The 57,986-nt window shown below is 28.4% G+C and overlaps 1 protein-coding gene across 1 annotated transcript; it reads right to left on the bottom strand.

Moving 5' to 3' along the window:
* Positions 1–1,581: 1,581 nt before the first annotated feature.
* LOC100574916 lies at positions 1,582–46,177 on the bottom strand. Its single transcript, XM_003244902.4, has 4 exons — positions 45,874–46,177; positions 10,493–10,884; positions 5,902–6,322; positions 1,582–3,038 (listed from the first exon to the last, which is right to left on the bottom strand). Exons 2-4 carry the CDS (start codon positions 10,882–10,884, stop codon positions 2,994–2,996), a joined length of 858 nt encoding a protein of 285 aa, XP_003244950.3. The 5' UTR covers positions 45,874–46,177; the 3' UTR covers positions 1,582–2,993.
* Between the last annotated feature and the right edge of the window lie 11,809 nt (positions 46,178–57,986).

Genomic DNA, 57,986 nt, shown 5'->3' with positions numbered 1-57,986 from the left:
ATGATAAATATTTTAAAGACTATTAATTATACTTCCAATTTTGTAAGAGATATTCTTGACTCATATGAGCCCCATGCTTTTCGTTTTTTGTAATACATAAGTTTTAAACATTTTGCAACAAATACATTTTAGAAACACTTTTAGTAATACCTTGATAACCTTGAAGTTTCATTATGAAATTGTTTTAAAAGTAAGTTTATTTTCAACTTTTTCGTTCATGTATTAAGTAGTATTAAGAAAAGCATATTTTTAAAAATTGTTTTTTTATTTTTTTTTATTCAGGATTGATTCCAATTTATAGTTAGTTTTTTTAATAGTAATATTATTAACAAGCATAGAATAATATGTTATAACTATTTATGGTTTATTTTTATGGAGATAAGTATCTTAATAGACAGTTATAAGTAAAAATTGTCATAGTAATAGTTTATGATAATAATATTTTATGAGTTGAAATACTATTCTAAGAAGTAAGATATATCCTAAAGTTAGATAAGAAAATATTTTTTTAATACTTTATTGACCATACACCCATACGAACCTAAATTAACCCGAATAATTACGATTATAATCACCTAATAAATTGTTTGAATCTTATACTCCAGTGCTTCACTATCAACACCTGAATATATTCAATACCCGAAATTTAAATTAATTAAATTAGGTACAAAGCTCTGCTTCAAGTATAGAGAACATTTTATTTTGTATATTTTAGAGGTAATTGCATATTTCAAATATTGTATTACAAGTTAATGTTTTTATCGTCATATTTATTTGTGTAGTTTGGTAGGATAAATTAATGTAAAAACTAAATGATTAAACTTTCATTGATTTTATATTTTATCAAAAGTATTTTGAATTAAAATTTGTTAAAATATTATGTTGAACTTGACCAGTTTATAGGCAATTATATCCAAACCAAGAGATAACTTTTTTGCTTAATATAAGCTGTAAATGATAATGACTTTTAAGTACTATGTTTTATTTGTATTTTTAATTTGCAAAATGTTTAATAATTAATTAAAAATGTAGGTACCTATGTTCGTCTTGGGAAATAATCGCGGACATTTCTACGTTTTACGGGTATCATATTATAATTAAATTGTTGAGGACTATTTAAACTGGTAGGTATTTGAGCTTTTATATTTAGACTTTTATCGCTATTACAACCAAACACTAGCTGATTATAATAAAATGCAGTCAAGTTGAAATATTACATCGTGTCATGCGATCGTTCACAGTTATCGCAGACCGTATTGCGAACAGTCTTGCCAGAAAACGCGAGCGCTTCATTGCCATTTTTATGATACTTCGATATTATGTTTTTCAAAATTAGCTACTGTACTACTCCATCCATTCGTCGTTTTATTGCGACATGTGAGTGTGTACCTATATTGTTGTAGGGTACTGAGCGGTGCACTCAGGTCGTTTGGAAATAAAAGTTCGAAGTAGTTACGTAGTATTATGCACCAATAAGTACTGTACCCACTTCTGCATATTATATTTTGTTTTTTTGACTTGAGCTTTCGAGATTTGTGATGAGAGTTTATGCATGTTATGCTTTGATATTTTACATTTTTACGATATTATTTGGCTGTGAGAAAATAATATTTTTTGTATTTTAACTGTCCAATACCGGATTAGCGCTGACTAAAATGCAACTAAAAACAAAAAAACTAGATTATCCGATTCAAATTATTATATTCAATTTTATTCAGGAAATATAAGCATATCATATACTTAATTGCGATTTGAAGGATTAAACTGTTAAAACTATTGAGAGAAATTAGTATTTAATAATATTTTTCATCACTTGTTTTAAAAACATTTAAGTATCTATATATAGTTACTAGTTTAGGGGAATATTTAAATCACAAATTTAGACGATTCGGAGGTGTTTATATGTATTGTAATGTTATTTTAATAAAAACATTGAGATTAAATTTTTTAAACTTTTGAAATATTATGGAAATATATGGACAATTCATTTTTCCTGTAGAATCTTTAAATATGGATTTTAACGTAGTAATTTCGTAATTTCTTAAATTAGTTGGAATTTATGAATCTTTGTATTTTATATTACCTATTTAACATACTATTTTCTTGGTTGATATTTATTCAGACTTCATTTTACAAAATTACTTATAAACATTTTTATCTATTTATAATAAAATAAATTGTAAAAGTATCAAACAAATCATTTTAATTATATATTTTATGATTAGTCAAGATTGACAAAGGAAAGAATGCGGAATCATCTCAAAGAACCAACTATTAGTATTTTACTCGAACATTCTATTTGTAAAAGTCTAATGTGGACGATTAAAACGGAACACTAAACACATCTCTGTTTTGAAATTTAATTAAAAATTAAATGTTTAACCAAATAATTCATGAAGGACCTTAGAATTGTTCACAGGTAATAAGTTTTAAGTTTTAATAATAATCATCAACGTCAGAAAAATAAAAACTAAGCAAGTACCTATACACTTTTATATCTTAAAATTAAATATTGGTCATAGTTGTGTGTATGTAAGAGTATTATCTTAACTCTATAATATTTATATATTATATGATGCTGTTATATTTGTATTACCTACGTTTTTAATAACAATTCAACTAATAATTATTCTATTTCCATTTGATTATGTGTATGTTCATAATACGTAACAATGTTATATTATTAAGAAACAGAGCTTTAACAGGCATTCAAAATTATTAATAATTTACAAAAGATAGGAAAAACATATTAGTTATTAGCTTAAAATATAATCAATATAAAAGAACAATAAGTGTCTATACTTACCTTAATCTTGTTTTATTTATACACAAGAATAAGCGCAACAGATCAGATAATTCATTGCCGGAAGGAAGACAAATGGTTAGTTTCTGTGAATGGACGTAGGATTTGCTTTGAATATATATGAACATAATATTGTGTACCTATAGGTATTCTGGGCTTTACTGTTGACGCAATATTGCCTTTATGACATTTACCATCTAGAATTCCATGGTTTGATAAGCGGCGAAGATTTATACTGTAAACATGAAGCAAACTGTTATTATACGATTAACAATTAATTAAAGGAACTGATTATACAATTTATTGTACATATAACATTTCTGAAGTATAGGTTGAATAAGAAGACTGAAATATTAAACTCGAAAACGTAATCAATCAAATTAAGCACTATAATAGCACTGTAGCTTTCTACAATGTTTAAACTAAGATTTATTCGACTTAATATTCATCCTTTAAATTCGGTGTATTGTTTGACGCTGTGGTGTGAATAGAACGTTTTTTCACTTTGCAGATGGAATGGGATGGAGTCAAAAATAACAGATAGGTAGCTGTTTGTAAGGAGTTTGTATAAATTATAATTTACTTAAATTATCATCTGCAGATTATATCAGCCCTTTGATCAATTTATATCATAATATCGCTACAATTATTATAATATTACCATTATTATTATAGTCACTATAGTCATACAAATAAAAAGTCTTTAGAAGAAATTTCTTTATCCCCCTCGTTTAATATGTCACTGATAATAGATGACCTAACAAGCTCTTAGCTCGTGTTAAGCATAGTTACCAGTATGGTACCTATAAATGGCCACGATAAATAATAATCAAAACTCCAATGTTAAATAATGTTTATATCTATCGTGATATTTTAGCATAAGATTTTAGTTTTTTTGAATAACAGTTTAGAAATGTAATAACTACTAATCAACGAATTTAATTCAACTAAAATAAAATTGTAAATAATCAATTTAAGTAGATAATTTTTGCACATATAGACTTTAAATGTATATGATATTTCTTTAAAATGTTGTTCATTGAAATTAATACTATTTTATTATTTTACAATTGATTCAACTATGAAAATATAAGTAACATTACAAATGTATCATTATCAACAACAAAAAATACGTAAAGAGCAGCCAAAGGGTAGGCCATATTTACTTTATGAAAACTATTTAAAATTCCATTAATTGGTATTTAAAATGTACAGATTTCCGATCTGCAAATTATATGTTAGGTTAAGCTAAATGTCCGTAACTTTGTGACAAAATCTCACGATGGACATATTTTTAACTATACGAAACTCGGAAAAACATTGAAACTTTAAAAAACGAAAATTAGAAATACTTATAGTGGTTTATTTATATTGCAAAAGTATTTATGTATGATTGATCAACGTGCATAGGTATTAAAATGTACAACTTTATTATCTGCTATAGAATCAGAATTATAAATACACTTAGATAAGTTAATTTAATATTTACTTTGTTAAAGTTAAATTAAACTGTTAATCTAAAATAAATTTCATCGACTATAGGTATACGAGTAATCTATAGAAAAAAATCGAGAGAATTCAAGTTCGTTTCAAATCATTCAACATTTTTTCACTAGTTGACATAATGTGTACCCAACAATAATCAGTGAATATTCTATATGTCTTTTGTATGGTCTAAACGGGCTGTTTGGTTGGTGGTCGCCCCTCACGGAAACATATTATGATGAAATACAGCGATTCTCGATTTTTCAGATTCCGCGCGGAGGGATGAATGTATATTGATTTTACAATGATATGTGCGGTTTTTTGTATCTTTCATCACATTTTGTGGCAGTAAAATTACATTGATTTTCTACTTCAGAATTTGTTCTGGTATAAAAGTGAATGTAACTGGGAGGTTCTGGGGGGGGGGGGGGGTAGTTTCGAGGCGTAAAGAGGAACAAAAAAAAAAATTAAGAAAAACTGAGAAGTTTTGATTTGATTGATTTTGCTTTTTTGGTAATTAAAAAATGAATGACCATAGATACTTAAATTTTTCATTAAGATTTTCAAAAATGTATGTCTCCTTTTTAGCTATTTATTAGAATGAGAAATTATAGGTTTTTTTAGTTTCTCTTCAATTATCATCGATAAAAAATTTTGATAATGTAATAGAAGGTTCCACATAAGTTGTAATTAGTGAAATAAAAAAAAAAGTTAACAAATGAACGTAGCGTAAATTAACAATACATTTTTATGACCGTTTAAAGTATTGAACCTTGACAAAAGAATTAGAATTTTGAATTAGATATTCATAATAAAATTTTTCTTTTTGTATCTAAAATTTAAATATTTAATAAGGTCAAAAAGCTTGATAATTTAATACAAGGTTCTTCAAAAATTGTTAGAATAGCAATTAAAAATATTATAGTTTATATATAAGCATGAATTTTTTATAAGTATATTTAAAGTTTAAATTGTGACTAAAATTCTTTAAAATAACGAAATTTGCTAACAATTATTAGTTAAAAATATATATACCTAAATGTTCGATTTGTATAGCTAACTAACTGAGAATTGAATATTCAAAACATGGTTTCTCATAAGTAGTTCATACTGAATGCTGAAATAAATATTTGGTGAACAATTCACCTTTAATGATTTTTAAGACAACAAAATCGATTAATCAAAAATGTATGTTACGTAAAACGTAAATATTCCCATTTAAATTGTGTACCTATATTTTTTTTTATTAGTTTATTATGAAAACATGAAATCTGATGATTTATTATTGTATATAGGTATTTCGCTCCGTTAATAATATTCTAATATTATCCTATCTGCCTCATGAATCATATTGTATTCATATCAAAATTTATCAGATCCCTGGGTCAAAATGTATGTACTTATTTTATAATTTTCTCAATTATTATAAGTAAATTGTAGTGATTGACCACAACAATGGTCTGAAAACATGTACCTATAGTACATTAACTCACGCCTCAAAATGTTGGGAACCGCTGTTCTAATATAATATAAGTGCAGTGCATTACTTATACTCTCCCATTTTAACCACCACTGTTACAATAATATATTTTATATAACAAAATTATAATTGCCTGCGGTGTAACTGTCACAGTATTGTCGATATGTTCGCCGTTTGGTTTCATGTTCATATAGTGCCCTTGTGAAAAGTGTCTGGGTCGTGACATCAATGACTCGTAGCCAGGTCGTTTTTTACCCGCAGTGCCGTTGGAAGTGACCGCCGCCGCGGTGATCGGTACGATGGAAAACGGATCATCATCACTGTCTCCCGCTTGGTAATTGTTTGTCTTCTCGTGACGCATCAGTTCTTTTAACTCTTGGAATCTATCTTTGGCTGTCAGGCGCATGGCGATAACAGGTATTTTAGTCAAGGGATGATAACCCAGACGAAATAAATTTGCTTTTCTCGTCAACTGATCATCCATGATAGCCCTCGTTGTAGTGGTCAGCCTAGCGATTTTTTCAAACGGTCTAAGTTGCCTGTAAATATGAAACCTGTAAATTCATAATAATTATATATTAAATGCGAATAATTAAACAAATTGTTACGAGTTTCGGCTATGAATTGAATACACTAAAAATTCATGAGATTCTGAATTCTGAAATATACCTAATCTATGAAAAAAAAAAAAAAAAAATGTAAGTACTTTATTCATGCACAAGTACCTATATTTATGGCTTCAAAGAAACAAATACATAATATGGGTATTATAATGAGTAATAAATGTATAAATAAAAATAAAAATATATTAATATAATAAATTATATATTATTATAAAAACAATAAATAGAAAAGCTTCATAAAATAACAACTATTTGATGAAAGGATTTAATACTTGAGTAAAATAAACTATCAGTATATTATGATAAATATTCTATTTATTTTATTATTATATTTATTATATAATTGTAAAATATAATGTCACATACAAAATGTTTTGGAAAAATATGTGATGAAACATAAAAAAAACCAAGTAAAATAAATTATTGTAGTTTCTCAAATAAGATTTTATGGTTGATTTTATCGAAAGTTTTTGAAACGTAGATATAAAATGTATTACGCCCGATTAGGCATTGCAGTCGTCAAAAGATTGTAACATAATATTTTTGGTTAAAACTAATTTATTTATTACATCAAGATCGCCTGGGAATAAAACAATATTGATCATTATTGAGAAACGTAGAACAATAATATATTATTTTTAAATATGTTAATTTGGAAAAGTGTTAAGGAATAATATTGATAGTTTCAATATTAAAGGTTGATTTAAAATAGAAAAAATGTCGATTGTTTATAATTGGAGAAATAAACGATCAATCGGAAAGGAAAATTATCAGATTCTAGTGATAAAGTAAAGATTTTAATTAGCATGGGGCTTAAAGTGAAACTACAATTTTTTATAAAGAAATATATTTGGAATATGGTTGAGAATCGTCTAAAATTCATTATAAAACATATAAATTAGTTAAGATTAAGGAGTAAGAAAAGAAATCATTAAATGGTGTTGATTCATTTATGCAAGGTACTTGGTTCAAGTCAGAGTAAATATTAACAAATAGTTCAGGAAAGCGATTGACAATAGGTACCATTGCCATTGTCAACCTAGGTTAGACCCCAAGATACATAAAACTACCTAGGTAGTTATAATATAATTATGAAAATCCCACTCGTTTAAACTAGTTCAAACCTGGGTAAGACGGGATACTCGGTAAAATGGGACATTGTATTATCTCAAAAACTAATATGTTTACACAATATCTCTTGGGGACATTTATTTTCAGTGTTTGTGAAACTTTTATTATAACGTTTCATATTAATGATAACTATGTTTCCTAGTGAAAAAACAATGTTTTTAAAAAAAAGTTGTTTGGCGATGTAAATTTATTTGCAATAAATTGTATAGCTGTTAGCTAAGTACATATGTAATTATTTCTTATAGCATTACACTATTGTTGTTGTACATTTTGTTGCGCATTTAATGGTTTCATTTTATAATACAATGCGATCAATATTTTTGATTTTAAAAATACTTAAGTAATTTAATACTCATTGAGACAAGTGGGACAAGATGTAATAGACGGAGATCGAAACCCCCCTCAAATTATTTTTCATTTTCAAAAGCTCACTTCTTATTTTGTAAAGAAATACTTTAGACCCCCCTAAAATTCAATCAAATATCCACCTATTTCGATGTTATGAACAGTTATTTATTTTTAATACCTAAAGTAATAGGATAAAATGTCTGAAAAAGGTCTATATATTATTTTATGTTATATTTATACAACACAAAAAAACAATAATGTATTTTTTCTATATGATTATAATATGTGTCTCATATATCCAACATGTCGTGTACCATTTTATCTCAATATCTGGGTAAGATGAGACACTTTGAGTAAAACAGTTCGAAAAAATCTCAATACTTTTCTAAAAAAATTTTTGGAATTATTATTTCGTATTTAGGTGTGTAGTAAGATTTTTAATGACTTCGAAATATTTTTAACATGATAAGTTATTTACTTTATTAGGGTTTGGGCATTGGGTGATCCCTATATGTATTACGGAATTCGAATATTTGCCAATAAAATAAGGTTAAAAAATTAACCAACTTAATTTCAAACCAATGATATTTTGATTTTTGTTATGGCACAATACAAATAATGCTGGACCCTAAACACACATGTCGTTATTTTGGTTTAACCACAATAACTTCTTACAATCTAATTTTTAAATTATATCAGATTGGTTAAAAATCGTGCAACGTTACCATTTATTGGGTATATTGGTATATACCCAATAAAATATATTTGATAGGTAACTATCAAATCTAAAATAATATTTGATCGTTTCTCTTGATAATCGATACCAATATCCAAATCAATATAGATAATATTATGTCGTTACCGTGCTCTTAGAAGATGCTTTTTTGGTTTACAAAACTTAACTCCAGTTTTAACTTAGGATATTTATCCAAATTCTCTGATTACATATTGAACAATACTATATCTTTGAAGGATGTCCATTTCTACCATAAATTTGCTGAACCTCCATCTGACCCACCTAGCACTACAAATTGTTCTGAATCATTTCACAAACCCTCTAACTCTAATTTTATCCACCTCATCCTTTATTTACTATGTTATTATTGACTTATTAACAATTTGGAACTAATACAAGTGGAATCATATTAAAACTAAATGAGAGAAGGGTAAAATAAAAATAAGACGTAAAGACGAAAAAGAACTAATAGATATAATTTAGTGATGAAGCGTGGAATGAGTACAGAGAAAAATATTTAAATAGAGTAAGTAGAATACCTAAAACATTTTCCATTCATTTCGAGGAATTGATTAATAATATAATATGTATTATTATTGTAACTAATTAATTTTTGTATTATTTGACATTCTTATATTATTGACATAATATGTGTATTTTTCATTTTGATTTTATAAACATTTAACAATTTTGACATTCAAATTTAATACAATTCTGGTAATATTTATATATACATAATATGTGTAGTATTGCGCGACCGTCGTTGTAACACCTCTTAACTCCATTTTTTTTTGAAAATGAGAATTTGGTACCACTGTATAGCTGTTATTATTGTGCTTAATTTTTATCTATGACTACAAATTCTATTGTGTTTTTTCCCTCCAAATAATCATTTGTAGTAATAACTCGTATCTCAGATTATATCATTGAGACCTTTGGGGTGATCTATACTTATATTATCGACACTGTTTGGAATAACACGTATCTCGTGGTTTTTTAAATTGCGTTTGACGTTGGTTGGTATAAAATGGTCTAAATTGTTGAAAATAATACAATTTAATATTTAATTATAGCTATTCTTTAAAATTAAAGTCTAACAATTACATTTTTTTTATTGGAAACAAATTTATTCAGTTTAATGTGTCTTCTGAACAATTTGAAAAAAGTGAGTTAAGAGGTGTTACAACGACGATCGCGATTGTAATGCATAATACATATTACTAATATGTAGTATTTATTATTTATGTTGATTTTACGTAAAAATTTAACTATTTTAAATTCATAATTTAATACAATATTAATAAAATTTAGATATAATATAATATATTAATATGTATATTTACTGTATAGTATATTTTATCATTAAATTAAAAATGATAAACTTTTTTCAGATTTGTCTTAAACGATCTTAAAGGATAAATAACGGCAACGTTGCATGCAAAATGGCCGCATTTGGGTTATAATCAGGGCATTAGGTTTTTTTATTTTGTAGAAAAATGTCCATAACTATTGGGGTGCAAATAGACTACTACCTATACACATAATTTTTAAATATTAAATCACAAAATACTGGTTTATAACGAGTAAAAACTGTTTTACTGAATCGTAAACAAAATGATTAATCGAGAATTCGACGAAATAAACTGTCGAGAACTGCCTAGATACATTACTAATATAAAATATTAATCGTAGTAAAATGTCAGTTCTTAACTATATGTATAATAGTAATATTCTGATAAATGTGTGTTTATTGAAACACCGTCTGAACTCGTGTAATAAGGTTATAAAAATTATTCTGATATTAAAAAAAATACACACTTCTGTACCTATATTGTTTCCTTCGGAACTAATGTTTTATTAATAATATTAATAGCATAATATATTACCTGTCTGGTATGGTTCGTTCAAACATCATTGATTTTTGTCTGTTTATGTATCTCGGCTTAATGTAATCTTCCCATGTATTAAATGCAAACGGATCGAAAGTCAGCGGTAAACTGCTAGCTGATTGTGTCAATTGATTTTGCCGCTGATAAGTGCGCCACATTAGACGCAATTCAAGGCAGCTGGGTTCGTCCAAAAAATCTTCCGGTTGGGAAATAATTTTTACCTCATTAATTACGTCTTGTCCAATTTTCGGATCAGGTTTCCGACGATCTATGACTGTTACTTTAGGACCATACATTTTGACCCTAGGATGAGTCGTACAATCCGAATACTTATTGAGTACTAATATGAGTGAGATGTACAATACGACGCTGATTTTCATCAGGTCCATCTATAAAATTAAAAACAAACATTTCATTTAATTTCTAAATATAAAATTATTAATTTCTCTAAAATTACATGTAAACGAGCATAATATGCTTGTTATAAAAAATCACGTGGTCATAAATAAATAAATTGATGAACAAAATATTTACAAATTGTTATTTAAAAGGTTTAATTAGGAATGATTATACAATATGTTTATTGTGTAGGTGCGTTTTGGTTTTATTCATGTCGTATTTTTACAATATTATAATGAGTAACGAAATTTTGTAAAGAAGAGATTAATGGAACTCAATGAATGCGACAAGCCTTGTACCTAAAAACGATTTGCCCATCAAAGCTACCATTTATTTTCGTTTGAAGAATTTATTGAATTTAGTTTTTCATTAGAAATCCAACAATATATTTTTAATTAGTAATGATAGACTTAATGGCAGCCACTAAGTACCTATATAGTATGTATATATAATATTGTATTGTTTTCAAATAAAATGATTTAAGTGTATCAACAGACGTAATTAATTAAAGTGCTGTATTTAATATAATATATTATTAGGTATTTTTATTAAATATCGAACGCAACTTAAGACTGTAATCAATTTTGATAGCGATTTTCAGAATTAATACGTATTTGTATTGAAACAAAGTACAATAAATTCAAAAATATTCATTAATACCGGTTATTGTGGTTTTTGTGTAAGTATCTACCGATTTTTATTATCATTGATAGCTACAGAACAATGCAATATAACTGTTGGCATTTCGTTTATTATTTATATTATAACGATAGAATGGTATTAATTAAGAATCTGATTAAAATAAAAAATATGCAATTGATTACGTTCAAGTATTTTCAAACTTTTTCTGTTCACGATTTAAGATAATTTTCCAATATTTCCGAGAACGTATACTAAAGTTGTTAAATTACTTATTAATTTTAACTTTTGCATTAGTGAAATTTTTCATTAAGTAAACTATTAGTTAATATGTATTAAAATTTAATTTTTTTAAAAACTTTTATTATACATTGGACTATTTACTAAATACATAATTATAAGTTAATGTGGTTGATATTAAACTATATTTTGTATACAATATATTAAGTTTGTTATTTTTATTTTATTTTTTTTTTTCAATCATATTATTATGACGTGTAACATGTTAGCAATAAAAATATGTAATTATATTATTACTATATATTTCAATAATGTGAATTGATGTTACGCAATCAAACTAGTCGTCGAGGCCAAATTAAAATCAACGAAGGAATAAATAAATAATTAAATTACTATATTGTCTTATAATATAATAGGTATTCCATCTTTTTATAGCTAAATTATCAGACAAGTATAATTTTGTTCAAGAACGGACAATATTTGCAAACGTAAGATTTGTCCAAAAGGTAAATATTTTAATGGACTTTTAGAAATTTTGGAGAATTTGTCAATAAATACTTTGGATGATTAATATAGACTTATTTGTGTTTTTTGTTATAAACATTTTAATGTTGTTATAAACAAGATAAGTCAATAATTTTATTAGTTAGATGAAAATTCAAAATGTATTTTAATTAAGTTATAAGTAAAGTTCAATTAATTATTGATATTATAGTTACAAAATAGTTTAAAACTAATAATGTATCTTTATACACGGAGACATAATTATAAACACTAACAGGTACGTTTATAAAATAATTCAATAATTATTAATTTTACTACTGTAAACACATAATATTGACTTATAGACTGGTAAAACTGATAAAACCGATAATCAAGCTGAAATAAGTATTCATTGCAAAGTGGTCTCTGAGTTACCTCGGTAACTGACTTTATTATTGACCGATTTTGGCAGTCGCAACTATAAAAAGATTGAGAAAATACACTAGGAGTCTGGTTAGAGTGACCATATTTCCAAAAAAAAAAAACCAGTTAAATCCGTTTTTATTTGGACTTACCTCTAAAAAAAAAAGATTTAATAATGTTAAATCGTTTTTTATATTATTTTTAAGATGTCTTAGGGATAACGTTCCTTTATAGTAGGAAAGGTTTGTTGTTAAAATGTGTGACAGTCGTGCGAGTTCGTAATAAAACACTGTGCAATATGACGTATCTATCGTGCTTATAGCTGACAATATTATTCGTCCGTACTCGATACTCGTTACATAAAAACTGTTACTCATAAGTCATAACTATTTGGATTCAATTGTAAACGTATTTTATTGTATTTATTTCGTGCACAGGTTTTTTTTCGTGTAGTCAGGTATAATAATAACACGGGCACTATCTTTTTAAACGAGATAAAATGCGTCCCGTTTGAAGTTTGTTTATTTATTTTAGAACAAGATGACACGAATAAACGATGCTTGAAATGAGACATACTATGGTCACCATAGTATACACTGCACTAAACTGGGTCATGCAATTAAACAATTAATGGTTTAATAGTTTAATTGAAAGTAGTAGGATACTTTCTCCTAATTGAAAACTTCTGAAAAAGTAATACAAATTAAACTCAGACCTATAATTTGAAACGAAAATATGCTGCGTTCACATGTCATGCTGGGTTTAGACTTTCAAATATATTTACTAACTTACATAATTTATTAGTTTATGAAAACAAATAAAAACCAGTTAACCGGTATACACGACTATAAACATAGCGGATTATACTATTACAGTATACGTTTGTACCTTTTTCAGAATTTATGATTCAGCTTAATTTTTTTTCCAAATTGTAATAGTGCGTTAACATATTTTACTAACAATAACATTAGTTACACACTAATGCAAGCCTGGGCATAAACGCGTTAAAAAGTTAAAAGTTAAGTTAATTTTAACTTTTAACTTAACTTTTTTAAATTTCATTTTCATTAACTTAATTTTTAACTTAACTTATTTTAATTGATATTAACTTAATAAATAACGAGTTACTTTTAATCAAATTCAAGTTAAGTTAATTTATAAATAATTAAATAATAAAAATAAAAATTATTGTTGATATTACATAACCATTTACTAGAATAGGGAATAACAAATATAGTTAAATCAATTTCTTAAATAAATATTTATAAATATAAATATTTTACTGAAGTATAAAGTTGGCTATATTCTCTAACAGTTATAGACTTTTAGTACCTTGAAAAAGTATTCAGAGTTTAAAATTAAGTACATTCTTAAATACCATGTTATTTTTATTTAATAATTTAAAAAAAATGTATAGTACTTATCTGTATTAGTGTATTAATAAATCAAAAGGTTGTATTTGTTTTGGCATTTTCAATTTCGTATTTTTTTCGTACTTACTTCATAATTCTATTAATTTAGTACCCATGTATAGAAAAGCTATTGGCTATTTCCTGTGTTCAATAATATTTATGATTTTTATTATTTAAACCATATTACTGGGTGGTATTTATAAAGATATTATAAAAAAAAAAAAAATAATAACTTAACTTAACTTGAGTTAATAAGTTAATTGAAAATATTCATATAACTTTTAACTGAACTGAGTTAAAAAAAAAATTAGGTTAACTTTTAACTATTAACTGAGTTAAAATGTTTTACATTAACTTAACTTCACTAAGTTAAAAATTATCATCAACTTGCCCAGGCTTACACTAATGTCACAGGTGGAATAATTACCATTTGGACTGAATAATTTTAACTCTCAAAAGTTGAAAATATGTGATGAAAGTGCAATCCGCAAAGTGAAATCATAGTATTTTATTATTGAAGGATCTGGCGATAATGAAGCATGAAAGTTATCAGTGTACCTAAATAGCCTATCTCAAACGCCGTGTGATTGAATTAATACAATAACTGATTAATTCACATATATAAATACTATATATTTTTACCCATATTGTACTATTATCGAATTAGCACACGGCGAATTCCATTATTTTATTTAGTTTGATTTTTCTAAACGAAAATTATTCTAAGTATCTATCAAATATAATTAGGAGTATGTAAAAGCAAAGGAATTGTCAAGGTTTTATCATATAATTTCTGAACAATAGGTAATCTGGCATTACTAAACTATGCTTTTATATTAAGATGTTTAAAATAATAATAATAATACCTAACTTACTAAATAAAAATAAACGGTAAACTCTGATATGCGTATATGGATTACATGCTATATAAATTCTAGGTGTATAAGAATAATTGTTTTTTAATGTTATTTTTTTTTTGCACGCTTAAAGCTATTAAAGTAAGTCCGACTGCACAAAGTGATTTAAAATAAAAAATAAATATATATATATATATATATATTTATTTCAAGATTCGATTTCAAAGAACACAATAATAAGTTCTTAGACTGTTATTGTACAGCGATAAAAGCGTTTTGAGAAAATAATAAAGAAGAAAAAAAAGTTTTAAAATAAAGGTTTATGTGGAGTTATAATATTATTTATGAATACTGCCACGATCGTCCGGTGGCTGTACGTAAAAACGACACGTAGCCATTTATTGATATCGAAAAATACGGTGGATTTTTGTTTATAAATAACAAATATAAAATGCAAAAGCGCAAAGACGCTAAGGTCACCGCCCACTCATCTACAGGAATTGCTGACTTCTCAATTCAGATCCTGTCAGCGGTCACATTTTTAATAATACGCAAAATAAATATAGCGTGTGAAAATATTCTTGAAGATACGCATATTTTATTTGTAATAATCAATTCAGGTTTACAGCAACGATTCAGGGAATATTATTCAAGTTAATTCTTCGACAAAAATGTAACAACATGTTTCACAATATTATATTACCAAGTTAATTATAACATCTCATTAAAATTAATTTATAATAAACTCGAGTTATTTATAATTTTAAAGTTAAAATTAATATGATATTGCTATCATCTATACCATTCTGTGATTTTTACACACGAAAAGGGTATGTATCTATATTATCATATAACATATTATAATATTATAATATATCTAAATATTATATTGCCACGGACGATAACGGAAAGGGGTCAATAAGGATAGTGTTGTACTCATGAACGCAAAATTAACTAAAACATACCTAATTTTATAAGCAAAACTACATCAATACGCTGACGAACTCAGAAAATTCAACATTCCACCCAACATGAACGAAGCATTAGGGCCAGGCATCGAAAACATATCAAACATATTAGCTTTCCTAAGGAAGACCGAACTATACAATAGAATTTAAACTTTTTTGTTAATGACAATCAGAAACCACTTATTATGTACCTATATTTTATAAAAATTAATAACCTCTGTTGTTGATGTTTTTTTAGCTCAATAATAAAAAAAAAAAACTACATTAAAATGCGGATAATTTTTTACTAAATAACTTTAAAGGTAGGTATAGTGATGTTAAACAGACGCTACAGAGCTACATCGATGACATTATTTAGTGTTTACTATTTTACCGTATAGGCGTATAGCTCAGTCACTTATAAGTTATAATGCAATTTAATAACGAGAACGTTTCTTTCTTAGTTTGTAAACTGAAAGCTGTAACGGTACACCATCCATCAAAAACAGTTCTTTTCAGGACTAACACAAATCGACCAATCAGAACGCACCATACACAAAATAGCAGTAATCAGAGACCTTTTACTAAATAAAAGGTCTCTGAGATACAACAATGACCTAAGGGGTACGGCTATGAATAGGGGAGGTCAGGAGGAAGACAACAAGACTCTCCCCACAGCAATAACTCAAAAAACCAACGAGCAACACCAAAACCCGCAACGACCGTAAACACAAACAACACGACGGCCAACGCAGTAGTTTGCTAGTCGGTACGGCGCACGGGTTATATACCGGCTGTATTCTATAACCAAAGGGCACCTTCTTCACTCAGTATAATTTCTTCGACCAAACACTCAACACAATACGAAGAATAGAAGGACTGACGGAGCGAACATCTACAGGACGCAGCAAAGAGAACACCGGCGGGAAAGTCACCGACGAAGAATCATCGTACAAACCCGTGAGCAACCCGTCCGGGCATCGCCGCACTCAGTGTGTATGAGTCGACGGACCGAAGCACATTCACCGATCAAGGCGACGGGCGGTCCGACTGGACAGCGAGCCGTCCTCAACGGACAGCCGGGTACTGTGCCACCCGAGAGACCCTCAGGAGCTGCTACCTTCGCCCAGGGAACAATACGTGAAGTATTGCCCAAGGCCCGGAGACGCATCCGGCGATCCCCGGTTCATTCCAAAGAGGAGAACGCGAGAGCGTTGGACCAGAGGGACCAGCCAATCCAGGACCAGCGGCACTGCCACTGCCCACTAGACGTATCACTAGGCGCGTCTAAAACCCACTGTTCCCCCGGCCGCTTTTGAGAGCCTGCCTTCTCGGGTCAGATTCACGATAGCAGTCGCTTCGTAGCAGGACACTATCCGTGGTCGACTCCGTACCACAAACTGTACCCCCTTTGTACATAAAACGCCAATGTATAATAGGACGTAACTTATAGTGCGTCGTGTCCACACGCCGTATCTGGCAAGCCCGCTTTACGCCCGGCTGCCGGACTAGCGAACCGCCCCGCAATTACTGCTATACTGTAAATAATTAATATTGATATAGAAATAAATGAACAAGTGATACCATAAACCTCAAGTGTTGACATATTCATAAATCAACGAAAAAAGCCAGAAGGCCACTGTTTCAAAACGCTAAATAGTAAATAATATTATATTAAGTAAGTACAAAAATAAAAAAATATTATTAACTATCGTGTCATTAAGATGGAAACATCGACATACGTTCGTATAGAATATAGATTATAGACATAAGAATATTACCTTTATTATGTGAATACTCTTCTTTCGGTTTGATGTTAAATAATTTTACTCCGATTTTAGCATAGTCGAAAAAAGGATACATTTTATCAATTTCGACTTACTAATATCAAGATAAAATATCATCAGGTTTAAAAAATTGTAAGTTTTATTTTATTAATTTATCATAATACATATCGTACGTTTGTGCTTACTTAGATTTGCACTTACAAATTACAACCAAAAAATATTTCGCTTTGTTATTGAAATAATATAGCTAAAGTTATATTCATGGGTAGACTGTCAAATATAACATTAAGTAAATTTAGAGTTGTGAGTACCAAAAAAAATAACAGAATAGGCTGTGATCTCTATTTTGACCATATATAGGTAATAATTATACCACACATATATGTATGTACACATGTATACATATATACTTTTTTTTAAATACACTTTCGGATATTAGTCACAAATCATAATTTATTTTTAAACACAGTAAATCTCCCAAGACCTTGAAAGAGATACTTCTGTCATTATATCGCAAGTACTAATCTGTTCCAATAATATTAAACATTTTCGATTGGATATAATACATTTCTTGATAAATAAATTAAGATACATTTTCGGAAATAAATAAATGTTTTCAATTAAGAAAATTAATTTATGTCAGATTTGAGAATTCTAAATTAGGTATCTACTTTTTGGCGTAAATCAGAACACTGTTGACTTGATTAAGATTAGGGGGGTTTAATCTCCTTGACCGGAGGAAAGTGCCCTACTCAAATACCCAAGTAAATATAAAAAAATCGACCATAAAGATATTCAATAGTGTGTTCATATGCATTATATCATATATTAGAACACTCGAGTTATAATTGATAATTCATTGGTAAATTCAAGTACCTACACAGTTGTTGCTGGAGTTGTTTCGCATTGGAATATTTTTATATTAAAATATATTTTTTAGTTCGACTTCTTCAAGAGTTTATTTTACTTTAAATGAAAATACAAAAATTCTTAGACATTGTACAGTCCTTCATAAAAATAGTTTTTATCATGTTTCTGTTTCGAAACACAATGAGAAATAATGGTCCAATAAGCATTTCAGAAAAATGTTCATTCCCAGCAATATACAAATTGTGCAAAGTATTTCTTCTTGAAAAAAAAAACAAACAAACAATTACTGGTAAACGCGTAATGCAGTTGGAAAATCAATATCAACAAGTGGGGCATTAAAGAAGTCTAGGCAGATAATTAAACTAATGGAATATATGAAAAAATATCCAACATATAAGCCAACGAAACTTTCCAAACAATATTTTAATTTTTAATTGCACAATTTTAAACCAAATTCCCAAAAATGATTTAATTAGGTTTTATTTTAATTTATTGGTTAGTTTTAGTGCGCTGCATTATTATTAAAACAAGTATAAAATATATCACAGCCATAAGCGTTTTTGCTGATATGAATAAATTAAATCGTGAAGGTACGCCAAACTTAGCCATAATAAATTGGGAGACATCACAGAACAATGATTTATTCGTTTTCATTTTTTTGCATTGAGTCCCGTCGTTGAGAAAACAACTAAGTCGTTATAATTTATTTAACTTTAGTTCCCAGTTCCGATAGGCTGCAGAGGCCATAAATAAAATTGATAATCGGCGCAAAAACTGAGACCATGTTTCGCTATGTCAAAATAATTGTCAGGCCCGCGGGCACACCAGGGTTCGCTTCTTATCAATGTGTAAAATGCGGTGAATCAAGTTTATAATCTTGGTCTTCTCTAAGTATGTGTACTACATATTACGTAATATAACAGCCTCCTGGAAATGCAACCCATCTGTTTACAAGTTTCTGGTACAGCTGTGTGTAATGGTCTGCGAAACCAAACATTTCAAAACTTCAAGTAAAATCAAGTTTATGTATGGTTGTTCTTACTTCTTTGTAAACTTATTTTGGAATCGAGCGAGGATTTTTTTTATAAAAGAAAATTTTTTCTTGGACGGTAAATAAAATAAGTTTAAAAAGTCGTATAGGTACACATAAGATCACTTCCCTACATATTTAATATTAATAGGTTATTTGAAAAATATTTGTTGCTCTTAATAATTAATATATAAGCAAATATTATTTTAAAATGTAATCATAATTTATATACTATATATAAGAAAAATATTAATTTCACTTTGTCTGAATGTCTAAATGGCAAAAGTCATTTGGTCTTAGAAGCTCGTTTAATACAGATATTAAGATATGTATAGATTTAAAAATTAATATTAACCTATTTCGAAATTATCATCATTAGAAGAGTAGTATACTGTATGCTTAAGTTAATCTAAATCTCCGTGTTGTTTTGTATAGTGCGTACCTACTTGCTATCATATCTATGTTATGTTATTGTAAAAATGTACTGTTACATTCAAATCGCCACAGTCTCTTCTTATCACGATGTAAGTACAAACCTAATGTTTAGTACTACACCGCCAAATCAAGGAAAACTTAAAGAAATTTTGCAGAAATAATCAAATTTGTTATATTTATATGTAATATTTTCCATAAAATAAACTAAATTATCAAATTATCTGTTTGATTGACTAGTAATTTTTTTAAGTTTAATTGTGAAATCTGAATATTATATTTTTAACTATAAATGTATTTATGATTTTTTTATATTAATTTTAATTATATAATTACCCATAAATATTCATCATTAGTTACTACGTATATAAAATAAAATGAATTAATACATTTCAATTAAAAATAATTCATCTTCTCAGCTTCGAGTATAAAATCGTATCCGCATATATATACCACCACCTCGCTATACGTGATCCCTCCTTGCAAAACGTTACTTATAAGTATTATGCGTAGGTATAACACGATTTGTTATGTTAATGGCACGATTTGACACTATAATAATTTTGGCAAATCGTGCCAAATGGTGACACATATTAATTTGTACATATATATGTATATATATAAAAAATGTACGAATATGTATGTTATTATCCTATCCGTGCGCTGAATACGCGATTATAGTGCCTACCCATATCATATGAAAAACCATCCATTTCCCCACTCGGTAAATATACATAATATTTTCAACAATTTAATAAAAATAATAATTATATCTGTTACAATAAATGGACTGCGATAGTATATATTAACATTAAGGTGTTAAATTTCTGACAGAAAAAACTGTGTTCAGACAGTTGAGTTTTTAAGGGATATAAGTAAAGATATTTTTAACGAATTGTTTGTGAAAAATGTAAATACAATATTATTTAAAGTACGTATTATATGGATGGTTCCACGTCGTGTTCTTTGTTGGTTGTTCCATGAATACGAAATTACATAGAAAATTCATTAAAACATATCCACACATATCGACTGACATGCATTATACATATCCGTTTTCGAATATATTTTATATTTATTTTACAATTTAAGTTACAAGAAATTATTTTTAAACAGTTTTAACATTCCTTTATTATGCACTATTTTGAAAAATAGATCAGACGTTTCAGAAGAATATTGTTTATTTTAAATTGTGTAACTCTCGAACTACTAGTCTCTAAAATTACTTTTAACCGTGTAAGCACTGTTCACCCCAGGTATAATTTTACAATAAAAATTAAAAAGTTTAACTTCCTCACAGTTCCTCTAGCACAGTATTTTTTCTCTCTCCGACCTTCGTGCAGCATATTGCCATTTGGCAAATCCAACCCTGTGTTGGTTGCTATTTAGTTTTAGATTGAGTTGACCTATTATCAAACTTAAAGTTAAGAACATTACCAGCTATATTCTTACGTTAGATTTTTCCCGATATTTAAATTTTGTATGCTAGTACCTATGTAAAATGTTAAAATTAATAATGATCATAACTAGCGTATTAAAATTTGATAATAGGTAAATTCACACTAATACTATAGCTATACAAGGGTGTTTTTTTTTAATGCAAATTGGCTAACGATATATTAATATTATAATGCAAAAGTAACGTTTAGATTCTAATAAACATCGTGATACTTTTGACTTTGTCTGATGTATATGCCTGAGGATAGGTCTTGTAAAAGTCTCGTTGAAAACGTTGACCGAAATAATTTTTCTTCTATCCTTAAATCATAAAATTAACCCTCTAACGAGGTACCTACCTAGTACCTGCTACAATTTTAAAATTAAAATATTCTAAAATAAATCTTTAAGACAATAATTTTATTGTTATAATTATTAAAACATTGTTTAAACGCACTGCAATGTTGGATACAACTATACAAGGACTAAACTTTTAAGTATTTGGTTTTCAAATAAAACAGTTTGAATTTAAATACTTGTATACGTACCTATGTAATAAATTGTTGTGAACTAATTTATATTATAAATGAGTATTTAATTATGAATCAAACTTTCGTATTCGTTATACCTCATCTTCCTAAATCTTCAAACATTATCCTATAGATAATTTGTTGATCTTTTTAAACTATTTAATTAATTAAAATTAGGAAAATATATTATACTATAGAGTATTATTTTCGATGGCGTTCGTAATAAAAAAAGGTAAGCACAAAGCAGCACGCGTAACAATGCAAACAATATTTAACTATTTACATACATCCAACTCGACAAGGTTTAATGCATTTTGTAATAATATAATATTATAATTATAGGATAATTTAATGTTTGTCTCTATACGCAGTATACAACGTTAACAATTTAGCATATTTCCTCGGATCCGATATCTGTCCTAGCTGTCATTTCAATCTTTTGTATGGGTATTAAAATTAATACTATTTGAACCAAACAGCATATACGCTGCAACTTGGAAGTTAACCTAATTTACTTATATTACAAAAGCGGCGAGTTTTGTATTCAGAAAAATCTTGTGAATTTTATTAAGACGACGAATACTAATGCAAGTATAAATGTCCTAGAATTTATAGAATTTAATGCTACGCTTTCTATAAGATAAAACAATTTAAAAATGTTTCTCGAGAATATTTCTCGTATCGGAAGTGAAGTTCTAAAAGAAGGGATTTATAAAAGTGTTAGCATACCAAAGAACATATTATCTCATGAAACGACGGTAAAGTATTATTTCATATTAATATATTCAAATATTTAGTTTAGATTTAGATTTCACTACGAGTTTTTGAAATTGATTTCATGTTAATTTATGTTTAATGAATTATGTAAATAACTTCCTATGGTCTTCGTTTTGATACTATCTATTTGTTTTATTAACGATAAAAACTTTTTATATTTGATATTGTGAAATTTCGCAATTTACGACATTTTTAACGGTAAGAAAAAATGTTTACAACATTCTGTACGAAAAAATGGCAAAAAACTAAAAATATACAGTAACAAATTTAAACTTAAAATTTAAAAAAAGGTAGACAAGTGGTTAACGCCCTGCTGTACAGTAGTTATCAAGCATGTCGTTCTAATAGTTATGTTATATTTGAATTAAATGATAAATCATTGTTACAACAACGATTCTGAGCGGTGACGTTTAATGACCTATCATACTTGTATAAAATAATCAAATTTAATAGTTGAGAAAAAAAATTATAAAATTCGAAAATATCTCATGGCTATAACGCTATAAATTGCGTGACTTTCCGGTGAATTTTGTCTTCTTGATAGAGGTAGAAAAATGTATTGGGAACATTCTATTAAAATGTCTAAAGAAAAACTTTTATACATTTCTAACTGAAAAATAATTTAAATAATTTAAAAAAATTGTCATGGCTAAGAATAGTTCAAAAACAGTCAAAATAGTTTAAACATTTTACCATTTACAGAATATGTTTATATAACAAATTTGGTGAACATTTCAAGTGTCTAGGGTTATTCCTTTTCGAATTACAATAAAATATCAAACATTGATAGATAACAATTCATTAATTTACCGAAAATTGGAGCATTTTTACAACCCAGAATATTGCTGACAGATAGAAAAAAAACATACATCATTGTAAAATCAATACATTCTACGCTTCGCTCAGAGTCTAAAACAATAATATTATCTGATCTCTAAGACATTTAAAAAAAAAAAACTTTTTGATTTGTCTAGTTTTTGATTTTTATTTACCTATTGAAAATAGGTTTTTTAAAACATTAGACTATTAACCTGAATAAAAACTTATATAAATAATAATTATTAATAAAAACAGTAAATGGTTAGGTATGTAATTTTATTTTTTATTTTAATACATATTCGTTGAATAACACAAAGTAATGAACTGTCAATAAAGAACCTTCTGAACCTTAAAAAAATATCAGTAATTCAAAGAAAAACAATGATTTGGTACACTATTAGTAAGTAATATGAAGTAAAATGTAGGGTGAAACAGGTATCAATGTGCATCGATTTAACGTTTCATTCATTCCATTCAAATCTCGGCAATTCAAAGTTGTTTAAGTATGACTGAATGATTAATGAGAAAATTTTTTAATCGTTTACTACCTTTTCCCACTGGTTTTTTATTTGAAAAAAAAGTAGGTACCTAATTCAAGTTCAGCATTTTCCAGTGAATTTTTTGTTACGGGTCCAAACGTATCCATTATGCATAGTAAAGTATTTAATCAATTGAATAAATAAAAACATCACTAAATAATTTTGAACATAATATTACATTATCAATCTCTCTGTTTAACATCTCTCTGTTTATAAAAAAAAAAAAAAACCTCACGTTTAACATAAAAATATACAGTTAAACATACTGATATTTATATAAATTTAAAACAACGGGTCCGAATGGATATACAATAATATAACAGTGTGAACTTCCTACAACCTACATAAATCAAAACCAATTATTATTCGAAATCTATTTAAAAACCAGACAATATTATTAGTACTACATAATTGATATTTATTATTATCATTAAACATTGCATACATTGACATTCAAATTAATTATTTATATTTTTCATAACTAAATCGATTTTTTTTACCACTAGCTATTCCGAACCACTCAAAAAATCTAGCACTTAATAACTTGAAGTTTCTCATAAGTCTTTCCTAATTTGAATTATTGAGAATTATTGAATGAGCATGGTATAACTTAAAATTTTATGTCAAGTCCTTATGATCAAACATTAGGAATAATAACGAACTTGACTTTTTGTGTTCCATGCACATTAATTCAAATTCAAAGCCAATGGCATAAACGTTTAACCAACCATTGGTGGATCTAGAAGAGCAGATGTCATGCCCTAACCCTGCCTTCAAACATTTTTTTTTAGAATGCCCCCCCACAATTCAACACTTTCAAGTATATATAACAAAAAAGAAAAGAGAAAACATTTCGAATTCCTTAAAAATAACGAAACTCAAATAAAATTCCAATTTTAAAAATTCTATACTTGACTTTAAATTATTTCCTATTTATCAGCAGTGATTTCTTTTGATTTACAAGACAAATGATAAATTAAAAAAAAAATTACAAAAATGCCTTCCATCAATTTGAAAATAAATTTGCAGAAACTAAAATTTATTGAGGTAGTTTTGTATTTTAAAAATAGCAATAATTTATATAGGTAATACATTTTTAACGCACTGTGCATTTTAGATTTATAATATTATAAATTGTAATAATTGAAATGGGTAGAATTAACTCGTTTTAGTTTAAAATTCGTTTTTTTCTACGGTTGGTAAACCCTAAATGTAAAAAAAAACTCTGATGAAGTCTGGAGCAGAGTTGTATTAAATACGTCAACATTGTTGCTTGGAAATTTATAATAGGCATATGCTTTGATTAAATTAAATAGTTATGATTAAACCCCTGTGGTCCACCCATCTGAAGACGTTAAATCATATTGGCGTATCAATATTCATAGCTTAGAATGTTTTTATAATTAAACTCGTACACATCTGGTATTTTTTGTAATTATTATAGTAAGTATTAAGTATTAACCGACATACGTTTTTTTGTCCCACACAATACTCAGTGCAATGTAATACACGGTTACGCGAGCAAAAATATATTATGTGCTATTATAATAATTAATAATAATTTATAGATAATTTTAAAAGTGAAAAGTTGAATCGTTTACAATTTAATTGTCTAAAGGATAGTAATGAATTACATAATTTCTTTTTATACATATAGGTTAAGTACTACTATATAAATGTATTTTTCTAATACCGATATTTATTTCCTAGAACATCACATAATATACTATTATACTATAAAACAAAAATAAATATTTTGTTTTCTCATATTCTTATTTCGTATACTGACGAACAGTTAAATTGTATAAATAGGTTTGAAGACTTGAAAAATAAATAGTTTAAATTAGTCTCATTATTTTTAGTATTAAAAACAATAGCTTAAATAATAGTGGATGGTTTTCAGTTTCTACGTTTAATATTTTTTGGAGGACTAATAAACAATCTAATAAACTAAATTTTAATTAAGAAATTCTTATTTTAGGTTTGGAAAGCCAATTTTGTCAAAGTATTAACTTCAAACGTGTATTATATATTAATTATGTGGCTTTATGATATATTTTATGGTTTTTCATTTTTAAATTACAACAAAATAACTAAATCAATTTTTTCTAAAACTGGTGGTGTGTAATTATTCCCATTTTTCTGTAATTTATTTTATATTTCCACAAATATTTTGAAAGGTATTGTTAAAAAACTAGATGCAATTTGCTATCATTGTATATTAAGCAGGTACATTCATCGTTCTGCTAAGAATGTAAAGAGCGAACTTTTGGAATAATAAAACTCTTGAATAAGTTGTCAATTAATTTAAAAAAATCGGTGGTTTTTCATGAATTAACAATATACACAAAGTCGCTATTGTATTGTTTAATTAAATTTCCAAGAGATTATGAACACTGTACTTAAAACCTCTAACTATAATAATTTATTGTTACTTATAGGTACTTAAGTTATTATTGGTTTTTTGACACGTTAATGTTATGACTTTGAAAGAGAATACACTTATTATTTTATTCGAATAATAATTTTTCTCTTTTTTAATAACCTATCTGTCATTTTAGAATTTGTGAGCATACATCACTAGTTCTTGCTTTCTCCCATTCCTGAATCTGAAATTTCTGGCTACGCCACTAATAACTAATATAAGTGTATAACGACAATTTGCTAACGAAAACGACGTTATCTATATATTATATGCTATGTTGTATAAATACTATATATATAGTATATAATAACATACATGGGGGACGAGGTGGCCGAGCGGTCTAACGCGTCGGCTGCGGCGCTGCCGGTCGCGGTTTCGATTCTCGGCCACTGGGCGGCATTTTTCTCCGGGCAACCCCCCCCCCAGGGCATGGCAGAAACCTACGGGTGCCCCATTCGAAATTCTGCTAAAATACACCCACGTGTAACACTCACCTACCGTTCTAAGACTCATAGTACCTCCCCTCTCCCAATGGCCTAAGTTGCCGCGGGATAAAAATAATAAAAAAAAAAAATAACATACATAATATATATATATATATATATATACTATATTGTATAAATACTATATATATAGTATATAATAACATACATATTATATATATTAATAAAAATCAAATGCTTTTTGTTAGTCTGGCTAAGACTCAAAAACGGCTTGACCGATTTGGCTGATATATTCTTTGTTGTGTTCGTAAAAAAGAAAAATTTAGGAAAATTGACCGGAAATGTAGGAAACCGGGACGAATGTGAAATAGTGAAAGTAACGCCTGATAATATATTGCTCCCATGTCATAAGGTAGTCTCACAAAAAACGCCGGGTGGGATGGTTATAACTTATAATATAATATAATCGAACTGACTAACTGATCAACGTAGAGCCTAAACAATGATAGCTTGATGTACTTTCGTAGGGTAAAGTGTAGAGTTATTGGCACTGGTATAGTAATGGCACCTTGATATGTTATTATTCATAAATAATAATGTCATTGATATTTTGAGTAGTTTTTTTTTTGTTAATTAGCCACACTTGTATAGTTCAGTAATCAACGTTTGATATCAAATTTATGTTTTCAGTTATATGAATATTTTTCCCTCGAAAATTAATTCGTACCAAACGTCAAAATCAGGTAAGAAACTTCAATAATATACTGTTAATTATATCTTTTTACATAGGTATTAATTGATTGAATAGTAATCTAAATAACTTGAACTTTAGATATTCTGATTTCTTAGAATATTTTAAATGAAATATTACATACTTCAAATCAGATATAGCTCAATATTTTTTTTAATTTAGTAGGTTTGCTAACAACTGTTTTACAATTTTTCAGTTTTTTTGTTATTGGCATTGTGTGCCAATATTTGAATGAAGAGTAAACATTTTGATTTTTATTATTGACACTACTTATTTATTTATTAATACCTACCTACCACTACGTAAAAGGTGTAGTAAGAAAGCATTTTCCGAAATTCTCCTTTTAAAGCGAAGCATAAGTATTTTGAGATTCAAGATGGCCGATGAACATTTTTTAATTTTTATAAAGAACACTGTATTACTGATTCTGTGACCTTATTTCCTAGTCGACTTTTATATTGAAAATATGATATAAATAACAATACAAGTTATGACCTTCTTGTAAATATAAAATGAATAGAATTTGATATAATTCACCAACCTTCTATGGCGTAAAATTACGAGTTTGAACATAAAGTCTCAGCAGGGAACTGTAGATATACGCTTACGCTATATTTTACTGAATTGATCTATAACGAAGTATATTTCAAAAAAACATACCCATATATTTGGGGAGGCTGAATAATATACCTATAACTATAGGTGTTTAATTGAAAAAAAATATAATAATATCTATACATATTAATATATTATACACATTTCACATAGGTAGATTGGAAATTACTTGTATTCACAAATATTTTCACGTAATAGAGCAGTCAAACTAAAAAAAAATAGTTTTATATATTATTATAGGTTTAAAATATATTAATTGACTGGCATCACTGAATGAAAAATATTATGTAACATATAATAATTTTATTCAATAAGAATATATGCCTGGTAATAAGAAAAATTAATATATTATTATAACCTAAGTGTTTATAAGCTACCGGCACTTCCGGATTCAACATTTTGGAACTATCAGTAAAATTATTTCTAATTATGTATTTTACCAACGAATAATATAGTTTAACAAGTTTTAATTTATAACCAACTGATTTTAATATACAAAAAAATAATTATTTGATTTTTTTTAAAGAAAAAAATATATAAATTTACTTTACAACGAAAAGTAGTAATTACAATATTTTTAATATATCTTTCATATATTTTAATAAATACGTTTAATACATTAAAAAAATACAAAACTCTCAAAAAAACTATCACTCGAGGTAGTCGTATTAATCCTATTTATTGAAATTAATACTGGTTAACCGTTCGCCTATGTTCAGCAGATGAAACTTGGTAATGCAAATCGATGATGACGATGGCTGTTGTGGTCGTTATCACTACCACCGCCTTATAATATATTATAAAACAGGGTATTATAAAGTTTGTATATTTCGAGAAAAACATAAACAAACTTACTTCAAAAAGTTAAAAAATTGTTAAAAAATATTGTTTTCTATTCTATATACCTAATAATATTATAATATACGTCATATTGACTGTTGTTGTTCGGTTGTTCCGTAATAAAGTTTATTAAAAAAAATAAAAAATAAAAATAATTTTCCATTGTTTGGACTACGGTAAATAGTGGTTGCAGTAAAGAAGGTTACCCACTGCTTATACGTATATCGATCTATCAATAATATTTTCATAACGTTAATATTGTCATCTCCGTAACCGTATCCTGGTCCAAGACAAACAATAAAAATGTATGTTTAGTTTTAGTATCCATCCATATATATTTTATTTTTTTCATTTCTTGTTCAAACAGTTTTGATTATTTTCATAATGTATTTAATATTAAATAAATAAATAAATAAATTTTATTAGATCATGAATTATATTAATGCTCTCTAGGGAATTAATTCTGATTCAGTTCGCTCTATAATTCCAAGAAACGATCGCGATGGTTAAAATTCGGTAAAATTATTACTGTGGAATTTTTTGAACAATGGTCGAATATTGCGTATATAATTTAATAATAAACTCAAGTGGTTTCTCGGTTAATACGCGTACGAATCGTGAACGGGAATATTGCATTTATATGGAGTACAAATAACTTACTTTTTTCGAATAATTTAGAACAACCCAAATCGGTAATAGATCTTTTCTATGGAATAAGTATATGCAATTAACGAAAACGTCCTCTAGAGATGCTTTTAAATTAAACTTAAGCAAATCAAAACAACTCTTTACGTCTGGTAGCCACTAAGCACAAAAACATGCACATTGATGTACACTTTAACGTTTAAAATTAAATCGACGAAAGCACGTTTAAATTGCATTGTGAGCTTTAAAACATCGAATAAATTAATCACGCTACAGGGAATTTTGTTAAAGCTTTGTGTGTACCGTTGAGGCAGTGGTTCCCAACCTATTAGGCAGTTTGCACTAAGGATCACTCACAGAAAATTTCACAAAGACATGGACCACATCTCAACACCCAATCACCACACTCGCTCATATTATTGTAATTATTTGTTTAATATTTATATTATAACCATCTATTAAAATTTTAACGTGAATATTGTGCTTGAGTTTCTTTCACAAGTTTTGAAACCCACCACCCGCCAATCTTTGATATCATCGGTTAACACCAGTCATACGTTTCTATTTTTCTACTATTTAATTGCTCCAAATTTATTTATGCTTTTAATTTTAAAAAATGTTTAGATAGATACACAAAAAAAATTATTTAGAAAAACCTAAGTCCCAGTCGAAAAATACTTCATTAAAATGACCAGGGGTACCTATTGAATTAAATTTGATTATATTAGTATATTACAAGTTTAACCACTGTACTTTTAAACAATAATTTATTGCAAAGATTAAAATTCGATTGAACACAATACCGCAAAGAGGAAATTGTTTACCAACTAAATCTGGTTTAAATAATCAAATAAATATTTACAATAATAATATTATGGCATGATATTATAATATTAAGATCAACAATTATCGTTTGTCCTGCTGCAGATCCAAAGTAGAATAATGTACGTTTGTTTTTCACGCTACTATAAGTAGGTACATACATATTTCGGTGAGCCTATCTCTAAGTTTGAACAATTCTGTTAAGGAGGGTGTAAAAATATAAGGGCCATTCAAAGTTTGCTGTATAAATGAAACTTTATTATTGCATACTATCAAACTGTCATAGTCCACAATAAAAATTATTTGATATAATATAGCTAATTAAATCTAAATTATTTGAAAAGTTTGAAACGTTTTCGCTCGAGTCTATTATATCGCACTCGTGTATTCAATTAGTTTTCGACATAACTTTGGTCTATATAAATCAAAATTCAAACAAGTAGTTTCTGAGTTATTAAACCTTATGTACTATAAATAATAAAAGTCTTACATAAAATATAAATTTAATATGCTGTCTATTCGTACTTATTGTACTTGGAAAATGTTTGAACAAATCAAATGCTAGTATGTAAATAATTAATATTAATAAAATAATAGCTATAATGTTCATATCATCGAATCATTACCTAATATATTTGAACTTATTACCATGGACCATTAATATTAGAATCTACATAAAAGTTTAATAATACAGAATTTACTCTTTCGAATATCAATTTATATACATCAACATATTTTAAAAAATATGATCTGTATGACAATTATTTGCTGTAAAAAGTGTGGTTCTTGTTTGTAAAAAAATAATTTTCTATCGACACAGAACAAGCATTAATAATGGCATAAAAAATCTAAGTGCATACATACTTAAACATATCGGTGCTTAAGTACACATGAACAATTTAAAAATCAGGATTTGAATAAACGTATTATTAAATTTAAAAAAAAAATGGTGGCGTGCATGCATTGTAATAAGGTATAATATATTAAGTACCTACATTTTGTTTGGTGATTTGTGTCTGTCACATCTAGGTTTACAATGATTTACGATTCACGGCAGATGCAATTACTTATAGGTATAAATAATTTTGTGATTAATAGATGAAAAAAAAGTGTTCACACATATGATAATAATATGATATTTTCCATATACATTATAATTCCCAATGCAGAAATCGAATATTATACGTGCACATATTTTATCATGTATTAAGGATAAAATAACTAAAATGCAAAAGTTTCAACGACATAATATTATATCGTACATAGGTATACAATTTTATATTTGTATAAATACATCGAAAACAAATTTTGAACTTTTTCAAAACTTCTTGCATTGTTGATGGTAATTTAATATAAACGTTTCAAATGATCTAGCAAGTAGTATGTCGCAATGACACGTGTGACAGTAGAATATAAATGAATCGGTATCACACGTTTATATAATAATATATAAATGGAGCCTTACGTAGAGGATATCAGTCTTGAAGAAGTTAAAATGGCAATATTTGGCCTGGAAAATTGGGAAGCGCCGGGAACCTATGATATCCCAGCAGAACTTATAAAGTACGGAGGTGATATCTGTACGTAACAATATTCAAATTGTGTCAACTAATTATATGGGCTGAGGAACGAGTACCGGATAATTAGAATGAGGCAATCATAATACAAAAAGGAGATAACACAAAATATGACAATTATAGAGGTATATCGCTTTTGAACTTTGAGTGCGAGGTCTTCTCTAAAGTATTACTAAACCGCATTATCCCCTATGTGGAGGATAGCTTAGGTGATCATCAATTCAGCTCCCGGAAAGATCGTTCAACCAGTTTTGGATTTTTTATTGTTCTGACAACTATCCATAATAGGTCAATTAATTGGAAAAAAGAAACGATAGTATCGCAGAATATGTGGCAAATATTCATAGATTTCAAAAAGGCTTATGATAGAATCCACAGAGAAAGTCTCAACAATATTATGTATGAGATCGATTTCCCAAATAAATTAATAACTTTAACTCTAGAATGTATATAGAAAACACGAAATGAAGAGTGAGGACGCAAAATGTAACATCAGGAACTTTTAGAGTGGGAACTGGGATAAAACAGGGGGCATGCTGTCCCTAGTAGTTTTTAATATTGCGCTGGAGAAGGTAGTACGGATACTACAGGAAAATGAAGGTAGTCTATTCATTACCGAGGACAAGATACGGTTCCTCAGGTTTGCTGACGATTTGGACGTAATAGACGATCTGTTTGTAGATTCAGCTAACGTGGATGGTGTTAGAAGAAATAGCAAGGAAAAATAAAAAAAATAGGTCTCGAAATCAATTCTAAGGAAACAAAGATAATGAAACTCATTGAGAATGGAAAAGACTCAAATTAAATAGAGGATTTAAATTATGAAAAAGTTAGTGATTTTAAATATTTGGGAGCATCGCTAAGTACAAAGAATTACTAGTCAAAAGAAATAAGTACCCGAATAAATAAGGCCAAAAAAATAATCTACAGTCTGACCAAATTCTTAACATCTAAAATTATATCTAGAAAAACAAAATCAAGATTGTACCTAGCTATTATAAGACTGACTATCACGTATGGTTGCGAAGCTTTGACAACCACCAAAAAATCAGATAGAAATTTGAATACTTTTGAGAACAGGATATGGTGGAAAATATGTGAACCGATTATCGATGAAATAACGGGGAACTGGTGGAAGATATAACAGTGAGCTGTACTACAATATGTTGAAACTAGTACCAGTAACAAGGTTTATTAAGAGCCAAATGATACAATGGTTAGGGCACATAATGAGAAGAGGGAGATCGAAAGAGTAGAATTGGAATGAAAACCACAAGGCAAACGACCTAGAAGAAGATCTAGGAAAAGGTGAATTTACGTAATTGAAGAATATTTAAAAACTCAAAGAGTGAGAACTGGAGATACGCAATCCAAGATAGATCCAGGTGGTGAAGGGTAGTAATTATGGCAAAAACTCTTAGAGAGTAGACATGTCAAAAGAAGAAAAAAATTATGCTATTTAAGATACCTACTTAAATTATAGAAAGTATTGTACAAGGCGATCCACTAAGTATGCTCACCCCAGGAAGACCTTCTTTGATAATGCTGCAGTTATTCAAATTCTAATTTTTGAAGTTTTTAAATAATATACTCAGCTCCTAGATGTTATTTAATACTACTAAGAAATGTCCTACAGAGATACAAACTTTTGATTTTCCTTCGATGATCCTCCTTTTATATTATAAATTGGATCAAGTAGTTTTTTGTTACTCAACTTTGTGCAACAGGTCCCGTAATAATGAGTTTGGAACTTTGAAAATCAGACGCTTTTAACAATACCAGTCAGGAGTCAGAATAAGACCAATACAAGTCGATGGCGCCATGACGGCACTGGTGTAAAAATTACACTAGTACCACCTCTGGAAAATGTATTTTCTCAAGATTGAGAAGTTGTACAAATGTTTAAATTAGGATTACAAATCGTAACAAATGAAATAAGAATCGATAAGATATTTTTTGTCTGATATATACTTTTTGGTGACACCGGGGTAAAGGACCTCGTCTGGTGATCTGGATTATATAATATATTATTCTGTGGTACTAGGCCTCTGGAAAATGCGGTGGGTTCCGGTAGTTTGCAGTTACTGCTGGGTGTAAACAGATGTATGTATGGTAATTATAGACTATAGTATTTGTACGGTCAAATACGACTAAGTATGGTGTACACCATACGGTAACAACGTTGGTACAGTACATTAAAATATATATTAATATATGTTAAGTTTAATTTTTTTTCGATAAATTAAACCATTCCCGTATTCACTTCTGGCGTGCGTACTGACTCAGACAAATTTTATTTACTATGCGCAATTAAATTTTCAAAATATTTAACTAAATTTAAACTATTTATGAAATAAACCCATTCAAGCTATATTCTACGGTTCGTCGGTAAATTCGATGAACAACTAGTAATAATACATGAAATAATATTATAATAAACAAAAATAACTACATATGTCTGTATAATACATGCAGTTTAATTTTGTAAAAAATAATTAACTAGATACTTTTAGCAATATAATTATCCTTAGAATTAATATAAGATGACAAACCGTGTCCATTCAGAATTGTTACGTAAGCAATGATAATTCAAGATTAGTATAATATCCATAACAGTTACTTATCCAATGACGAGGAACACCATCAACACATATTATAAACCAGAGTGACTCTCCCGGTTTTTTGATTTTTAAATTTTAATGTAATTTAATGGCATATTGGAAACAATAATTTTAATAACTAGACCTGAAAACGAAACAGTAAATTGATGACTGATCATTAGATACTAATATTATGATACTTAGAAGATAATATCTACTCCATATCGCACTGTGTTATATCGAAGACTAAAAATCATAAAAGACTAGTCATTATTAAAAACGTACATACAGGGAGATTTTTAAGAATGGTCATTCCCATTTTTCTCTTTAATTGTACATATTTTATTCAAAATAACTGATTTAATATCTGATTTTTGAATTTTGAATTTTTTGTACTACTAAAGAAGACACTGGGGATTTAGCGAATGATTTTCTTATGTTGATGTACCTATTTGAATAAAAATTTGAATGAATAGTTTTGAACTTATTAAAATTTTTACACTAAAGATAAAAATCCTTAAAAAATTGTTTACAAAAATATAAAATACATGTAATATTAGACATTGTATTTATTATACTTCGGCCATTTTTATAAATTGTTTTTATTGATTGATCCATAGTTATTACTAACATTTTCAAATCATCTATGCCCCTTAACTACTTACCCATAACCATTAGACATACTATCCTTAGTCCAGAAATAGTTTGTAACTCAAAATATTCTAGCTCGAGTTTTAATTTAAATACATTAAAATTCTCAACAAAAAAATATATACCTACTGAATAATTAAAAGTTAAAAAGGGGGCCGGTTCCTATCAGAAGTTTGTATTACCACAGGATCATCCTTAAGTGGTACAAATAATCTCAAGTATTCGAAAACATGGTATTTAAATGTATTTAAAAATTCCAAGAGTCACAATTTGAATGTATGAATAATTTAAGCATAAAAATAGGGTGAGCATACTTAAATCATCCCTGTATACATGTTTTTTTTTGTACGTATAAAAGACATTGATCATTAATATAAATCACAGATCTTTTTTTTTATTACTTTATTAAACTACTGGTATAGCATTTCGTTTTTTGTATAGGTATATAATTTAAAATTGATCACAACAAACGTATATTATATTATACATATTGTGCAAACGCTATGAATTTGACCGTATACCGTTCAACAGTATTATAATATAATACGATATATACAGGCTGGTTATTTCAACAATTAACACACGTAGTCTTGATAATTAATAATGTTTTTAGAAAGTATATTATTTACATAATTTAATACATAATTAGTTGGTCTTACAGTATTCTAAAAAAATCAAAATACATAGGCATGCCTACTTTTTTCACAGACAGTTGAAGTTTTAATTTTTAAGAAGTCGGATGTATTTTATTTGAGCGAGAATAACGATTTTTCTTCTAACGGTTATAGTGCTAATACCATAATTTAAAAAGTATTATTTTTAAGACTTTTATTTGTATATATATATTATATATGTATGTATAGGACATGGCAGAAACCTACGGGTGCCCAAATAGGAATGTTGCCAAATAGGCGTCCGAAGTAGGCCTTCGGGCCTACTCCCGGATATAGCGCAAACGAAAAAAAAATATATGTATTAGGTATAATTATTTTCTATGTACAATGATATTTTCAAAATAGTAAACTAGTTTGTATTTTAATAATGTACCTATTTATAAAGTGAACCCATTCACACTGTTTTACTGTAGGTACGTCTGTATATTTACTTACCTATAAATTAATAACAGTGATAGTAGAAGTAGTATTTTGTGAAATAATATTATTACTGTAATAATACATGTGAGTTTTGATTGTCAAAAATAAATTACCAATAGTCATATAAATAAATGATAAAATATTTATCGAGATAGACACAGTTTCACTCGAGATCATTTTTCGTATGTTTCAATGACTTATCATTGAATTCCAATTTAACACATATATTACAGTGACCTACTCAAAGACATGTTACATTTAAAATAGTAGTTTTTTATTATGTCGAACGTCGAAATCTTGAATTATACTGAACTAAAAAGACATTTCTTTTGAATTGCCATTAAAGTAATATTATACAATTAAAATAATACTAGGTATCTCGAATTTTTTGATATCTCGAACTCTTTTCTGTCCCCTTTGAGATTTGGCAAAACCAGATTTTACAGTATTTACTATTCAGATTTCAGAAGCGCCAGATCCCGGTTTTTTATAAACATAAAAATTGTCAAAAAAAGTATTTTACTTTAGAATATTAAAATGTTTGCTGTTACTCTGGGAAATCAAAAAAAAAATTTTTCTAATAAAATTATAATCTTGTTTTCGAAAACGATATTGTTTTGTAATAATTATGAAGACTTTCGGAGTTCTAACTTGTGTTTACCGTTAAAATAATCACCCAGCATAACATCATAATTTTACATTGTTGAATATGAAACAAAAGTAATTTGTATAGTGTTATACATTTCGTATTATTCGATTCAAATAAATTATACAATTATATTTCTGCACGTTGACCTTATCCAAAATAAGGACCGTATAATATTATTATATTGTACTCTAAAATGTTTGGAAACTTGTTATTCATATTTTTTTTTCTACACATAATTTTGCATCTGTGTGCGAACACTTATGTTTGAAAAACGACATAAACACTACGCGTATAATAGTGAATCGAGCTTCTATCAGAATCATATTTCCAAATTTCGTACGCAATGATTTATTATTCCTTTCAAATTTATAATATGTTATAATACAAAACTGTCTTACGCTTGAACCACGAACCCAATTCTCTATATCTTTTCTTTAGCACTCACACTCGTATTACACTTTATGTCTTTTTTTACTCGGATTTATTCATCCGCGAAGTTAAGCTCAGGCTGTTCATGATTTATACGAAATTGTTATATTATAATATTATAATTTATCGATATCGATGTCGTCAACCATTATTATACCTATACCGTTGAAAATATATTAGCTCGATCATTCGGTAGATGAAAATTTAGCCTGTTGTGTATTTTCTATCGAGTGGATTTAAATCAATTTATATGGTCAATCGATTTTATACAAAGTACAAACGCAATATGACGTAGGTACGCCGCATATTTCGTTTTTGTAACCGAGGTTTACATTTAACCATCATTTAAGTACATTTGACCATCAACATTATTTAATTAATATGTTATACCTATCTATAACGATTAATAGTTTGTACCTATATAGAAGTAAAGAAGCGATTTTAGCTTTCGTAAATCGTTATATTTATGTTATTCACACATCAATCGGTATGACGATATATATCACTAATATTTCCTTCTAACCATGTTTACTCACTACATACCATAGCGTATTATATTGTATTTCATGATAAAAATAATTTTAATTTAATTTAAATGCTTTATTTTACCTATAAAAAATATCACGCTGGTAATTACTATATTTTTTCGATGTGTTTAATTTCTATATCAGGTAATAGGTACTTATAATGTAATATACATTTTATCAGAAATAAATACGATATTATTGTTATTATTTTTTAGTTAAATTATTATTTTTGACAATAGTTCAAAAACAGGCCATGTTTATGAATGTTGGACACATTTTTTTTAATACGACATTTTTATTATATTACTCATGTATTATACTATAAAGTATACTCAATCGAATTATTTGATAACAAAATCCACTTATTTTTTAAAAATGTAATGTTTTAATTTTTTAGTTTGGTGTAATGTATAGGTTCCATAAACAATCAAATGAGATTTTGAATTTTTTTATTACCATTATTATGTAGGTATTCAGTATAGTCATATAGACATGATCGAGTCTGGTTCAATAAATAAAGTTATAACTTTATAAACCTAAAAAATGGAGTATTAAAAAATTTAAAAAGTTGAGACGCAACGTAGTTATTATGGTTCCCACACAACAACAAAATTTAATCAAGTTTTAACGTTTTTGAAGTGAAAGTTTTCTATGTAAACCTGAAATGAAAATAAAAACTTTTCCGAAATAAAAAAAAAACGACATACGATTTAGTAATGAACTCTTCAATGAAAGATAATTGGTTTATAATGTGTTTTAAATATAAATCAAATCATATATAAAACAGTTCATTCATAAAATTCCACCAAAGGTCAAACATAAAACATACATTTTTTTTTGTTTCGGACCAGCTGTTCAAGTTAAATGCTTTGAAGGATTTCAACATGGCTAATGTCCCACATTTGATTATGAAATATGAATATTATAATTAAATCTATGATAAATGATGAATTGGTAATAATTAAATGTCAAACGCACGTTCGAGCAAAATATGTTTTATTATAAATATTTTATATAAAATACATATATTTGTATGCAATAAAATATACAATATTAATTGTCTTTAATAAATATTATGTACATTGTCCACGTTTTCTCTTAAACGTATTTAAACAAAATCATTCTAATAATTGTATGTATATAAAACTGGAAGTTTTAAATACAAATTAACATAATGAGCAGGTAGGTAGATGCGGCTTGAAAAAAGAAACTTTTGTACACTATTATGATTTTAAAAAACCATCGGTTTATTATTTTTTTTATTTTACTTATTTTGTATGATTCAAATTTGTAAATATTCAAAACAATTTTTGGTTTTGGTTTTAATTATAAACATATCACAGGTATCTATTTTAATTGATCCTAAAATAATCGTGAGAATTTGTCAGTTATAGACCAAAGTTAATATGTTTGTTTTTTCGACCTAAATTGTTTACAAAGTTATGCTGTTCCTGCGTCATGTTCATTATAATGGTATGCATTCATGTTGCGTGTGATATGCATTATGGTGATATTTTATCCAGCAGAGGCCTACAACAGGCGCGACATGTATACAACATATGTGTTCAAATTTAAATTCAAACATTATCAATAAAAAATAATTAGATACAAAATGTATGGCTTCGTCAAATCGAATATGTATGTTTTGTTAAAAAAATAAACAAGAGATATTATTAAAAATAATATTATTCGTTAGTTATAACTACTAAGATTTGCGTAATTGTCCGTAATCGTACGTATCCGGCATCTCTACAATTATACATTTGCTTTATTATCTGCTGAAATATGTAGAAACGGTAATTATTTGATTCCTTTTAACGATAGTTACGCAATTATAACGTAAGTCATATTACACTCATATAATATTAATATGTTTTAAATCTATATTATTTTAAATAAAGATTCCAAAATTATGAAACTGTAAAAATATTTACACTTGTAAATTGTTATTTTTTAGTCATATAGAAACTAAAAATGTTTTTATCATAAACTATGATACGCGTTATACAAACAGATACGTTTGTAAATGCCAAGATATATAGGTATTATATAGGATATATAGGAGATATAATTTTATTAAAATAAATCCCAATTATTTTTTTTGTAGGTATCTATAATTACCTACTGTTAGTACTTATACCTACCTACTTTATATACTTATCGCTTATTTCAGATTTTTCTTTATCCTGAAATTTTTTTTATTATACCACAACGCCATTGTTTTTAACGGATTTAAGGTTAATACAATGTTATATTCTAGCTCAAGTTTTAGCATTATTTTTGCTTTTCCTAGATCAAGGATCGGACGCGGTAGTCGTTGACGGATCACAGGCGGACCGTCGGAGACACGCCTTGTGCAAAATAAATCATCCACTACGTGTTCGCAATGCCATGCGTAACGCTGACCGTTAAACATAATGTTATTCTGACCGAATATCTAATACACCACGATTAAAAGGGAAAATGTCAACTACCTGACGAGTGTTGCAAAACACCAAGGCCCGGACCCGAAAACGATGACAAGCGTTACTCCGTCGTAAAATTTGCTTCAGAATAAAGTGATATAATATAAATTTATTATATAAAATATAACTATGGGCTTGGGCAGTAATCGGGGTGGGAAAATCTACAGATGTTTAGTCTCCCGTCTTATTTTATCTAAGATACCCCCCAACCTCCCTCATCCTGCTAATAAAAATGAAAAAATGTACACACTGATATTATAGAATAAAATTATATCTTGATTATGAATTATTATTGCTATTGTGTCGATTATTATAATACTATGTTAAATTTTGTGAAAATTCTTAAGCTTTAGTAGACTCCATAAAGTTTGACTAAATATCCGTCTATACCTATGAATTAATGAAGCGTGCATTCAGTTATTTTGGATTTAATGTCTCGTCTCAAATCATTGAGCAGTTGCAGTTTTAAATAAATGCATTTTCGAGAAAATTTAAAATCCCCGTTCACGGATGAATCACGCGAACGCAATATAATATTATCTATCGACGCGTTTCTCATTTCCGTGAGACGAAAATGTCTTCACCGTAACCAATACTTTCTCGTATAAGTATAATAATTCTGTACGAGACTTGTTTTGCAATAGGTACCTATACATACACTGTCAAAATGACATCATATTTTATTCGTGGAATCGCTTTCAATTATCAAGATCCAACACCTACCCATGCTCATAGCAGTAAATGAATGATCATTTTTATAAAATATTTTATTTAATATGATGAAAATATTTTTGAAATCAAAAATATTTGGAAACTAACCACAAAAAATATTTCAGCATTAGGTAAAAAAATATTTATATTTATAAATCATTTGGATAAAATATTTTATTATTATAAATGTTTTAGGAATCCAAATGAATGTATAATATATTAAATTATAACTATAAGTTTTTTTTCAAACTATATTTTTAATATTTAAGTTGGTATTGTAAATATTTAGAAGTAAACTAATAAACATTGTTCAGAATTATTAATGTATATTTAATGGACGTTTGTGTATCAAACATAATTTAAGTACCTACATAGCGGTAATGTGGTTTGATTGACTGGCATGTGTTCATACTATATACGTATTATTCCGGTTATTCTTAAATTAATTTTTGCTGTGGAATATCATACGCTATGATTGAATTTACAGGAAAATTGAAAGTCAATCCTTTGCATCCAAGATTCGATGGCATAATTAAGAAATATTTTAAAAATTATTATACACTCGCATAATTACCACGTGAACGCGAGTCATGGATACAACTAATATCTTTAATATCAATGGTTATCATATGAAAAATAAACCGCAGGAATGACGTCCCATCAAAATAATAAAATATCATTTTTTTTCTGATAACTGGTTTTTGTGAGATACAGTATTAATTTAAATCACTTTATATTTTAATATTTAATTATTATGGTGTCTCCCAATTTCACCCCATGTACTTCGTCAATGTACAGGCTAATCGATCCACATTTATACTTTTAACTCAACTATGACTTATTTTTTTCCGGATCACCAAGTTCCAAAAAACTATGCTCGAATAACGACTTGAATATTTGCGTCGTATTTATTTTTCAAAGGCGTGTTATTGGTGAAATGCCAGAAAATCCGACCGAGAACCGCCCCAGGATACGGCCTGGCCGCCACGCTGAAGTCCATATTTAATTCCCTGTTAATGTTTTCTAGTTGTCGTGTGCATTGCCACCGTGAATGAATATATCGACAAATTTCCCGGTGTCTATATAGTTCGTTGGTACGATTTCGTTACGATTGCTCGGTACAAGACTACAAGTGCCAATAATATGGCCAGAGCCGATACACAAATAACCGATCGCGTGTTTTAACGACAAGTACTAGGTACGTACGTGTATTTACATATAAAAGTAGAAAAATATTTGTTTTTAGAACATTTTACCGATGATTGCTTGCACAGAAAATATAAATATTGCTTTTATACTCATTGAATGGAAACTGACCGACAGCCTATAACAATAGGCAGGCAGACGAAAATATGTTTTCGTGTAAACAAGTTAGGTCACACAGTATTTTACTAAATGTATGTTTTTATTAATTACCACACTCAACTGTAGTATACAGACACACTAATATACATTTACAAATGGTTTCAGTATATATAAAATAGTTTGTACACACTGTAAACGTTTCAAATGTATATAATTAAAAAAATATATGTTGCATTAATATACAGAAACTAATGTAAGCAGAAAAAGATTTATGACATAAACTTAAGTTTTTTTTTTTTTTTTTGGCAAATACAAAAAAAAAGCATTTTATAGAGAACCAAAAGTTTTTTGCACGGAAAATGTTTGTTCATGAGATGTAGACAGTTGATAAGAAGCATCAAGAAAGTGTATAGGTGCACTGTACAATTTTATTGTGCTGGGGAAAAACTGTCGGTCTATGGTTTACGTGACTTGGAATGCAAAAGAAATTTCTACTAACTGTATATAATTATATTTTCAAAAACGTTCAAAGACCATTTTGAAGTATAAGCCTTTACGAAAATAATACATTTGAAACAAAATCGTAAAAATATGAAATATGATAACAAAATAATATACTTTTTGGCGCACATGACGTGTATTGTGTTCTGCATATATTATTGTTTAAATCGTATTTTGGAAGCTTTTCTGTTACGTCAGACTACTTAAATTATAACGGTTTAAAACCATACAAGACTGCAGTTTGCAGACAAAGGAGAAAAGGAGAGTTCTCATTGTTATTACTTACAAGAAACGAAATACGAGATCAAATGTTTGTATAAATTATCCCGTATAATTTTGATATATTATTGAGAATATGTAGGTAGGTAGCTTTAGGGTTCAAAGTATCTCCGTTATTTCGATCACAGCATTAAAATACAACAAATCACAAGCGTACTTACCAAAAACCTATTATTTCGATTGGAGCGGTTTTTTTTTAGTTGAGTACGAATTTTTAAACATTTTTTAAGTTGAGAATTTTTTCCTTTCAATATAGAATATCCATAAATGGCTATAATTGTTATTTGATATTCGTAAATACGCCGAAAATTGAATGGTTCGTAGGATTCTTGTCGGGAATGGTGAAACAATAATACTAACCCGAAGATAGAGAAGTTGCAAAATTAAATTTCGAAAAAGTAATATTATATTTGGGAAATTGGATGTAACAATTATTGTCAGAAAAATATAAACATCTGCGACGGATAGGTATAAGTTTGGCTTCCATTTGTTCATTGTTGTGGTATTTGGTTTGTTTTCACCTGGAATGAATTGATTAGTTGTGGTAGACGTCTGCAGTAAAATAGAGCAAATACAATATTTCGTTTAAAATTTATAAATACACACTAAAATATTGTCCACCGAAAAACATTTAACGAGAAGTGTGCGTACTAAATGTTAAACAAAGGATTCGATGACAATTGAATTTCACCGAAAAAATCAAAATATACGCCCCAGTAAATTTATAAATAAAAAAATTATACGGGTAGAGTTATTTCACTTCAATGAATTTACTGAAGAAAAACGACCTGAAACAAAAGAGTGTTTTTGGGTCCAGTTTTTCGCAGCAGCAGATTGGGCAATAGTTACTTTATAATCTTGTAAATACTGACTAGAACCATACGAAAGAAGATTATTGTCGGTGTAGGTAAACGTAAAAATGTAAAATATCGATTTGTTGAAAAAAAAAATGGTTTTAAAGAATCTCACGATCACAAAAAAATTTAGGCAAATCCAAAAAAATGGAGGTCATTCTTGAAAGATATGATATAATATTATATGATGTGACTTTGGGGAACTACAAACTGTCAAAAAAAAAAAATGTCGCGAAACGACGCATCGTTATTTAGAGTCTTATAATGTTCATACAGATTGCTAGAGTTAGATACGCCGCAAAAAAGAAAAAATAGGTACATTTGTTGCATAAATATAAAAACCAATTAAAAGCCGATCACTGTTAAAAGAAAACTAATAGCTATATAACAATTATTAATTATAAGTAAATAATTTTCATTTTATCATTAAAAAAAAATACATTTCAGTGGATATTTAAGTGAATGATACAACATTTGTCGGCGACATTGATTCGTATATCAGTTATGTATAAGGTACGAACTTCGAATATTAGATTTATAATACGTAAAATAATAATACGTCTTAAAAAACCATTCAGTATAATAAATTGATATTATGAACTTTGATTTCTGAGTACGAATCAAACTAATTTTAAAATTTAACGAGCTCAACCAAACTTGAAAATTTTATTGGAATCCAATCTAAACCAAACTATTAAAAAATCTTAAAAGATAACTGTGGATACGAAAATATAATATTACAATATTCACTTGAATAATAATTCCATTTTTTAGATTATGAACGTAGCGATAAATGTAATAGTTTTATAATGTCTTATGTGTGTTTTTACTTCTGTTTATCCTGAACTTTTGGGGTATTAAAAATACTCTAATTAATGACTTCAGCATATTTTCTGACTGGACAGTAAATTTAATTGATATATTCGTAACATAAAAATATTTTTCAAAAAAGTCAAGAAAAACAAAAAAAAAAATTCGGGAAAAATGGAAATTTTACGCGAAATATTTTTGATACAATCAATTTCATTTTTTTGGTGTTACTCAAAAGCTAAAAACTATAGACACTTGAAATGGTCACCAAATATTTTTATTAGTATTTTTCATAAATTTAAAAATTCTAAAATTACTTTGACTCTTTTTAAGATATTTATAGCCATGAGAAATTTTTGATTTTTGCAATTTTTTTTGTAAGTTCATGGTTGTTCAATTCAAGCCGTTTATAACTTCACTATTATAAAAGGTTATAAACTTTATAAGTAATAAATAATTATTATATTAAAATAAAAATATATTGCATGAACGAATTAGGTAATCGCCGACTGTCCACGTGGCTCTGTTCGTTATTTAAAGGTCTGCCGAAAACCATTGACAGGATTCAACACGCGCGTAATTCGTAATTAATTACGTGTTCTATCAAAGGTTCTCTCATAATAGACTATATAGTATAATATATCAATGTCATTACACTACTAATATATATAGTAAAAAACGTATGATATTTAAAAAAAAAAAAAAATTATTCTAAAAAAAATGTTATAAATGTATATATAAAAAAAAATTGTTATTCTGTTTACCTCCGGTGTTTGTGTGATGATTCAATGTTGACACGTCGCCGGGGAGCCTCCGGTCGCGATTGATGGTGGTGGAGTATGTTGTCGTGGCGGTGTGTTTGACTGAATCGTATCACAGAGTCAGTGATTACGGCGGCGGCGGTGGCGTTGGAGTCGGTGGTGCCGGGTGGGGGTGAGGGCGAGGACTGGGATGTGATGTGACGGTGGGACGGTGCTTGTTGGTGGCGTTCTGGCGTTGAACGAGGGCGGCGACGTGCCGATGTTCTGGTGTCCTGTGGCGTACTGAACAGCTCGGCGGCGAAACGGTTCCGTCCGTGCGCCGAGAGAGCGAGACACCGCCGTCACCACGACGATCGCGATGGGCTGGTGACCACCGGTGATGTTGGGTGGTCGTCGCGCCCCGCGCGGGTGATACGGCGGAAACGGCACCGGCGTGAATGGTGCGAGGCGTGGAGGGTGGTGGTAGAAAAATCGCGCGCGCCAGCGATCTACAACAGGTGCCTCTCTATGATAGGGCGCGCGCGCAACCCGAGAAAGAGAGGGGTTCCGGTCGCGAGCGTGTTCGTGCGTGCGAGCGTGTTGCATACGACTCCGGGAGCTTTTAGCCGGTGGTGGTGGGACAACCCACTCACACTTTTAGCCGGGGGTCACGATTCCCCCCACCCACAACCCAACCACCCACTGCCGCCGAAGCCCGACGACGGTGGCGGGCTTTTATCGCCGTGCCGTTTCGTTCTGCCACTGCTCGCACTCGCTCCGTTATCGCTCCACCGGCGGCATCAACCACCGTCGCCGCAGCCGAGTCACACGCACTTCTCTACGCCCACGCACACACACGTTGCATACGCCCCCGCACACACGCATACAGGCTCGGCGCCGCCGCCAGCTGGACCGCGAAATCCCTCTCTACGCGCGACCCACCCCGTCCGGGTTTTAAACGTCCGCCGCCGCCGCCGGAAATATAGATTTCACTCGTTTCGGGATTGTGAATGAATGATAAGCCGATTACTACGCCAACCCCAACGCCGCCGTCCTCTCGCCGTTATTTTGCGCGCGGAAAGTATACCAACAATATCATTGGCCATTGCTATCGTCATCGTCGTCGTCTTCGTCGTGACGAGTCATTATTGTTATTATTACCGACCGTTGTTTTTCCGGTTCGCTCACGGCGCTTATCATAACACACGTATTATTGTTGTTATTATTATTTTAGGAAACGCGTAGGTATTATAGAGTATTATATTGTGATATGTAGGATCCGAGTTATAATCTGAAATACGCGTAACAGAATAATACGACAAAATACACAGCTGAACATCCATGTACAATAATATTGTACTGCACCGGTGTACCGCCCACCACCGATGCACTTGACCGAATTATACTCCCGATTTACATAATAATATATATTATATATTATTATATCATAGTTTCACTGCTTACATATCGGCATGGTCAACTATTCGCCAAAACACAACTTAATCTATTGAAATATAATCGATGTATGTACGCGGGTACGCGTTCCCCGGAAGTGATTTGAAAATTAAGGACTTAATACATATTTGGCTATAATAATAATTCTAATCACAAATGTCAACATCGCTCGCGGTCGGCGATCGCATAGTGAATTTATACGATGTGTACCTATATGAATTCATTGGTTTGTTTATTATGGTCGTCACCAATTGCTGAGTTTATGTTTATTTATTATTTTTTTGTTTAGTTTTTTTTTTATCATGTAAACGTCGTATACTTTATAAGAGACTTTATGTGAGAAAAAATGTGGTTATAAGTTATTTCTGGGTCAATTGATTTTAAATATACTTTTGTTGACCTCTATATATCCACGCAATTTATCCATCAAGCAGGGACTGGAACCTTTTGAATTTATCTGGTTCTCCAAAAATCAAATAACTGTTCTGGTTTTTTGGTAAAGAAAAAATAAGGTATTGCTTCCAAATAATTTCGTTACCGGTTCTAGATAATGAAGGTACCGACAAGTATAATCATATTAAATGCCTATCCGAAATGCTGGTTTGAACCGAAAAGAACCGGTTTAATTTAAATTTTCCTATTCGGTTCCGGTACTTTATTTATTAAAGTAAAGGTTTTGGTTCCATTTCCAGTTCTTAATATTTTAAAGGTTCCAGTACCAGAACCGGTTATCTTAGGTTCGGTTCCAATTTCAGCCAACAAGTATAAGTATCAAAAATCAAATATACCTATCTATAACATAATTATGTTTGGTGGAAACTTTTTACATTTTAGTTATAATACCATGGATGCCTATTTAGTATTTTCCGATAAATTATAATATATACGATGTGTCGTATAGGTATATTTTAATAACGCTGATAATAATTACCTATAATAAGTGATAAGTCTAGTCTAGCTTAATTTATTGAAAAAAACATAATTTTAACAAGTGTATGTTTTTTGATGGGAGTAAGAAATGTTTGCGTTTCACAACCTGTACAATCTATCAAAAACCTTTTTTTTTCCATATAATAGTGCAAATTTTGAGTTTAGAGAATATTTTATTATATGGTACCTACATATTAAAGAATATTTTAGTATATTTCCAATATGTTGGTTTAAATTAGAGAAAAATGTTGGTGTTTTAGTTTGGTTTTAATTTTTAGTCACCAATTCCGTAATATCCTGTGATATATAAATTGGTGTTCGTCATTAACAAATACAATGTTAATTATATAGGTACTGATATTCCCACGACACGCTTATATTAATAATATAAATAATAAAATAGAATAACCTAACCTACATGATATCACACTGTATCTATTATTCTTACAATTATTATTGCAATAATGCAATCGGGATGCCGACCAGTATGGCCACGGATCTGAAAAATTATCATAAATAATATGACGTCTGTAGATGTCGAGAGATCGTTCAGTATAATATTTTTTTTTTATTATTATTGAACTTAAGCCCGGCAACTATGGTCATTAGCTGTTTTGTTGTTTTGTAGGGGGGGCGGTGGGAACGGTTGGTTGAAACAGGTTTTTAGATTTGCCAGAATTTCAAGTTGGGCACCCGTAGGTTTCTGCCATGCCCGATCGGGGGGCGGCCTCACTCTCTAGACAGTTGCTTGCTCAGAAAGAGAAGCCACCCATTGTCGAGGTTCAAACCGGTAACAGCTCGCGTCGGAACCGACGCCATAGTCCACTCGGCCACTCCGTCCCCCTCAGCATAATATTATATAAGACAATAATCACGGACCACCGTATTGACTTTACTCCAGAAATTTGACACAAACTATGATTGTTGTACATTCCTTCAAAAACATATTAAAATATACATTTTTTTCAGATGTATATGTATTACCTACGTATATAATTTTTAAAAAGTCATAAACAATATACTATTTGATATTCATTTTTTTTCTTATGATTATCAATTTATGAATTATGATTGAAGTAATTAATAGCAACCAATGATATTTTTTAGAATATTTTAAGATTATCAAGAATATTTTGGGAATATTTTGTCAATTGTTGCTGCTTATAAACATCATATTTCAAACGTTTTAACTGAATATAAATCCGGACTCGATCACAAATCTAGCGTGATTATAATATTACATTACAAATATGTTTATATTACATATTTCGTATTTTAAAGAGTGTGGTGACATTTGTGCGTACATTAATTTGTACATTCCCACATAATTGTGATGATTAATATTTAGTCTATTATAATATATAAGTGATTAAAAAACTGGTCAAGTCGTGAGATACTTGTTTTAATAATATTCCAAAAAACTTAAATAATATAAAGGGAATACATTGAAAACTGTCGGAAACAATGGTTTCTGACGGAAAGTATTATATTATTCTGTTCAATTATTCGTACTGTGATTAGTGATAACTGATGATTACGCTAAATAAATAATATTATTATTATGTAACTATTGTGTTTTGATACACTATTCCTCGGTGAACTCATCGTACTAGTCGAGAACCTATTGTCGTTATGATTACCTATTTCTCGTTAATTTCACAGAAAGTTCGGACACGACTGCCGACCGTCATTCAGTAAAACTCATTGCTGTTGTTCTAGTTATATCGACATACACGTCGAATTCGGAGAACTTTGCGCCATCCATAACGGTTGACACTTCCGTCGACGAGTGAATATTATTATATTATCATAATAAATAAAATCCAACGCCAGTTCTATCATACGATATAGGTATGCAATTATTATATTGACATATTGTGTACCACTGTACCCGAGATGATTTGATATCTGTCTTTACATTGGTATTTATTATTTTACGTTATTATTACAGAACACAAAATTATGAGGGTTTTAGTGAATTTTCTTCCCTATTTAAATGAAACCAATGTTTTCTAAAAAAAAATTAAGCCCCCTCCCCACAGAAAAAAAAAATTTACTCAATTCCCATTTATGCCATTTTCTCTTTATGTTCTCTTTATGTTCTTTATTTTCCCTTTATAATTTTCTGTCCTATAAACAATTATTTAGTCAGTGAATTTCACACTCGCTGCACGCGTTTGGCCAATATTCAAACAACTTTTATTTCATAATTTTTGAATTATTAAACTACATTTTTCTGAATATAAGTAATATATAATCAACGTTATTTCTTAATTTCTACTATTGTGATGCTCCTACATGTTAGATTTGATTTGTGAAATAGTTATTAAAATGTACAATTAGTGTTTATAAAATAATATGACTCTATTATATAATTATGCCGAGTGCTCGAGTGATAATATGATATTGAGAGCTGTTAGTAGCCGATAATAATATGTTTTTATTTTTATTTATAGTATTTACTACCTACCGCTTATACTGCCAACTCAGCACGCATATGACAATCAACATAGTAATTCTGAAAATTAATTATTAAATATAAAACATTAGGTAATATTTAAGTTAAAAACAGGATACCAAATTCCATATTTAAAGACTTCGTTCAATATATTACTATGTATGGGTAGATATATATATATATATACTCGTTTTCAATATTTAATCATTTTATATAAGTTCATGAAAGTAAGCACTTCGAGAAATTCTACGGTGAGTTATTTATTATTATAATTATTACCTATACAAAATAAAATAAATGTAGTTACTTAATTCTAATAACTAATATTCATATATCAATAAAAGTTGTAAGTTTTTAACCTAGGTTTTAATACAAAATAATAATTTGTAAGAATGTAAATATCAAGGTAGTTTTTTTTTTTTTAATTAATTACCCCGTGGGTATTAGGCCATTGGGTGGTTTTTGAACTGTGGGGAGGGTACTGTAGGTTAAACACGTGTGTTTGTTAGTTTGGCATATCCTTTAGTGGCACCCGGAAGTATCTGCCATGACCGGTGTGTGGGATGGCGGCACTTCTTTCCGGATAACCATGACTTGCCCGAAGAAAAATGCCACCCGGTTCAAAAAAACGTACAAGGGCTGAAATATGTTTAATGGCCAGGACCACTTATGAAGCTTCTAAGGCTCTGCATATACGTATTATAATATTATCATAACGCGATTCCGTTTTTTAATGATATGTTCACAGCACACTAAATAATTAAATTACAAAAGAAACAACGTTTATATCCAGTTATATCATTCACGTCATATTAATTCAGATCATGTATAACTTATTACCTAGTTATTAGTATCTGTAACTATAAAGTCAAAAAGTACATAAACTTAGTACTTAGTCGGAGTGCGTTTAATGTTATAATTAATTTATATTCGTGTGACACGAGTCAATATTTGCAATAAAATTATTACCTCCTATTTAAATTATATTTTAATTTAACTTGAACTTTATGGTAAATACTAATTTTATCCAATTTTTATTTCAGTTTAACTTGAATCTTATGATAAACGGTTTTATGTTTAAATTATGGATTTCAATATATTATTATAGTTTGCTGGGTTCTTCTGAGTTGGTTTTTTATGCCAAAACCGTATCAGTGCAGGCTAGTAGTTAGTGGACTGTGAAGCTTAATACACAACAGTTAAACGTGTAAAAGTGATCACGTTCTTTTTTGTTTCAAAGGGCATAGGTGGAATATATGGTGTGGACTGCATAGTTGAGGTTTATTATAGTTAGGGTAATTATGATTTACTATTATTTATATATATTTATTTATTATTATTAAGACTTAGAAATTTGAGATTAATTTAAATTTGACACTAGGTATCGATATTTCGTTCTCCTTAAATTCTTGGTAGGAACCTATGTGTAATTATGAAATGTCGTGTCTCACCTCTTATTGAAAGTTTGGTGCTTCTAAGTGCAGTGTAGCAATGTAATATAATTTTTTGCGCAATCGTTCAAAACCATAATTCTAATATATTATTACAAGATAAAAATAATTATACTTCAGAATAAAATCTAGTGCTTTAAGTCGAATAATTAACTTTATAGTAGCATCTGACAGTACCTAGTTGAGAGTTTTGAATTAATTTGTGACTTCGTTAACTTTTTGAATTTAATAGTGGCGTTTTAAATAGCACGAATTATAATTAAGAAATAAATGCAAATTGAAAGTATATATGCAAATGAAATTGAACAATCAAGAAAATATTTTACGAATAATAAGAAAACTAATAAGGCATTTACCATACGAATTAAGAGCTATATTAACATTAATTTGCTAGTTGAATTATTACTGGATAGGGCGGATAAGCTAACGGCTATAACTACGTATACAGACGAAATACGTATTAAACGCTTAGCGCACGTTTGTACGAACGAAACCTAAAATATGCGTTTCAACTAAAAACATAAAATAATTTGCAACAGTAATTTTTTATTTATTGACACTGTAATAAATTTAATTTTTCTCAAATCACGTTATTTATAACATAAAATTATTTATTAACTCATTGTATACCGACAGATAATATAGGTATAGATACCAAATAAACATAATACCAAATACAATTAAATATTACACTAGTTTTGAAAGGGAGGGAACAAAATCAATGATGAATGATGAAATAAATCCTATAAGTGGTCAACAAAATATTTCATTTAATAATAAATTATAATAAATTATATTGCCACATTTTCTATAAAAACGAACAATAATTGATTAATGAGCAAAATAACATATTAATTAGGATTTTTTAAACTAACAATATTTTGTTGTAAAATTTAAATGTCTAGAAAAAACATTAAAAACCCAATGATTTTTATAGAGCTAGTTATTATTTTTTTAAACAATATAGTGTGTGTACCTACATTATAATTAGTTTCTGTACTTCTGACGACCATCTTAAAAAAGTCCATTGTTTTCATAAATGTTCATGTTTGATTTGAATATTCCAATATACAATAGGTATAATAGAAAGACCTGACGTAAAAAAAAAAATGATGCTACTTAAACGTATGACAAAAATTGTTAAAATTATATGATTAGTAAATAATTTAAGAAATATAGGTACTCAAGTCAGCAAATTCCACAAAAAAAAAAAAATATTTCGAAAAAAATTATAACGTTCGAATTTCATTTAATCAAAAAAATATTGATATTTTAAAAAATTTAAAAAAAATAAGCTACTTGACCTAGATAAATGTTTTTACCATCCAAATCGTACTTATAATCAGATTCACAAATTGGCTATTTTGAATTTATTCAAAAAAATTTAAATCAAATTTAAAATGTTTCATTATTAAAAAATAAAAATAATTTTTTTTTATTATACGTGTAACGCAAGTGGCTATAAATAATATAGGTGTACAAAAAAATAAAATTTTAAATATTGATTAGAACAAAAATTATTCCAAAACTCAGTTATATTTATTACACTCTGTATATCATGCTTGTATATTTTTAATTAATGATTGTGTTGAAATATGAGGCTACTACCAATATTGTTAACCGCTAGAGAAAACACCGATTGAACCCATACATTTTAAAAAATAAGAAAGTTAAAATTTAAATAACATAACACTGAATATTAATACGTTTTAAGTTTTTAGTCATAACTCATAAGCCATAACAGTTTTAAAAAAAAATTATATTTGTATACTCAAAAATATTAACTGACTGATATATGTACCTATTTATAATAATACGAATTGAAGTATTATAATAATAATAAAAATAATAAAAGTATATCTAACATATTATTATGAATTATGATATAATATAATATATAATTAACTTACAAGTATTTTATCAACATAAATCAAACTATAATTTAAATGTAGTAGTCTTTATTCTACGTGTACCCATGTTATAGAGTAAAACAGTATGTAGTTCTGTGTAGTTAAAAATACTTAAAATACAGAATTATCCGTATACACGTCAGTAGCGTACCAAAGAAGGTTTTTTCAGGCAATTGCTTCAAGTATAAAATGAGTGGGTGTATGATAAATGTTAAGAACACAAAAAAATATAATCAAATATAACATTGTTGGTTTTTCTGTCAAAAGTTTATTTATATGACACAAAAATCCATATTTTGTGTAGGTGGATCCTTAATTTTTTTTCTTGCTTCATAATTTAAAAATCATTCAACAAGCCAGTCGTATATGAACGAAAAGTATTTGCTCCATCTGGCGAAAGAACTTATTGGTAGACCGGTGTATTATGATTTATGAGTATAACTAAAGTGATCAAAGTAGATAAATAACACTTTTTCATGTTATACCTGTATATATCGTTTAGAGTTATAAAAATAATTATATGTTTCAGATTATTTCACACTATAATAATATGATCAGTCACTTTAACAGTAATTTTGACATTGTATAATGATATAAACTGTAAAAAGATTTACAGAATTAAGAACAGATAAAATTTATTTGATATTTTTTCATCACAAATCACAGTAAACATTAATATAACGTCCACTGCTTGAACCGAGATAACGATAACCAATATGTGAACTTAGCTTACAAAATAATCTTAGTTATGTGGTAAGTACCTATTCAAAATCAAACGGTCTCATGAATTAGTATTTTAATTAATTGATTTATAATTCTGCTGTATATTTTTAATTATTGTGAATAATATTATGAATACAATAACAATTCAGTCAAAACTAAAATTGTTAATTAACGTATAATACAATAAGGTTATATTTATTACAATTTTAAATATTAAAAATACATACTCACAATTTTACTGCTACGGCGCTTGTCGGCGTTAACATATTGTTATACAAGCCACAAGGTACAAGTTAATAGGACATAATTTAATATAAATTTAAATATTTAATAAAATATCCTTGGATGTATTCTGGGCAGACCACCCTAACTAATAATCGTTTGTCATGTATATATACAATGGTTTCTCAATTAACTTGCTTATTAATCCATTACCTATATGACGATAGAAACACTAAAAATCAACATACAGCAGTATGACTTCTAAAATTGTTGTTTTATATATTTTTTTTATTTTTATTGAACTTAAACATCGGTAACCATGGCCATTAGAATTTTGAGGAGAGTATAGCTGATTGAAAAACTCGTAACTATACCAGGCAAGAACTCATTGCCAAGAACCCGGGCGGTCACCCATCTGGGTGCCAGCATCGGCGGATAGTGTTTTACCTCAGCATACATTAGTGACTGTGGCCAACCACCACGCCTTTTATTGTTGATTATACAGTTGAGTTTTTTCTGTAAAATAAACTAAACAAATTAAAAGAGTTAAGGCCATTTTACCACCAGATTTTTACATTTCATTAAATTTGACACTACGTTTGAAAACTTTTAATTCTATTTCACTATAATTAATTTGTTAAAGGTTACATATATTTTATAGCCACTTTTTTGTTGTTGTTTTTAATCATTTGCAATGATCGAAATAATTACATATTTATTAAATAATATAAATTTAAATAATTACATATTTTACGTTAACTCGCTTGTTCCTATTGTGGTTCGGACAACAACAGAATAAAATATTAAAATCCACTTTAGGTTTGGTTTGCACATTCGACAACGGTGTTTAAAAGTATAAATTCGTGTTTAGAAAAAAAAAAACAAATTGTTTAACACACGATAATGTGGTAGAATGGAGTACAAATGCCTTTTACGACATTTGTACGCTATATATGTGTTATTATTGTTATTAAGCTTATATAAAATCAATAGTAAAAACAACTAAAGTACAGCTCTAAAAAACATTTATTCCTTATATGGGTGAAACGTTTTGTTGTGTGCAATTTCATATATTAATTGCATCTTTTGACTTTGTATTTATGTTGACACCGATAATATTATTATACATATTGTGTACAGTAGCGCAGATACGTTTTTTTTGTTTGCGTAGTGGAGTTACAGGGAAGTTTTGTTTTATATTTCTAACTCATAAGTAATATTGAAAATGTATATTTAAAGAATATAAAAGAAATATCCCTGAACTAAGTACTTATTGTCGTTGGAATGCTTTAATTGGCTAAGTGGAAAATAATTTAGACATGGCGTATAATTTTAACTTAATTGTTATACAGAAAAATGGTCAATTTTCATGATAAATATTTTTTATGGTATTTAAAAACAATTTTTACCAAGTGAATATTTCTAAAATATTTTTAAGCAATTTATTATTGCATTATATATAAAAAAAAATTATGATGTGCACTGGATGGTTATATATTGAAACAATCATAGAAAAGTCAGTTATAATTTATATTATTTATCGAAATATGAATAGTGTTGGCTTACGGGGTCAATTTCAGGCTAGGTAACCTAAAATAGGCAACTAAATGATTTTTAATTATTATAGTCGTTTTTATTTCTTCAAATGTTCTAATTTTAAAATCATTTTTAATCAATTTTGTTTATTGTTGTGAACCGCGTACTAAATATAATATTTGATTTTAAACAAAATTAGGATATTTAATTACTCAAATAAAACGATAGATAGAAGAGAAGAATCCACCAATATAATATAATTTTGAGAGTAATTATTTTGATTCATGTTTTAACTCACTAGGAAAATTAAAAATATATTATTTATTAAATTAATTATTTCGATGTATACATACACTTTTATTACTATTATTATTTATTATTAATGCATTTTGCATATTGTATTGCACTTAAATTATTAGCGTATTTTATTCAATATTGCTATGATTATTAATTTACTGCAATTTCACCCTTAGTAGGGTGCTTTAAATAAAATAGATATGGTGTAAATGGTTTTCCAACTCGGAGTTGTGGGTATAATATATTTTTTTTTTTCAATGATAATATTATTCATATCCGTTGGAGGGCGCAGTGTATAGGCAATTTCGGTACATTGGTGTGTAGGCGACTGTCGAACGGTATCCCTCCGTATTCCCCCGCAAAAACAAACGAATATTCATTATTCACGTACCTATACTGTTCAACTATACTTGTGTATAATAATATGACTACTTCAGTTTAATAGTAAACGATGGAAAATTCTCGGATTCCAAATGGGGGGATTGTTTAAGTTGTACCATAGTTCAGTTTTCATAGAGTTATAACAATAGATTTAGCGTGTGTTCTAATACTATAAGAGGTTTTAGGACATCTCGGCGAAAGAATTAATTTTGGCAAATGAGATTACGGCGAAACTTTTTCGGTGAATGGGTATATTGGCGAATGGATACATCAGCGAATGGATATAAGTGTGATTTATTTCATCCACCTAGAAATACCTATAGAAAAAACATTATTTTTAATTAATTTTTTTTATCTTTTCGTGGGAGTGAGAATGAATGTGTTTTAATAAATTTAATTTTAATTTTACCTATATTTTTTTTTTCTTGGAAACATTAAATTAATTAATTTAATTATAAAATATTTTTTTTTTTTTTTATATATATTTTACAAATGCACATACACAGTCTATACATTTTGCATAATAAGCGTATAAGATAAGAGTTTAAAAAAAAACATGGATTGTTTGAAGAAGAAGCCACCCATTAGTGACACTTACTTACTTGACGTTATATTTAGGGTAATTAAAGAATATTTAATTTAAATGGTCACGACACCATTTCCTTTTAAGTCTACGTTGTGGATTTCCAGGGAGTGAGAAGGTATGTAGCTCTTTTATTAGTGAGTTAGGTGATTTTCAAGTCTGTCGAAAAACGTTTGTAAATAGTTTCACTT

Source organism: Acyrthosiphon pisum, chromosome X (assembly GCF_005508785.2).
Source record: "Acyrthosiphon pisum isolate AL4f chromosome X, pea_aphid_22Mar2018_4r6ur, whole genome shotgun sequence".
Classification (NCBI taxonomy): Eukaryota; Metazoa; Arthropoda; class Insecta; order Hemiptera; family Aphididae; genus Acyrthosiphon; species Acyrthosiphon pisum.
This window is presented reverse-complemented; position numbering and strand designations above follow the sequence as displayed.

Coding starts and splice junctions, on each gene's coding strand:
- LOC100574916 (XM_003244902.4), bottom strand. CDS start 10,884: ATGGACCTGATGAAAATCAGCGTCGTATTGTACATCTCACTCATATTA. Junction 6,323..10,492: donor GAACGAACCATACCAGACAG/GTAATATATTAT, acceptor ATGAATTTACAG/GTTTCATATTTACAGGCAAC. Junction 3,039..5,901: donor CTGTGACAGTTACACCGCAG/GCAATTATAATT, acceptor TCATGTTTACAG/TATAAATCTTCGCCGCTTAT.